We start from the raw sequence: 72089 nt of genomic DNA on the forward strand, positions 1-72089 counted from the left end.
TAAGTAAATAAAAAAATAGAACAAAATAAATTTATAGCTAGATCCAATGAAAAGTTAGCGTTCTTTTATAATCTTTTTATCAATATTTTTTAATTTCTTGAAACATAGTGTTATACATAGACATTTTGGGGCAAAAAGTGTAAAATGAATTTTAAAGTCAAATTTCATACCTACGTACATACATACATACAGTATTATGTATACATTTAGAGAAGTAACAATTTAAAAATTAAAAAATTTATTGACCCCTAATGCAATTGACAAATTTATAAAATAAAAATGACATTTATCCGGATATACTTTTATTAATATTTAGATAGTATAGGCCATATGAAGCTTCTATGAATAAAAAATAAATCGGATTATAATTTTCACATTATTCAAGTTATCAATCAGCTTCGATCTAGGCACATACAGATACACATGTACATATGTGCTCATTTTTTCATTCGGTCATTATACCTACATTCTCAATTTTTCGTTTGACTTTATCAAGTTTCATCATTTGTATGATAATTTAGGTCATTTGGAAGTTCATAATATCGTTATACATGGAATGTAGGTACAATAATATGATAAATTACATTAATTTTTGATGCATTGTAAAACTGCATACAACCTCCACATTAATAAAATTTAGTAAAAAATTTGAACATAACCATAGTAAATGCTACTTTATGATGGAAGTAGTTTTAACATTCACACAAATATGTTAAAATAGAAACGGTAGTTAAATAAATTAAGTAGAGTTTTGTATTTTTTCACTTTTATCATTTCACTATATTTAATATTGATAATCGAATTTTTGGAAGAAAGATTGTTGTTGTTAATGGAATTCGTTACTCAGTTAAGCTAAACAATTCAATTAATAAATTCTAAATATTCAAACTGAAATAAAAATACTTACAAAAAACTTCTACAAATTACTTTGTTTTTACATTATAGTACGTGGCAATTGGCATACATACATTTTGTTAAATTTTCTTTCCTGGAGATTCTTTAAGTTGAAAACAATTTTATAATATAAAAAATCGTTCTGGCATGAACTTAAATCAACACTCATGTTTAGTTTTTACGATTAACTATGTTATATTTCAATAAAAACACTCAACCGAGGCACCGCAGAATTCCTTAAAACGTTTTCCTTTCTTACATTCATTTGAAAAAATAATAGATAAAAAAATTTCTTAATCCTTGCGGTGGGTCATTGAGTTCCGTGACAAGTAAAGGGTAATAAAAAATTGCTAAAATTTAAATCAAGAGTTTTCATAATTTAATTACACCGTGTACTAATCTATATAGTCAAAAGCCATTTTTGGGTTATTTCGTAGTGCATTATCAAAATGTACTTGGATGTATGCATATTTTTTGTGTGCTTGCTAAATGTACTACCTCTCCTGGTTTGGAGAGAATTGATTTATACAAACGTGCATTTTCAAGTTTCTAGCAAGAATTCTGCTATAAAATATTATTTAAACAACAAGTAGATAAGTACTGTACTTCATAATTGTAATTTCATAATATGTATGTACATACTTTATTGCATACACCATATGCGCTATTTTTATAACGCGTGCACTGTTTTTACAAACCCATTATTCAGAAATACATTAAAAATAGCTAGATTGCATTATGTACCTATGTACATAGACATTACAAATGAGCACACATGCTAGTCGGGCCTCGGAATGCATTGGTATACCAATTTGTACTTCAAACAAAGGAATAACATATACGTACATATATATATATGCATGTATACAGGCTATATGTACTGATATATTAATAGATCTAAAAATAAAGGAAAATAATAAGAATTATTCATAAAATAAAATTAAACGCTGACTAAAGTTATACACATTCAATACTAAGTATGAATTTCTTTAAATTATAAATTACTTAGTTAGGTACATACATACATATGTACATACATGTTCACTCAAATTCTGCTAGTCGTATCACTTGAGCTGATGGGATATTATTGAAAAAATTTTGTTTTTTAGTTTAGAATTTCGAATTTTGGAATTGATTTTATTCAAAGATGCGTGAATATGTTATTGGTAGGTAAGTATACCTGTCAGGTTTTGTAATATGAAGAATAAAAATTCGATAATGTGGAGATTAGCTATTTTGGAAAATACAAATTTTAAACGAATTAATAATTATTGTTTGATGCCTAACTTCCAGAAAAAAAGACAAATTAGACATATTTCATTTCAGTTTAATTATCTATCTTGTACCTATAGCACAAGTATTATCATTTCATAGGTAGTTCATTTTTATTAAGACATTTAATCGCTTTTCATTTACAAAACACAGCTTACAAAATGAAGGAAAAAGTTAAAATCAAACAATATTTTATGAGTTACGATAAATCTAATTGAGTGAAATAAAAAAATAAACTAATTTATAATTCTAAAGATGCAGATTTGATAATTCTGTTAAAAGCGAAAACTAAATGCCGCGTTATCTGAAAAATTAAAAGCAATAAATTCCGACGTTTATTTAATATTCTTCAAATACTCCTTATGACGGCGAATAGCTTCCTCATGTTCTCTGATTTGTTGCTCATGGAAGTCTTTTTGGTGAATTTGTTCGCTTTTAAGTTTATTTAATTGTTCTTTTTGCTGGAATAGATAATAGATATATTTTAGGTACAATTTATTTTAAGATTAATCAAAAATTACTTTTTTATAAAAGTACTCTTCTTCTCTGGCAGCTTCCATTCTCCCGAAAGAACCACCAGCTTCGCGAATGCTTCCGCCACCACCACCACCTTTACCAGCACCATCTCCCAAATTTCCAGAGCTCATTCTTGCAAATCTAAAATCAAATAAATATTTTAATAGATTAATTTTTGATGATCGATCATGAACTTGAGAAGTTCTAGAATGAAATTAAATTATTTTCGTCTATCACTTTTTCTTCGTCTTATTACGTAAACGCAATCTTGTCAAGTGAACCGGTACCAAGTACATAGAAAAATTTTTTACCTAATTACAGTTGAACATAAACGGTTAGATCTTTGAACAACAAACATGATTTTTTCGACTTATGTTATTTATTAAATTTTATCTTATAAAACAATGAAAAATATCTATTGATTTAAAAAAATTTTAAGTAACTTTAGTAGAAGAATTATGAAAGGTTTCTCGAATTTAACCAGTTAACAAATGGGCTAGTAACTGCGAACATAATTTTTTGACGTTTATTTTTGTATATTAGCTGTGTTTATGGGGGCGTTTGCATTTTCCTTTACTTCTCATTCAATGCATTTTCAACAACAAATGAATAAAATAAAAAGCAAATTCAATAACTTATAACAACTATAGAAAATAAAATAATCAAATTTAACAACAGCAGTTATATTCTCGATGCATGATGACATATTTTATTAAAGCTCATTTTAAAAAAAAAATGACAAAATTATTCAATTTTGTAATAGAATGACAGAAAATTGATAAGTAACACTTGAACTTATTTTCGAAATCTAAAATTTTTTGATTAGGAGATGTAAATTAAATTTAAAAGCAATTTTTTTTCTGCTTTCTGGTGTTATATGACAATTTAATTGAAGTTTTTAATATTCGGTCAAAATGGTAATGATCCATTTTATCAAATTTCGTTAAAAAAAATTAATTTAAAAACCCAGCAAACCTAACGAATTACCTACACTTTTGACAATGTCAAAATGTAAATTTGACTTTGTAATCAAATTTGGTTTCGACTTTGCAGAAACCTGTAAAAGAAATTTATAAACAATTCAATAATTATGCACATGTTTTTACATATGCATTAAAAAATATTTTGCTCCTAAGATGCAGTAACATGTGATTTTGACAAATGTTAAAACCGGTTGCTATTTTCAGCAATTTTTAGATAAGATTTTATTAGTTAAAAATATTCTAAAATGATGAGATTTTACAAAATATGCCATTTTAATCGCCATTGTTTTCAAAATTCAGTATATTTGCACACAAAATCATGCGAAATTCGTCAAAATTTTTTGGAATATTTTGTTCAACAGGAACATAAAATTGTAAGATCAAGTCCTGTGGTACCATTTTGTGATCCCACGGTAGCTTTTGTAAATGCCGGAATGAATCAAGTAAGTAATTTATAAATAAATTAGGTGTTAAAATTTTTCATTAAAATTTGTGATTATAATTACATAAACTTGTAGTTCAATAGATTTACTTGGTACTAGTATGAAATTGTTTTCAAAGAATGTCTTGCCTACATACTATTTCACTACCAAAGCACTAAAATTTAATTTGCTCTGTTTCTCATTAAAATTTTTATTAGTTTAAGTCAATTTTTTTGGGGAAAAGTACTCCAAGACACGACAAAGTGGTAAACTCTCAAAAATGTATTCGTGTTGGTGGTAAACATAATGACTTGCAGATAGTTGGAACTGATGGATATCATCATACATTTTTCGAAATGCTTGGAAATTGGTCATTTGGGGATTATTTTAAGGTAAGTGGATATATTTTTTTTCAAATATTGTATTCCAAAACTAAAAAAATTAATTTCAGAGAGAAGCACAAACAATGGCTTTAGATCTGTTACGTAACGTATACGGTATAGAAATGTCTCGTTTATATTTTACATATTTTGCTGGAAATGATAAACTTAACATTCCAGCTGATATGGAATGCTATGAAATATGGAGGGATTTGGGGTACAAATACTAAGAAAATCAATATTTTTATGAAAAGCTAACAAAAATTATTTCAGAGTACCGAAAAATCGAGTAATACCATTCGGAATGTCCGAAAATTTTTGGGAAATGGGGGCAACCGGGCCCTGTGGCCCTTGCACTGAAATTCATATTGATCATTTATTAAACGTAGGAAATCGGTCAAATTTGGTAAATGCTGGACAGTCCGATTTGACTGAATTATGGAACATTGTTTTTATACAATACAATAGAGAAGAAGATGGCACAGTAACTAACCTACCAAAAAAACATATTGATACTGGAATGGGACTTGAAAGATTATGTGCGATTTTGCAAAATAAATCTTCTAATTATGATACTGACTTATTTAATCCTATTTTCAATACCATAAACAAGGTAATTTAATAGATTTTACAATCACAAACAAATTTTACAATTAATATTTTTTTCGTTTGAGGAAACGGAAGCTCCTGCTTATACTGGTTCTTTTCAACTTAATACTCAGGAAGCTAATTATGATACAGCTTATAGAATACTAGCAGATCATTCTAGAATGATAACAGCTTGCTTATCTGATGGAATGTTACCCGATCAAAAGTAAAGCTATTTTTTTTTATAATTTATTTACATACTAAATATGTTATTTGTAGCCAAAAACTTCGACGCATAATGCGAACATGCTTTCAAATTTCAGAACAGGTTTTTAAAAATGAAGATTTATTAAACAAAATTGTGCCAACTGTAGTCGACATATTGGGCACAAGTTACCCCGAAATGCATATTAAACTAAATGACACTTTGGAAATAATTTACCATGAACAGGAAGTATTCAAAGCGTTACGTTTGAATTCTATAAGAGAACTGCAAGGAATTTTAAAAGAACAAGATTTAAGGGATTTTGATTTAATTGATAATCCCGGGTTTTTCCAAGCTTATAAGGAATTAAAAAGTTTGAAATCTTCATTTTCGGATAACACTATTCCTGGTTCATTTTTATACAAACTGCATGATACATATGGTTTGAATGAAGAATCAATGCAAAAACTAGCTTTGTTAGAACAGTTAAACACTGATATGACTGATTTCAAGAATGAACTACAAAAAGTTAAACAAAAAACTAAATCTTTGTTATATTCACAAGGAGACGAAATGCATAAAAAATTCGAAGAATCAATGTCCAAACTAAGCCAAACGTGTTCAAATACTGATGATAGTTTTAAGTATAATTATAAATTTAATAGTGTTATTGAAGAATATGAAACTGAACCTATAAAAAGTCAAATTTTGGGCATAATTAAAAATGGAGAAATAATTAAATCAAAGTGTGCTGCACATGATGAAGACGTAATATGTATAATTACGGATAAAAGTAATTTTTATTATGAATCTGGTGGACAAGAAGGGGATAAAGGAGTTCTCAAAATAACGATGAACGGGTCATGTATGAATAATACTCGTGTAGAATTTTTGGTTGATGACGTGAAGTTCATGAATAACAACACCATTCATATTGGAAAATTTCAAAGCCCTAACGTAATTGTTAGTGTGGGGGATGATGTTGAACATTTGGTTGATAGAACTCATAGAACACGAAATATAATGCATCACACATGTAACTATATTACTACGTTTATTAATTTGTTCAGTAAAAAAAAACAATTTAAATTATTTTAGCAACTCATTTGTTGAATGCAGCTGTGCGACACTTATTTAAGAAAGTGACATATCAAGTCTCCAGTACAGTTAATAATCAAAATTTAAAATTAGAGCTGGGCGTAATTGGTAGAAAAATTGACAGAGATGACTTACCACGCATAGAAGAATTGATAAGGTTCTAATATTTTTAAAATTGTTTTCAAAATTAATTATTTTAATTTTTGGCGCTTCAAATTTCTTTTTACGAAACTCTGCAAATAAGCTAATAATAACTTTAAAATTCTAGTTCTAATTTTATTCAGTTTTTAAAAATCTTATTTATGAACACCTTGAAAAACTTTTGAACAGAAATGTAATATCACATGGCGTGGCTGTTACCACAATAAAAACAAAAGCAGAAGATGTTATATATCACTCTGATATTACTTTAGTACCTGGGGAAATATATCCTGAAGATGGTTTACGCTTATTAGAAATTATAGATAATAATTTTGGATTTTCTTCAAAAGAGCTTTGTTGTGGTACTCATATACACAATACGAAGGACTTGAAAAATTTTTGTATCACAAATTTTAAGCAAACAAATCGTGCTAGATATGCCTTTGCAGCTGTTGCTGGAAATTTAGCTGATGAAGTATAAATAGATGATTTTGTTTATATTAGTAAAATTTATACTTTAACATGATCCTTTTTTGATTTTAGATAATAAATTTGTCCAAGATATATGAAAAAAGGGTAAATAAGCTTCAAACAGAATTGGAAGCCGAACAAGACAAACATATTTTGGTAGAATTAGAATTACAGAGACTTAAAAATCAGTTACTCCATTCAAATACAACACTTCCATACTTATTTAAAATAGATTTGTCTGAAAAAATAAATAATATATTAAAGAAAATAAAAGACTCAGCTAGAATAACATTAAAGTAAGTAAAGTAAAACTATTTTTTTAAAAAATATTTTAAAAAAATTAAGTGCTTTTGTTCCTGCAGAGAATTTGTTGATATTGAAATGCAGACCGTATTAAAGCAACAAAGGAATGAACCATTCGTTATACATTTTTTAGATAGTTCAACATTGTTAGAATCAGTTCCTTTGCAAAAAGCAACAAAATTATGTACAGATCGGCCAATTATGGTAATATCATTAAACAATAGTATGGTTCGAGCTAGATGTTGTGTACCTAGGGTATCAATTTAAATATTTATTATGATAAAAAAAAAACATTAATTTTTTTTATTTCAGAATTTAATAAACTCTGAATTTAATGCTAAATTGTGGTTGAATGAATTCGCTTGCATTTTTAATGCTCAAATTGGTCCACCTAAAGGACGAAATTCTAGTGAAGTTTGCAATATGAAAGCTAAACGTGTTATATCACCGATGTTCGAAGATCAATTAGAAATTGCAATAGATAAAGCTAGTAAATACGCTAAAAGTAAAATGTGATGAATTTTTCTATTTAGGCATGTTTTATAAATTATAGATCAATTATTATTGTTAATTTTTTGTATAAAAATCTTTGAAAAACAAATACGTTTTTTAATGTTTATCAATTATGATAATCTCGATAATAGAGCGAAATTTTTATATTCCAAACAGTTTTCATTGTTTAAAATTTTTAAAGAACAGAGAAAAATTAAAAATGAATTTGCTATTTAAAATAATTTCTCAAAAATTATGGGAATTTAAATAATGGAAAAACTGATAAATTTGGATTTTACCTGTTTTAATAAGTTCAGATGGTAAATAAAATGAAAAATTCAATGAAAAAAAAAAACTGACATGCACCCTGGAATGAAATTTTCTTCTGTTTTGTTATGAAAGTCCAAATTAATAAACTTCGAATATGAGATTTAAAGAATTTTTTTTTAAATTTTACAATTTGAAATAGAGAACAATAAGGAAATTTATGTAGGTTGTATAATGTGTAATATAATTTATGCAATAATAAAAATAATTAGTCAAATATACAGACGAAATAAATACTGAGCGGGTATTTATGTTGAAAATTCAATTTTCAAAAATATTTTCCTGTTTAACCTTACTTTGGCTTGATAATATTAAAAGGAAAAACTACTTTTTTATCTAAACTTCTATATATTTTATAATTTATTTTATACATTTATATTCGTATGTTAGTAAATAATTATATACGTAATAGTTAATAGTATTAAATTGTATATGTTTTATTTAATTTTGTTTTTCTTTAATATTTAAAATACTGTCCTACAAAATTAACTATAATATCTTTTAATTTTTGTTTTCTTTTTTTTGTATGTGCAGCCTCACAGTCGGGTGATACATGCGTTCAAAAATATTGTCTATTATTGTGGAAGTTTAGTTCATTTATATCTTTAATTTATTTAAAATTAAATACTTTAGAGTTTTGAAACTCTTCACCAAAATAAGTTTATTTTAAAAACTTAAATCTTTAACTTTTAACTTATATCTTTAATTTATTTAAAATTAAATACTTTAGAGTTTTGAAACTCTTCACCAAAATAAGTTTATTTTAAAAACTTAAATATTAAATATTTTTGCCGATATTTTTGAATGCATATGTATATATATGAATTTTGACTTCAAATTTCAAATTCAAAGTAAAAATTTCGCAAAATACTAACAAAAAACTTTAATATTTGATTAAAATAATAATGAAATAGTAATTAAGATTTGCTTTTCGAAATAACAAATAATTTTAAACTAATTCTGTATTTTTTTATTTCGCCTTTTATTTTACATACATATACATACATGTAATGTATTTAATTTTAAATTTAATATACCTAATTGACTAAAAGAATATAAAACAGAATATAAAATTTCCTAACTTATTTTAACGCTAGCGTCTATTATAAAAAATTTTCCAAATTTTTGTTCTAATAAATCAATTTATGTATAAATTTTTGGAACAGTCTTCTTCTAACTCAAAATATTATTAATAAAAAGTACCACCCACTGAGGATTTTAAAAATTTTAAAATTTACAAATAAAATATACCATATTTATTTTTCGTTTAAAAAATAGAATATTATTAAGTACAAATAAAAAATAAATAAACAAAAATAATAAAATTTTGTTCTTTTTATTAATTATAAATATAGGCACATAAAATCAAATAAAAAAAATACTTGTAAACGAATTCATAAAAAAAAATGTTAATTTCTTCTTCTCTGTTAACTCATTGAATGTTTAATACTTTTTATGAATTGATTGTTTAATACAATTACCAAAACTTTTAAAAACTTCACAAACTTAAATAAAATATGCTACTTAATTTAATAATTTGGCACGTTAATAGGCATATTATGGTTCTATAAAAAACTGAAAGCAAAAACAATTAATTTATGGGTATCTGTTTTTGGTGTTTTTTTGGTGTTTTAAAGAGAACTATTTATTTTTTGCTACGATATTTATTTTACATTTCATGAAGATATACTAAAAAGAATTTCATGAAATCATAGCGTAATTAATTTAATAAAAGAACTAAAGAAAAAAAAAACACATTAATTGGAAATTATTTTCTAAATTGTTTATTTTTTAATTAATAAAACTTCCTATGTATTTGATTATTTTCTTTCATTTATTTTAAATACTTAGTTCTCTTATAACAATCAATGAGCAATAAATTTTTAATCAAATTTATTTAACGAAAATTTAAAAAAAAAAATAAAATAAATTTTTAACTTAACAATTTAAAAATTAAAATTTTTAATTAATTAATTAAAATTATATAATAACATTATTTAAGTATATCAATTGAGATTATTCTGGTTTTCATTTTTAAGGTTATAGTTCCTATTTTGCCTTTTCAATTTTCGTTTTTTTATTATTAATATAATATAGTTTGGATTATTTTATATTTGAGTTACTTTCACTATAATAATATGTACATTTTTATTATTTCATTCATTTTAGAATTTTTTCTTTAATACGTATGTAAAAATAAAAGCTAAGCAAAAAAAAGACAATTTTATTTAAAAATCTTAATTGGAAAATTAAAAGAATTTTCATTATAATATGAATACTGTCTATTATAGGAATGCGTTTCATATATTATTTTTAATTCTCTCTTTTTAAAAATATAATATTTAAATATAAAATCCTAATAGTTAATTGCTTTTATGAATTTTAAATCATAACTTTCAAAGTAATAACAAAAAAAAAACATAGCCAAAAATATCAATGAATACTGAAAAAAGCTGGGTTAGATTTTAATTTGTGGCGGCAGCATATTTTTTCTCAAACACAAAACTATTTTAGGTTGTTATACTTATGAAAATCAATTTAAATATTAAAATTGAAGTATTCAAAATTATATAGAACAATCAAGAAACTACTGAATTATTGTGAAAGGAAATTTTTTATGAAATCAACATTTTCTTATTTGAGAAAATTATATTTTTTTTAAATTATAATGAATATATGTATAACAGACCGACTATAAAATTAGCAATACATTTTCTTTAAATTTTTGTTTTATTTAAACAAATTAAAAGATTGGGTCTTATTACAAAAAAAACGTAACTTCTTTGTATTGAGAAAAAAACAACTCATTTTCAAAAAAACTAAACTATCAAAAATTCCAATTTTAATATTTTTGAATTTTTTATATTATAATTGTATCTTGAGAAAGAAATTTCTATTAATCTGTATTATAAAAAGTGTTTAAGATTAACTTAATCTATTGTTAAGTAATTAAAAATATATTTTTAATATTATGGTAAACTATACTTAAATTTAAAAATTACTGGGCTACCTATTTTAAATACTAGCACTCAAAATCGGTAGGTGTGTAATAACTAACAATTCTATATATGGATATAAAATTAATTTGAAAAAACTCTTAAGTAAAATTCATTTAAATTACTCTTGGTTGAATTATAAATTAAAAAGTAAAAAAAAATTATATTTAAGTATGGATATAAGTAGTATTTTTGTTTTATATAAATTATACATGTAATTAATAATATAGTAAGAAATTCTTATTTTCATTAATTTTAATTTTTTATTTTATTTGAATAATTTGTTCATTATTTATATATTTTTTTTTGTTTTTACTTTTAACTTTTGCATTATTAATTATTTTAACTCTTATTATAAATTTAACTCATGCGCCTATTTGCAATATCATGTAATTTTTGTAATGCTATACTTTTATTAATTTCTACTATATCACGACTGTATTTGGCCGCTTGTAATTGAGTTTCTAATATTTGCATACGTAATAAATGCTCTTTCGCTTGCATTTCCATAAATATTTTCATTTCAGTTGATTGTGTACCAATACTATTATTAATATTTCCATTTGTTATTAATGTCCCATTTTGTGGTGATTCATCAATAAAATTAGATTGCCGACGTTGTCTTTTAGATTGTGGTTGACCATCATGTGAAATTGAACCATTTAAAATACTGTTACCACTATTGTTACCGCCATTACCACCACTGATACTACCACCACCACTGCCATTCGAATGATTTACATTACCATTATTTAATGGATTAATTGATAAATTATTTCGTAATGCATTTAATGCCTCTAACGTTGATGCAATATTGCTTATATTAAATGAATTTGATAAACTATTTTCTTGTTGAAAACTATTCATTGCTTGATTATTCGTTAAATCACCGCTATTAATACCGTTTGTCGATTCATCTAAATTATTTGGTGGGGTGGAAGACATTCTGTCAACAGAACCAGGACGACCGATGCTATGTCGGCTACCTCCGCTACCATCATTTTCACAATCACTATCTTCAGCATCACCATTTTCCTCTTTAATATGTATTTCGTTAATTTTTTGCCTGCAAATGTACGTATATAAATGATTTAGGTATACTAAACAACGTATATTTTTATAACGTATTTTAAGTTATTAATTAATTGAAAAATTAATTGCTAAAATTGTTGAAACACAAAAAGAGCTATTTTCGAACATGTATTAAAAATTAAAAATTAATCTTACTCTTCACTATCATTGTCATCTTTGTCTGCTAAAGCCTCATTAAATTCGAAATCTTCTTCTAATTTCAATGGCATCTTTGAATAATCAACTCCATCTAATGCTTCACTTTTACATTGCCTTTTAGCCTCTTGCATAAATTCCCATATTTCAAAAGTAAATGGAGATGGTTTTTTACGATCAGCAGCTTCTTGGCCATATCTTTGAACGCGATTGTTATAGTCCAATATTTCATTCCTTGTACATGCTGAAAGAATTTTAATAAAATGACAGATTTTCAATAGAATTTTATGTAAAATGACTGATATGTTAATAAAATGTAATGTAAATGGACGAGATTAAATTGAATACCTTTCATCCGTCGCCACTGCTCCTTTAAACGGTTACATGTACGATCTGTACCGAATTCAGCTGAAAATTTTTGGTGTATTATTTTCCAAGCTTTATTTTTAACTGCTGTTAAACCAGCATCCAGTCTCTTATTTTCAATTATTCTCATATCTTTTTTGCACAGTTCCAAAAGAAATTTCTTTTCTTGGTGGTTCCAATTCTGTGTCCGTTCACGTTTTTTGTACATGTTCATGGCAGGGTTCAAATAATTCTGCATATCTGTTAAAATTTGTAGCTCTTTAATGTTTTTTCTTTTTGATGTAATTTTTTAATAAAAATAGTTAGTTGTTTCAAAATGCAGTTGTAGAGGGAGTTACTTAGATTAAAATAGTGTTATTTGCTATAATTTTTTATTTAAAACTTCTGAATTTTTTGGAATTTTCAATTAACGTATATGTATACGTGTAACGTATACACATGTAAATACTTTCAATCTACATAAGTATATCTATCTATATGTATATGTAAATACAGTTTAAAATATTTTTATTGTCAAAGCATGTTGAGTTTATTTAGCTATGTTTTTAAGACAATTAGATATTTCTTAACTAATGATGTTAACTTACCGCCTCCCCCACCCCCTCCACCTCCTCCTCCACTTGAACCAAAATCCTCAGCTAGCGTATTGTTCTGCCAGCTTGCTGCAATTTTCATAAATGCGTCCAGATCGGCAGCATTATATGTTTTGTTTACCTGTAACCAAAATTAATATAAATTGACTAAGTTAGAAATAGTTAAAATATAAATATGAAAGTAGAATAAATTATTTATCAAGGATTAAATATAATGTTTACCACAAAATTTTTTAGAATACTTTTCATTGAAATGAAATGAAAAAGACAACAAATAATGCAAATTATTTAATATCGCTTAAAAACTACTGTTTTGGACCAAAACTTTGAAACTAGTAATTAATTGTTAAACTATTTTTTTTAAAACTTCACGGAAAGTTCTCAGAAGGGTTCTTTTTGTAACTCTGCAACGAATTCCCATTTTCCCAGTTATTGTTTACCGTAGACCTGTGAAACAATGTTCTTTCAAAATATTAGGCACTTTGGTAAGTACCAAATATGATTGCGTTTATTCAATTAAAACAAATTATGATAAATTTTGTTTTTTTCTGCTTATACATATTTTTTACTTTAAAAAAAAATAGCTCTCATAGTACAAAATGAAATAAGTAAATGAATATAACTGCGAAAATTTAAAATAAAATTGGAGATTCTAAGAATGTGTACTTAGCTTTTTTTCAATTTTGGATGGAAAATATTTTTTATATTGTCAATTGCCATATGTCTAATGTATATCAATTTGTTTTGCATAATCGATGTAATAACTCTTTCGGCAACAATTTTTGACATTTCAAAAGTCTTACAATTTCTGACTTATATCGTGAAAAATATAAAATATAAGCCATTACTTCACAAAAACTTCGTATATGACATTCTTCCAAGGATAACTTCATATTCTCTCCGATTCATAAAATTAATAACTTTTTTGTGTTTTCTTCTTATAGAATCTAATGAATAGTGTCTAGTGACTGCCTATTTATGTGTGATGATGGTAATAACTGCGAAAATAGTACACAACAATTCTAACATTAACGGTTAAGACAAGATAATTTTGTGTTTGTTTCTCGAAAGGAAACGTAATTAATAATTTTTTCTTTTTCTTGTACAAAAGCAACCCTTTTTTATATTACCATAGTAGCAATAAAATAATCTACAGGTATCAACCTATCCCTGCATATTATGTCATTTAATCTGGCGCCTATATGGTTGATTTGTGTCAAACTGTCAAGCAACAAATTCAAATAAATTTTAAAAGTGAATTTACCCGAAAAATTTGTTGTAGAATTTTTGCTACAATTATTTATATTGGAAGTTTTTAAAGATTAAAACTATTTCGCACGTATTAAATTGATAAATTTTCAAGTTACATATTTAAAATTTTACAAATTCGAGTCGAAATATACAATTAATGAAGATAATACAACACTTAGTACTTAGATATGCACATAAGTTTGTACATCTGAATGCATGTGCATATAAAATCAAGGTAAGCAAAATTTTTATTCTAATACGCTTTTTTATTTCAAATCACTCAAATCAATTCAATTATCATTTTGTACTTCATAATTTACAAATATTTTGTATTCGATTATATATATGTATGTATGTACTTACATATGTGTGTATGTACATATTTGCATTTCCAAACAAGGGGGCCAATACAAATTTTCAAATGATTTTGTCTTATAAATGTTCATTTGTCTTATAAAATATTAAAAAAGGCTTCGAAATAATTCTAAGAAAATAATTTCTTTTATCTTAATCAGAAATGGCAATAGAGAAAATAATAAACATCCGGCAAAGATTTGAATAACATTTTCAATTCCCTCTCATATTGTGTATACTCTCCATAAAATTGGATTCTTGGTTCTTCAATTTGGTTTTCGGAAAAACTATTCTAATTAATATTACGGATTTCAAGATTAATATAACCTATTTTAGTCCATAGTTTTATTTGAGTAAGTGTTATTAGTTAAATTCCAACAATTGTTCATTTATATTACCAGCCAAACAATGTGTAAATAATCTATGATACACCAGACAAGCACCGTAATAAAATCTTTTGCACGCACGATGTCAATTCATTTATTCATTTATTTATTTGATATTTTTTTTTAGGTTTTAAGACACTTTTAATCCTGCAATGAATACAAAAAAAAAGAATTGGTTTTCCTGTCTTGATTATTCAATTATGAACTTTTAATCCAACTCACATATTTAAGTAGGTACCTACATACTTTCTGCTTTTTCTTTTATTTTATACTTTTAGGAAGATACCTCAAATATATTAATAATAATTCAAGATGAATGCTCTAAATCTTATTACTTACCAAAAAATTAGAATATCATTTTTTATATTTGATGATTTTTGAATTGAGTTCGGTAATAAAATATAATCTGATGGTGATGATGAATTAATTCAGAAAATTTAACAACATAGCAATATTTCTTTAATTCAAATTTTAAAATTAATTTATTTAAAATATTCTTAAAAAAATAAATTCAAAACTTATTATAAATACAGTATAGAATCTATTAAGAATCACATTTTATAAATGGTAAGAAAATCCAAAAAGAATTAAAAAAAAAAATTTAAATAAGAAAAAAAAAGGTGTCTGAACTGAAATTAATTGAACTAAAAAAATAAAAATATAAATTAGAATTATATAAGAATAACAATTGGAAAACAAAAAAAAATTAATTTTTAAAGTACTTTATAGAGCATTCACTTAAATTTAAATTCACAGATATGGTCATAAACAAGGGGGGAATAACTTTACAGGATTATTAGCTTTCTTTATGCTTTTACTCGTATATGTATGTTTAAGGTTTTTTAAAGGTTTGTATTGTTACACCACTGGTATAGCACGATTCAAATGGCTATGAGCAGATTAAAAACTTCATTTTTGCTGCGAAACTCTTGTGAAATAAAAATTTTTGTGTATAATTAGTAAGTTTCTAGTCAGTGCCTTAAAATCGTTTAACTCTTTTGGAAGTACTAACTTTTGAAAATTCGCATACACATTTTGATATTTCTTTTGTTCGATACAGGCCGAAAAATATAACATTTTACGCCATATTATTTCATTATGTATGTATATATTTATTAGCGTACAATTATTTTTGAATATATGTACATATATTTATAGATATTTTTTTAAATATTCGTACAGCGAATTTTTTAATTTTTAATTACTATCCCTTTAATTTTAGGTATGAACAACTATTGCACATAAAATAGAAGTAAACTATGAAATAAGAAATAGTTACATCTAATCTTTATTATCTCAATTTGATTATAAGAAAAAATATACTTTAAAAATGTAGATGTGATCTATGGTGGCGATAACAATTCAATTGGTGCCATATAAGGAACATGATATTTGCTTATGTATACATTCCACTTCTATTAATAAAATTTTATCTATTACTTTAATTTTGATTGTAATAGGAAATTCTTAATAGTTAATCTAATTAATTCATTATCATAATTTCTAAATTATAATTATGATCCTGAATACCAACATCATCATCATCATGTATTATTATTATAATCATCATTATTAAGATTTTAATTTTTGAAAGAATCTTAAGCAAAATTATTAGATACTTGTTAAATTTTTGTTCTTCTCTGTTCGAATATTTAGTGTGGGTGATTTTGTTTAAGCACTATGCGTTAAGTATTTTACATATGTATGTTTTTATGTGTGTATGTTTTTATATATAAACTTAATATGGGCAACAAAACAATTGTATAAGTAATAATAATTTCTTCTTTTTGTTTTTTTGCTTTTAGATTTTCAAAGATCTATGGAGAAGAAAAAGGTGTATTTACCTCTATCTAAAAATTGTACTTAAAATTAGGCGAGGTGGAAAAAAGATGAGGTAAAATCAATGATGAAGGAAAAAAATATACATACATACATATTATATATGAGCAATAATTAAACGTGTACCAAAAATCTTATTATTATTTATTATAGTTTTTTTTTTGATAAATAATGGTCTACCTATCAGCACTATTTATTACGTGGTTGTTAGTTAATGTGTTTCTTTTCCCAAAAAAAAAAAAAAAAAATTTTCAAAGTGAAACGGAGAATTAAAATTATAATTTTTATTCATTTTTTTTTTTTTTGCTATTTTATTGATAAAAAATAAAATTAACATTATAAATTTTTTAATATTTATATGTATTACATACCTATATGTCTGTATTTAAAATTTAATATTGTATGTATGTATGTTTCTCGTTACATTAGATTGTATGTATTAAAAGTACATATTTCTTTTTTTGGATTTGATTTATAAGTAGAGATATTGAAGAATTATTTTATTTGGGAAAGTAATTTTTAATATTATTTTAAAGTCAGAGTACAAAACTACATATATGTATATATATGTATATTCATATATGCACTTATATGTGTATGTATTATATCAGTGGCCTCAAACACAAACCGCCTAACTCGAGTTAAGACAAAAATGAGATATGTTTACCAGCGAATTCTCCGCTTTGAGTTTCATATGCTCACAAAATTTGGTGGTTCTACGACTGTTGTAGCCGGAGTTATTGTCGAATTCACACATGACCTAACTCGAAATGGTAGCTATGTGCACTTGCACTAACCGCCTATTTCGAGTTAGGAGCAGAAAACATCTTTTTTATGTTTTTGACAAACCACTTATTTCGAGATAGGCTATTGTTGCAAATCAATATTGGTGACATTTTTTTTTTCATATATGAATTTTTATAACCGCTTATCTCGAGTTAAGCTTTTGTTGCAAAATTAATTTTGAGTTTTTTTAAATACTAACTCGACATAAGCGATATGTGTAAAATAATAATTGGTGGTTTTTTAAACTCATCTCGAGTTAGGCGATTATTGCAAATACAATTATATTCCAAAAGGCTTCTTATGTTGAGTTAGGTTTTTATAACGCGTGCAAATAAGAACCAAAAATCAAAGTTAAGCGTTTAGTGTTCGAAATAATACATGATCAGTATAGAATATTTTTTAGTTTTTTATAATAAAAAATATTTTATAACGCTTAACATATTATTTTATGTGATATATAGTGTAGGTACTTTATATTCATGATTTACATTCAGCGACAAGTAAAATTGTTGTATTTTTTAACACAAAATATAAAACATCTGCAGAAGTACCTGCATTATTAATGCTCTAGTTACCCAAATATCCCATGTTTAAGATTAGAATGTTTTTATTTAACAAATAATCTTGTAGGTCATTTCGTGATTTACCTGCGACAAATGTTTTTTTCAATTGACGGAGTTCCCATGTTAAAATGACACGTGGCTAGCTACCTGATGGTAGATTGTTTTGCCTTTGTGGTCTAATTGTATTATTAAACAAAGTGTTGTTTTATTACGCCCTTGTAAAACACATGTTATTAGGAAGATAAAATTTTTGTGTTTAACAAGAGTTTTTATTTTAATTATTGTATTACAAAGCAATATTTTTATTATACACTAGTAAAACACATTTTGTTAGGAAATTCAAATTATTATAATATGCAAGGGTTTTCAATAAATAAAATTGGTACATCTGGGAATAACAATATTTTGTTATACTTTTTATTACTCATTTCCGTGAGATAAAATTTCTTCGATTTTCAAATATTTATGATATTTTTGTTATTTCGAAGGAAGTATTTTTTACAAAGACAGTTATTTATTATTGTTTTTAAATGTGCTGATGTTGGAAATTGTTAAATAATGCAAAAATTATCCAATATAAACTTTATTCACGCTTAATAAATGAACGTTAAAAAATTTGGAACTTGCTAGGAGAGCTGAGATGATTGTGGCGGATGTTATAGGTATTGCAATATATTTGAAACTAACATAACGGATTCAAAGTGTTTTAAAGCATAGAAATTAGCGAAACTGGTCCTATAGTAAATACACAGGTATTTACACAACAGATCTTACTTTGAAAACCGAAGTTAATACAGTTTTGAAAACCGCAATTGACTTTGGTCGTGGTGACTGTATTTACGATCCTGATTTTAAAATTGACAACATTCAAAAGCAAGTTTTCGGGTCCTATTGGGCATCTGTAGAGATAAAAAAATATGAAAGGCTTTCTACTTTTATTCTTTTAAGAAAAATCCTTTTACAATTTGCCGAACGATTTACAATTTGTCTCCAAAATTTAATTTTCACAAGTATCGAATTATTATTTTCTATACGAGTTCGAGTTCACTATCAAATTTGACTTTTCATTACAGTAGTTGTAATGACTCACACTCGATTTCATTTTGTTTTCGATTTAAAAATTTTAATTAATTCGCATTTAGTATCATTATGAACAAGTAAGAAAGTCATATGGACTATAGTACATAAATAAAATAACAAACACAAAACTCATAAACTCATTTTAGAGATTACTTTATGTGCTCATTTTTACAATAATGTAACAACTTTGTCAGATCCGTTGCACAATGAAGCCTTTTTGTAATTGAATTACCTTTTGAAATTCTCTTAAGTGGAAAGAGTCGCACCACAGATTTCAAAAAATTGACTTCCAAAAATATTTTACAAGAACAGTTTATACAAAGATTTTTTATATTTTAAGACGAGGTGTTAACTAGTTAGATTTTCAAGACATGCTCCAAATTGAAGAAGAAGAGAAAATTAGTACCAAAAAAGAAAAACTTAGAGTACTTGATGCAATTTTTTTATCTGTTGTTTACAAATTTTACAAAACGATTAAGACTGGAGATTTAGCAGATACTCCTTCATATTTAGTCGGAGAATCCGAGAGAGAATAAAAGATACTGTCACCTTTCTTAAATTTAGTGAAACAATTATTTTTAAGTTTTTAGAAATAATTTTTCCTTGAAGTTTATTCATTTCTTACCTCAATTTATGGTTTTTATGACAATGATTTGAAAAAAGAGTGAAAAATCAAATAACCTAAAAATAATATATATATTTCTTCCCTTTTTAGTATAACTTAAGTCACCTAAAACCATATCTTCAGTTTTGCAACAACAGCTTAAGTCGACTTAAGTTTGACGTAAATACAAAAGTAATTTTTCACAAATCGCCTAAGTCGAGTTATGCTTTGCAAAGTGCTTTTTATAAATTTTGTATAACCGCCTATCTCACTTTTTTCATAATTATGAGAAAACTAGTAGTTGTTTTACTTCAGATTGTGAGTTAATCGCTTCCTTTTTTAATTATCTTTCAATCAAAAAAAAAATTGGTTCAAAAAACTTCACAACTTTTTTCAAAATTTAATTTAAAGTTTAAAATGCATTTATCTCGAAATCACTAAAACAGACTTAAGTCGTTTGTGCTTGAAGCCACTGATATATATAATGTAATATATAGAATTTGAAAGTTAAACATTTAAAAGAAAAGATAAAAAATTTATTTTATGAAATTTTATTATTTCATTACCAATTACAGAAAATTAAGGAGGTAATTGAACTTTAAGTGAAAAAAAAAAATCAACATTTCATTTTTTTTTCTATTTACATCTTTACTTATTATAACATTTGAATATATTTTTAATTATATTTACATATTTTGGGTATTTATATGTTAATCAACATTATAAAGATTCATATATGTACATGTTTGTGCCATTGAATAATTATATACATGATGTAAAGCAATTAATCCCAACCAAATTAATATTAAACATTTATAGTTTTTAAAAATGTGAACATATTTTTTCCCTATATTCATAAAATTATTTTCAATTTTTTCAATCTATTCGAATTATTGTCAAATTTTCAATATGTCAACAGTTGACATTAACAATTTTTCCAGTTAAGTAATTTAAGAATTAAAAATTTTGACTATGAATTTAGATTTGTCATAAATAATAGAAAAATGTAGGATATATTTTGTCAGAAAATTCTGATTTTTTTTAATAAATGATTCAATCATCTATTGAATAAATTCAATTGTTTTTAAAAAGCCACAAGTTAAGAAGAAAGTTAGTTTTTGAAAAAATCAAGTTATTCAAAATTCATTGGGTTTGAAATTTATTGTAAAAGATCATAATATCTAATATATCACATCTAATCTAAACTTCATTTAATTCAATCAATCAAATGTTTTATACATATGTAAAGGGATTTAATATTTAATTCTAGTGCTGTAAAAGCTCATACAAAATGGAATCAAAATTTAAATAGAACTTTAAACGCTAACTCTTACATTATAATTAATTTAATATTTTATAAAGCTTGTATTGAAATTTAAGAAATTTATCAAAAAAAAAATTAGTTATCAAATAAGAAGTTCATTTAAGCATGATTTTAACATAAAAAAAAATTAAATAAAAAATATTAAGTACGAATTACACATAAATATCTTCACATAATAAAAATTTGTTCAAATTTGAAGAAGACTGTCGCTATTATTTTCGAAAAGCATAAAAAAAAAATTATCTTAGTATCAAAATAAAAATTCGTGATTTTAATTAATATATTTTGAAAATATTTTATACAGGACAAATAATTGAATTCGGTGTAATACTAGGTGAATATTACGTACTGCTCAATTTTAATTAATTCTATTTATAATCAGTAAAACTGTAATATTTAATTCACTGTCATACATACATATATAATATATATATGTATAAAGTTTAATTTAGTTCATTTCTGAATGGGCACTTTAATTTTAATTACTGTGATTAGATCTTTTGTATTTTGTATTGCCTGAAGGGTAAATATCTGATTTAAAAATTAAATTTTGAATTTTTTTTTCAGTTTCTTATATATTGATTTCGGAGTTTTTTTTTAGACAGTGGTTCATTTTTTTTACAAATATGTATAAAAAAATTAAAAAAGTTACTTGTCTTCATACAATGAATAATTGTTTATAAGTATATAGATATTACGTTTATAAGTAAAAAACCCTTACTATCTATAGACATTAACAATAATAAGAATAATGAGCATTAGTAAGCGAATATAGGTTTTTATACAATTATTTTACATAAAAGAAAGTTACTTTATGTTGTCGTTTCTTGTTGTTATGTTATCTGGATGATACACCTTAAAAATGATTAGCTTATAAAATGAATGCTATAAGTTACCAATATAAAAATCTATAAGATTATTAAAAGATACCTTTAAAAAAAAAGTTTAACCTGATCATTATTTTTCTTTTGAAATTTCTAATTTTCCAAATCAGTTTCAAATCAACAAAAAAAAAATACGTCCCACAAATAACACAATTTAACTATTATTTTATAACATTTTATTATAAATGAATGTACGAGTATATACATGTACTCATAATTTAAATCAAAAAAACAAAAATTTATCGAACAAAATAACATTGAGGAAAGCAGAAAAGAGAAATAAAATTCCAACATTACCAAAACAATAGGTGCACAATTAACATATGGTTCATGTCATTTGCCTTCAATTTTAAAATGTTAAAATCAAAAAGACAAAAAAAAATTAATGGAGAAAAATAATACTTTTATAAAAAATGTTGAAAATATCTTCAATTTTTTTCTAATAATATTAATATCGAAAATTAACGCATTAAAATAGAGATATGCAAAAAAGAAAAATTTATCAATGTACTTGATTTCATTTATTTTTTTTTCTTTCATAATTGAAAATAATTAAAACGGTATAAATTAAGAAATATTTTGTTTAAAATGTTTAAAACTTATTAACCCTTTGATGGCGGTTGTTAATGTCGACAGATTTACGTTTATGTAAGTCAGTCGCAAATGATAGCAATTATCGTCATTTTATAAAAGTTTTATGCTTTTTTTTCTTAAAATTAAGACTATTAATTTATTTTTTTTTTTACATATTGCCAAAATTACTTTTTAGAAGTAATCAAAAAGCTTGATTAAAATTCAAAAAGAAAAAATTTGTTATAAAATCTATGGTTTTGGGAAATTAAATCAAAATCTTGATATATTTTGAAAGATTGAAATGAAAATTTTCTATATTTTTAGATTTTGATTTCTAATATATGGAATCATGATTTGAGAATTAAGGTATGTCGACTTCAAATAAATTAATTTTTGATTCTTTGAAGATTTAACAGGAAATTTGCAAAGCATTAAATAATGGGAAAAAAATAATTAATCTATTATTTATAATATTATCTATCTTTTACATTTTTAATTTTTAGAAAATGTGTTTCCTTCGGAAACTGGGTTTTGCAACTAGTCATCGAATTTGTATACATGAATTTTTAATAGCATACGCTATAAAATATTACCCTACAGTATACGATAGTGTATAGTGTAAATTTACATACTTTCATATAACTTTACATAAAATATTTTTTTCTAATATTATAGACGAAAGTAACTAATAGTTTAACGCTAAAAAACAGTAGTATGTACATTATTAAACAAATTCTAATATTCTATATTTTTTTGATTTAATTTAAATTAATAAAAAATTTAATTTTAACTTTTCAAATTAATTTATTTCAAAACAATTCATTGATTTATACAACATTTAAAAAAAACATATGTATGTATGTATGTATGTATGTATCGTCATTAAGACAATCTTTCTCATTATGTACTTAAAAATGTTACACACTGCCATATTTTTAGTCACAAAAAAGTTTCGTCTATAACAACGTTCAAAAGTGATTGTGAAATTTTGTACATAACCAGCGCTTTAGATATATGTATATTTTTAGCTAGATTGAACTAATCTAAAGTGAGTGGAACAAAAAGAGAAAGAAAAACAAAAAAATTCATAAAACAGCAACAATTATTGATGATCTTTAATTTTTATTTGTATTTTAATATCGATTTACTTATAAAAAAACAAAATTCAGATTTTTTTAACCCCTTCCGCCTCCACATCTTTTAATTATTCCGAAATTCGCCTATTTTAATTTTTATTTGAATATATTTTTTTGGAAATCTTTTCAATAACTTGAGAGCTGTTATGTTTTTGGTTTCTGCTTTTTTTTCCTTCAAATCTTCTCATCCTCCCTATACCAAATGAGTTATTGTAGAGCTCTTACATACCTTACGTATATATGCATACTCTCCCCCACATATTATTTTAATTAAAGCATGAATGTTTAAAATATTGTAAGTAACTGTAAGTAAGTATGTATGTATGTACACAAACAAATTCGTGTGTACTCTTAATGCAATGTAAGAAAATATTAAAAAAAGATGGCATTAAAATAATTTTAAATTTCAATATTTTAAGCCTGAAGGGCTTTCTTTTTTTAATACATGTATAAGTAGGTACATACATATAATGTATGAGTATAAAGCTGTAAATTATGTATGTATGTAGATAATAAAAGTGTCAGTGAACTATAAAATATTTAAAACTAAAATAAAGAATTAAAAAAGTTCGAATATTCAAAAGAGTCAAATAAAAAAGAAAAAAACAAAAACAAAACAAAAACCAATCTAAAGTAAAGTATTGAATAGACAGAAAAATGGTGCGATTATAAAAGTACTTGACGGATAATTTTTTCTCTTCTTTTTTCTCTTGTTTTTTTTTCTGATATTGTTTTTATTATTATTTTTTATTTTATTTATAGGTTTTTTTTTATTAATTTTCAAAATTCATTATTTATTTGTTCTTATAAATTTTCTTTTAAATATTTTATAGTACGAGGGAACACAAGGAAAAAGAATCTTGAATATAGAAATAAGATGGAAATAGGCAGCTTTCAAGTAAAGCAAAAAAATTTTATGAGAAAATTTTAAAAATTAGCAGTAAATTAAGTTCCAGTTAATATAAACTTGAGTAATAAAGTTAATAGTAAACCAGTAAAAGAGTTCAGTTTCAAGTACGGATACTGGTTATACTCTAAGTCTATTTTAAACAATTTTGCAACATTAATAATATTTTCAACCGCACAAAATCAAGTGGAGAATTTTAAAATCATTTCAACCGAGGGTATCAATGAAACCGACGTTTCTTATATTTATAAAATTAATTAAAATTTTAAATATGACAATTAAATCAATTAAAGGATTTTAATTTAAATATTTTATTTTTTAGATAATTGCTATAGATGATCATGGTTTAATGTAATTTAATACATAATCATAGAAGAAACAATATCAAAACATCTTTTGAAAATAAGCGGCATTATTTTAAAAATCTACTGAAGTTCCTTCTAATAATATACTGAAGTTCCTTCTAATAAACACAAAAAATCTAAAAATCAACGAAGAATACTATAACAGATCAACTAATTTAAAAAAGAACTCATCCTCATCCAAAATCATGGGCAGCGGCTTTCGGATACGGTGAGTTCTTTATAATTAAATTATTTCTACAACATAGATATAATATATTTGAAATCATTGAAGTTCATTAAAGTCTAACAGGTTTTCCCTTGCCAAAAAAACTTAAAAAATATATTTATTAAAAAATTGAAATTGATTAAAAAATATCATTTATTTTTTGGAACCTTCAACGATTACTGCCTTTTCCATCTTTTCAAAAATATCAAATTTCAATAAAATTTTAGGAAATTTATCTAAATACTAAAATAACCTATATTTGAAATCTATTTTATTTAGCAATCTAGAGCGTTTATAAACAAGACCTAACGTCAACTTGATTTTTTAAAAAAGAAAATTCTGAGTGATGAATAAAGTAAATTGCAAACTAGTTTCTATTTAGGTTAATGGTTTAAATACAATTTGAGAGTATTTTTAATTTTAAATATTCTACGTTTTAGTTTTAGGTCCATATTTATGAGGTGAAATTAATTATTTGTTTCTTGGATTATTTTGTACATTCCTTGTACAATTTTATACTGTATATATTTTATATCAATTTCGAAATTTATAAATATTTAACTTAGAATTACTTCTAATTCAAAAAACAACTAAAAAAATAAGAAGAAGCAGAAATAGTAAAAATTAAATCAAATAATATTTGTTGAGGATAAAAAATATACTCATCAACTTTAGTAAAGAGTATCACCAAATCGCGCACCATCAGCAATACACTAAATAATAATTTGAATTCATTTCGAAGATACTTTTTATGAAATAGAATAAAAAAAATAAACAAAAAAAAACATTCGGGTGTTGTTTTTTGTTTTCTCTGTTTTTTTTCTTTAATTTTTTAATTTTCAAGAGGGAAAGCGTTGAGAATAAATTTTTAAGTAGACGTTTAATTTTATTTTTTTTTCTTTTTAAATTTTAATGAATAAGGAAAATAATGTTGAAGAAAAGCAAAAAACAGAAACGAGTAATAAAATAAAAGCAGTTCAATAGTTAATCATATTTATTTTTGAATTCCTCATAAATTGTACCTATCTATGTGCACATAGTTAATTATGCTCATTTTACGGTTGCCAGCTGTTTATGAAAATTTGAAGAGATAAAAAAATTTTGTAATAATTTCACAGTTTTTTTTCGCAATCTTATTGTAAGTTTTTGAAGCTTAATTTTTTTTTACATTATAAATTATTTAAATATTTATGTGCAGGACAACTCCGAAATAAATAGAATTATATGCCATTGTACAAAGTATCATCAATAGTTGAAATTCTATATTTTTTCTAAATTTATGGATATCCTACAAGATTTCGACTTTCGTTATAAGTAAATTAATAAATTTAAGGGTTAGGTTTTTCCAGGAAGTTAATTAATTAGTTTTAGAAGTTTTGGAAACCGTTAAGTTAGAGTTTAAATCGAATATAATTTCAGAAAAGCAAGTTATCAAAATCGATTTTCATATCTTACTTGTTTTTTTGTTGGTTTCATTTCGTCATTATTTTTTCAAATTTTGTGGAAAAAAAATATACTGCAATCTCCCTTATACCTTATCTTTCAAAATTTTCTCTTTTAAGTGCGATTACTTCCTAGGGGAAACGCTATGTATTTGCCACTATTTTCTCTTTTTTTTAACATTTTCGGGCAATAATTATCAGTAATATTACAAACAGTAACAAATAATATATGCTTAGAACTTACATTTATTGAAAGCAAGTGGATAGTTGGTTATCCTAATTTAATATAACAAAATTTGCTCAAAATTTTTATTTCAATAAAAGAATTAGAATTATTATATCCATAGTAAAAAACACATATACGTTATTCATTCATACATACAGGCATACATTAATTAATATTGTAAGTATTTTTATAGTACTTAAATGAAATAAAATTGAATTTTATTTGAGAAGAAAAGAAAATTTTTATACGCGCTGCATAAGTGTTTCATTAAAAATTTTGTTTTATAAACAAAAACAAAAAATACTAAAATAAATTTTCTTTAAGAAAATAACATCTAAACTTAGCACTTTCATAATATATAAATTAATTATTAGATGTATATGTATGTACAATATAATGTATAAGAATATTTATGTATAAGAGTACTTAGTCTTTTTTTTTAGTTATATTGTATAAGAATATTAATTTTGTCAAGTTCGATGACATGCTTGATAAATTTAAGAAAAAAGTTTCTCTTTTACATTCTCTATATAAAATATTTATTAAATTATTTTAAACATCTGTGGATTTAAGTATTTTTCACGTTTTTTAATTAAAACGAACAGAGAAATATAAAATTTTTGTTTAAATTTAAACAAAGTTAAAAACATAAAATGTGTAACTATGAAAATATTCACATACATATATAAAAAATATAATTAATAAGAATGAATGTAGAGAGAATGTCGATATGTTTTGTTTTTATATTATAAAATTAATTTAAATTTGTAATGGAATTCATAAGAGAGAATTTTAAAAATGTATTTTAGTATATGTTTTACGATTTAAGCAAATTGTATGACTAGAATTTAATTAAATTGTTTAAGAGAAACAACAACAAGAATAGTTATAATAACAATAATAATAATTTAAGCGAAAAACGAAAACTGTTAAAATTCTCATTTCTTTCTTTATAAATGTGTCTTATTCTTTTTCTATTTTGTTGTCATTTTTAATGGCTTCTTTTTTAATGCCCACATGCTAAGTATAAGACGTTAGTTAGTTAATTTTTTTTTATTATAGCACGTACCGATTAAATTTTACATACACAACTCTCACTATTGTAACAAGTCAGTTGTATTGTACTATAATATATGGACTTTTTTTTTTATAACAATGATTATGTGGGTGTCAATTTAAAACAGTGGCTCCATTATTAAGTATATTAAAACAAATAAATTTTCCTACTTGTAGTTCTTTATTATTTTAGTAAATTATAAATATACTCAAGAACAACGGTAAATAATCCGTTTTTAAAGACTTCACTGTTAATTTTAGTAGGTCTTATTAAAGGTAATATAAAGCTTCTAGCTAAAGCTTGCTGCTGGAGTGTTTGAATCTATGCAAGAAACATAAGGACTCATTTTAATTAAGAGTGCCAGAAGAGACAATAAAAAAGCTTTTGTTTGACAATTATTTTTGAACTTCTGTTCTTTTATTGTTAATTTGAACAAATTATAAAATTATTCAAACTTTAAATGTGTAGCTATGCTTTAAATGTTCGGTTTCACCAGTAATTTATATTTTCAATATTTTTTAAAAAATTGATTTTACTTAGGTTCCTGTAGGTACTCTTCTTTTGTGGTATATAATAAAACAGTTTGGGAGCTATACTTTATTTATGAATCAAAAACTAGTAAATTAAGAATAAAAGAATTGAATTAAAAAATGCAAAAACGTGAATAATGTTAAGTGTTAATTTATTTTATTTAAATATTTTTTTTTTGTTTTTTCAATTTAGATAGCAATTAAGGTAGACTTAGTTTCATTTTATGACTTTAGTTGGTTAACTTATTGTTATTCCTATACATTCTCAATTACTTCTCATTCTTTGATTATATTTTAGTATTTATTTACTTTTTTCTTGCGTTTTTATTTTTTTTTATTTTTTATTCTTTGTTTTTCTTTCAAGCATAATTTATTAGTTTTATTAAAAAAAATTTCTAATTTATCAATCAGAACACGAACACAAGGTTCTGTACTTTTTATAGTTTTCTAAGAAAATAAAAAAAAATATTAAAAAAACTTTCATATTTGTAAGATAATTAAAATGATTTTTAAAACCACAGTTAAATTTAATATTTATTGAGGTAAGACTTTGAGGGTGTGTGCTAATCAAATTAAAGAAATTAACGTTTAATTCTAAAAGTATTTTCATGCTTTAGTAATAATTTAAATTTTAGTTTTTTACTTTTATTACTTCTTTATAAGCATAAAATATTATTAATAAAAATTTGTTTGTTAAACATTTAGGATTTGAACGATAGATAATCGTATCGGTAAAGGAATGGGAAGGAAATTTTCGAATTTTTTCCGGATTTTTATTAAGTTTTTTAAGTCTTGTTGAAGGTTTGATGTACAATAAAAGATTATATTTGCTATTTATATGTTATTTAAAAAATTAAAGTTCCTTAAGGAAAAATCAGCTTTGGGATATTTTAGAAAATGTAGTCTGGCCATTTCTAATATTTATGATTGACAACTAATAATGAATACGTCCAACTAATTGATTTATATTTTTTTTACATTAATAAATTCATTAAATTTCAATTGTGATTATTTAATATATGTACATGTTTATCGACACATAAGTCATTATATAATTCCATTTCTCAAAAATGATAACGGTTCAGCTTAGTAATTGAGAGTCACTGCTGGTGACTAATTAATAATTTATCTTTGCACTATTGCAGTAAGCTTTTAGTGATTGGCAGAAGCAATCGTCTGATATTTGATTAATAAATTTATGTATATCAAGTTTAAAGCAATAATTTTCTAATTATGTTAGAAAATTTTTTGTTTCTTTGAATAAAATCTTGAGTTGCACCCAATTTTTTTGATTTTCCATTTTAGTAAAAAAATTGTTGTGATATTTTATTTTCAAATCCGAAATATTTCACAAAATAACCAAGATAACACGAATTCAAAGAACAGCAAATTGCTATGTTGATGAATGAAATTTTTCTTTAAGTACAATAAAATTCGTACAAAATCTAAACCATAAGAGAACACAAAGAATAAAATGCATTGGATAAAAGTGAAGAATAAAAAGAAAATGTAAAGTGATGATCTGGTAGCTGATCACAGCTCCCTGCCGATTAATGTGCAATAAAATAAAACACCTGTATATGTTATCTCCCGCAAAGATTTCCGTTTTTTTTTCTACTATTCTTAGTTTTTTTTCTTGTTTTTTAATTTAGAGGTGTAATTTTGATGGAGTTATTTGTAAAAGATGAGGAAAAAAAGAATGAAAAAAGAATATTTTGTTATTGTTTATAATGATCTGATGATGCGTTGAACGCTACCGTTTTTTTTTAGAAAACGCGCTATTTACACAAACATTTATGTACATTTGTATATGCGTTTGTACATAATTATTATATAATTGTATAAATATTTTAAAGAAAACAAAAAAATTAAACAATTATATTGAGAATAGCAAAATTTTGTTTTGCTTATTTTTGATTCTGTTATGTGGATTGGATTTTTAACTTGATGGCAATAGACTTAAGTTCTTAAGTATCGAAATTAATGAATTATTCATTTACAAACGTGGTTATAGAGTTTAATTGTTTTTGTAATTTATTTTTATTTTTGTAAAGTAATTGTTTTATCAGAAAATTATTCTTATAGCTACTATATTTGATTTATTTGTAGTTGTTATAGATTATTTTGCTGGGCAAGGTTTAATGGGAATTCAAATATCAATTATTGTGTTTAATTTATTGCGTCCTTTAGAAATCTGCTATTAATTATCATTATCGTCTAATAGGTTTCCATTTAAAAAGAAACTTTTACGTATATTCAAATACATACAGGTTTATATTACGATTATTCTAAGATTTAAGTGCATTATTATTGTATTAACGTTATTATATGAGTTTCATTTAGTTTGAGAAATTTGAAAGAATTGTCAATTTACAATACAAAAATTTTAAAATTATTAAAATTAAAATCAATCATTGAATTCTTTTTTTAATTTTAAAGAAAAAATTCTTTTGAAAAAATTTCTTTTCCTTTATTATTGAGAATAATTAAAGATTTTTTTCTTTCTCCAAAGTCAATAAACTTTTAGGAAAACTTCTTAAAATAAATAATTCAACTATTCATAAATACTTCTTCATCATTGCCATCATGACGATTATTTATTATAAGTTATTACAAAAAAAAATTATAATTATAATTACTTGTATTATTATTTATGTTTGTTTAAACGCACACAAATTTTTACAGTGAAATCTTTTCTAAATCACATTCCAATATTCATATTGTACGTTATATACTTTTTAATAAACAATTTTTTTATTATATTTTCGAATTGTAATGATCAACCTATATGGATGTAGTATTAAAAAAAAATTATTTTTGTTTATTCACTCCTAGGAGGAGCATATGACTAGTACATAATTGCATGCCCCAGTTTCATTGCGTCATAGAGTTTTAACTAAGTAGGTGACTAGTTTGCCGTATATTTTTCTTTATAAATAATTAAGTTTTAATATCGAATATTATGAATGTATGAAAATTTCTTGTGGAATAACTTTATAAGTATTGTATATTAAGTTAATTGAGTATAATTTTTCTAGTGATCTGACCAGGGTTTAAATCCGAGACCCTTCGGTTAAACCGGTACCATAACCACTGATCCAGTCGTCAGGTATCAAAATTATCGCATTGAAATTCAAGTCTGGGGGTCAATATGGATTTGAATCGTGTGCTCGACAACTTCCGCGATATACATTTAAACACAAGTATCCAAACTCAACCGCATACTGCATATCGCGTCCATCCTAACAACAAAACAAAAAGTGGTTAACCAAATAACTAAAGCAAAAAGTTTTTAACAATAATTGTTAAAATTATTGCTTTGAATGGTCAGACATCAAAAATGAAAATATATATAAAATATTTCATATCCAAGAAAGAGTTTTACTGTAAGATTAAGAAATTCATACGTTTATACCTACATTTGTATATTATATGTTCATGTACATTATTTACACACATAGATATTTTTTTCTCATTTTTCAAACTGAAATTCATAAAATCAAAGAATTTACCTACACATTTGTAGGTACATATACTTGTGTATATTTTAAAAAGAAAAAATTATATTTAATAACCATAACTAACTTAAAACCAAACTTTATTTTAAATATTTTTGAGAAGAGGAATATGATCCGTTCAAGTACAAAAACAAAAAAAAATATCAAATAACAAAAGAAATTTTTCTAGTTCTCTTCATATTTAATTTTTAAGAAGAATTTCTAAGAATTTTTTTTTTTTTGAAGAATGCTTTGTCATTCAACCCAAAAATTTATTCAAACAATCTTCACTTTTTTTTGTTTTTGGGCTGTTTTTTCGTTTTTTTTTTTAATATCTATTATTCAAATTGTAATATTTTTTATTTTATATACCTTTTTATTTTTATTATTTCTTTGATTTTGCCTGTAAAATATTATTTCAATCACGAATCTATAAGTATACAAATACCTTGATTTTTTCTTATCGGTAAAATGTACAAAAAAAAAAAATTTAAATTAAAAAATTTTCAACTATTTTGGTGCCTAAAATGAATTTTTAAAATTGTTGAGTAAAATTGAAAGAAAAAACAAAAATGAGCAAAAGAGAAAAAATATGAGCAATACAATCTCTTAAAAATATTAAAAGTACTTAACCATTAATAATATTTTCTTTTTTTTTTTAAATAGATAATAAGAAGATATAAAATTTGAAATCGGAAAAAAAAAGTAACACCATTTCTAATTTTAATCAAAATAAATTCAAAAAGAGAAGAGAAAAAAATGAAGACTTTCACAAGATTTATAAACTATTTTTGATTTTTTTTTTAATTTCTACAATTTTTTTTGTGATTTTGATCAGAAAATCTCCTTCATTTATTCTTCCACCTTTTAAAATAATAATTTGTTGTTACGTTCCCGAGCTCATATATTTACCAAAGTTTATAATAATCTATAAGTACATTGTGTCTCTCCATTACTTTTAATCTTTAATAAGACGTATTATTACCTTTCTCTCCCGCCCGCCCTTTCTTCCCGTCTTTTCGTACTTCATTTAAATTTATCATGCACACAATTTTTTTTTTAAATAATATTTTTATTATCCATCAAACATATTAGATACAATTTTTATGAAAAATCAAGTATCACAATAATAATAACAATAATAATAATAAGCAAGAACATAGGAATAAAGTAAAAAAAAATTATTTTCTTGCGCCATACCTTTTTTATAAAAAGATACATTCATACATTTTAAATACATAAGTATATAAGTATGTACATTGGTAGACACATTTGATTTTATTAAATGGGTGGTACTTGTTAATCTTTTCAAAATATAAAATAATAAAAAAAATAAAAATAGAAAAAAACATAAAATTAAAAGAAATTATTAAAATAAGAAGAAAAAAATTCATCCCACAACTACACTAGAAAACATATTATAAATTAAGCAAAAAAACACGGAAAAAACACAAAACAAAATAACAAACAGTATTAGAAATTAGAAGTAATTGATCATCAACACAAACATTAATAATAATAATAAAAAAATTTAATCTAAAAGATTTTAATATTCAAAGTAAAATGAAAAAATAAAACATAAGAAAAACCAAAACTAAAAATACGAGTAGTAATAATAATATTGAATTTGTGATAATCAAATAAGAGAGACAAGAAACAAGAGAAAAAAAACAATAACGACAACACTTTTTTTTAATTCTTTTATTTTTTTAATTAAATTTGTTTTTGTTTTCCTAAATAACATTTAAAAAAATTTTTATAATTATTCACAAATATCTATCAAATATCTAAATCTGAACCCTAAAATAACAAGGTTACCGTGTATACTGAATAATGTTACCAAAGGTATTAAAAGTAATGTCATTGGGGGGCTATTTACATATAACACAATGCAGTTTTTGTCTTTTTTTATAACTCTGCATTTCGTAACTCATTTTAATAAAATATAAATTTTTTCATATTCAAAGTTCGAATCGTAAAAAATGTTCCTCTAAATAGAGCGTTAATAAAATATATGACGCAGCAGTCCCTAAATCTAAAATTTTTGTTAATGAAATTTTGAATGCAACTCTTTGCTTTTTGCGTTTTAATAAATATTTATTATAAGTGTATGAAGCTAATTTAAATAAATGGTGTATGATGGTAACCCTGTTTTACAAAATATCTACTCATATACTGTTTTCACATATAAAAATATAAAATTCAAAGTAATTTAAATCTTCAAGTACTACTAGTACTTTTAAAATTAGATATTATCAATATTTTAAAATAAAAAAAAAATTTGTGTAAATTTTTTAATTTTTTTTTCAATAACATATAAAAGAAATTTAATCTGTTGACATTATTCGTCGCGTATGATGTAAGTCAGGGCAATCTTATAAATTGATAATAAGTTTCATAATGTACAAGTTCAATATTAAAAAATTAATTAATTAGAAATATTGGAAAATGCAAAAAATTATTATTGAGCCGACATTATGTTTGTCTTCGTTATGTTTGTCTTCTCCATGCTGATAGCATGTTGAGGAAGCACGCGGGCAGTGCTCTGAACAACGAAGATACGTGCACAGTATTGAGTACATTAAGTATATCGAAAAGATTGTCTAATATAGCTTTGAAGTTTTTCAAGCAAAAATTCTTTCGATACATATAGCGTTAAAAATTGGCTGCAACCAGATTTGTTAATTCTTGTCTTTTTGCAATCTTACATAAACTCTCTATAAGTGCCATTCATTCGGTTTCTTTTTTTTCAATATTTAATTACGAGTTTTTCATATTTGTTTTGTTTAATTGTATTTCAGCTTCATAGATAAAACTTCCAAACTGCTTAGAAAGCACATAAAATCATTACTTCACTAAGACTTCTTTGTTTTTACTCTATGTATGAGATGGATTACCCATAAAAAAAACAATATCGAATGAAATAAAAAAAAAATAAATTTTTGGATTTAATTTTTTTTTGTAAATTTATTAAACAGAGAAATAATGAAATCAAATTAGAAAAAAAGAAAAAAACGAATAAAAAATTTAAAATAAATAAATTCCAGGTCGCTCCCAATCCCAATGACTTTTTATGCTCATTTGTACAATAAAAAAGTTTAAATACCTACAATCTTATACAAGTAAGTGTACGATTGTGTGTATGAATACAATTATAACTACATACCTTAAAATTTATCATATTACATACATAAATATTTTATACACTTATGTATAAAATATGTAAGTATGTATAAAGATTATAAATAATAAATAAATTTGTATAAATCAAATAACGAAAAATTTATAATTTATGCTATAAGCATTTTTTCTTATATAAAATGATAGACACAATTATTTAATATGCAAACATAACTACAAATATAATTACTCACATACTAACATACAAACATATATGTAAGTTGTTAATATAAAATTTTGTGAAAAATTTTTATTTGAAAAAGTAAAAAATTAAAAATAAAATCTTTTTTAATATCTAAAAATTAAATATGGTGCGAAGACAATTGCTCGCATTGAATTTTACTCGATTATTGTGTGTACATTGATTGCAATGATTGAAATGATATAAATTATAATACGAAATTATGTATTATTGTAATAGTTAAGAGGCCAATGATGTTGATGGCAATGTTGACGATATAATGATGATGACGATGATGATGATGACAGTGATTATTTGAAGCAAACTATTTTTCTTATTTTCTTGATTATTATTAAACTAAAACAGTATAAATTATATGAAAGAAACATTTTATTAATAACAGTCTAGTCCCTAATAAATGGATGAGTTGAATGGTTTCTAAATAACATAAAAGAGCCTCAATCTGTATCTCACTTATGTCCCCAGATTTAGATTTTCTCAATTTCTCTCAACAAAAGTTTCTCAATTTAGTTTGACATTTTTCGAGACAAGCCGATCATTGAAACATCGATCGTTGAAATAATTCCCCGGCCTGATTGCTCATTTCATAAAGGTTATATCTTTCTTAAGACCGTAGGGGCGGGAACCGGCCACGTTTGATCATCCAGATTTGATACTATTGGTGGGTGCACTCACTTAACATTGCCTCTTGATGGTCCACCTGAGAAGGATGGGTAGACCACTTATTGGATGAATACCTGGCGGTAGGATAGATAGTTTTTCAAAAAGCTATAATTTTCTAAAATTTTTTAATTTCTATACGAAAAGAAAAATTGCTGAACACTGCATTTTCTTTTATAAAATTGCTGCCAGTTTGTATACTATGTATCTATACTGTATGCAATGTGTATTAGCTAATCATGAAGTTAGTTGTATCTCTTTATATCAGAATATCATATTTCCAATCTATAAATACCTAATTGAGTGACGCATTGTAACATTTATAATAAAAATATTTAGTTTGAATCAATCACTAAAAAAAAAAAAATTAAAAGAAATATTGAATTCACAAACATACGTACACATCAATAAGTTTATGTCTTGTTTACAATACTCTATGATATTACGTGAGTATGTTTGCAAGTAAGTGAGCATTACATACAACTAATATTTTATTAAACAAATATTTTACGGATAAATAGATATTTAAGAGTTCATAAAAGATATCTTACCTTATAAGTACAAAAAACTAAAAAAGGTATTAAATCGTTTGTATCGACTTTTTCGATTATTATTGTATTTATTTGACGGTTATATGTGGGGAAATCAGCATGATGATAAAAAAAAATTAGTTATAAATTTTTCCTTTTTTCATACTTTTTCTTAAGACAAATAGCGTATTTTTTTATCGTATATTTTTATCATTATTATTAAAGGAGAGTACCGAGAAATTAAAAAAATTTAAACAAAAAGCAAAATACAAAAAATATCAGAAATTTCAAAGAGTTTACGCCCAGGTTAAAGAAAAGAAATGTAATAAATCGATATTGTAAATGCGTTTAACAATTGCACGTAATATATTTTTAGTATTTTATATTTTTTAAAAAAGATTAAAAATGAGAAAAATAAAAAATAACCGTGATTAAATCAGAAACTCAACTTTTCGTAAAAGTTGTAAAAGCTCATTATTTCGATATGTAAGTTGTACATTGTACTAATGAAAATCAAATTTCCATATATTATCACTGATAAATGATGAAATTTCAAACAACTTTGCCATATTAAGATTGACATTGTCGTTTCATACGAACTGATCCCTTGAGTTCTGATATTTTAAACACACTCCTTCTGACTACTAGTTATGTTTTATAACTATTAAATTTATCATAATAATCAATATCGTAAAATTTCAATGCTATAGAATTTTAATAGCGTTAATTCAAATTTACAATTTATCGAATAATTGGCAAGTTAGAATAGATGACAGATGAGAAACCTTTTTGTATTACAAGAGTTTTCATGTACATTTAATTTTTTGAATATTTTTTTGTTTTTGTATGATATGGGTATATAAAAGCGAAATATCTGCATTTACATATTTAAATAACATTTATCGTAAATTATGTAAAACTTAATATTCTAGAATTTTTAATAATTCTAAGCTCATTATGATATATACGCATTATAAGATATACAGTCAATATTAATATTAACTTACCTGATCTAGATTCGCAAAAACCTGAAAATATATTAATATGAATAGAATATCGTATTTTTCTTTTTTTTCAAAACTTAAATTCGTAAATTAATCCAATTTTGTTTGTTAGTTTTATTAGTTGTAATAAGCAGAAACCATTCCGTAAATATTAATATGTTATCGTAAATTTAATACTCGTAAAATATAAGTAATGTTTTGGAAAGTTTATAATTGAATTTATATTATATTTTACATGAAATTTATGTAATTTCCACAAATTTTGTTGCAACTATGTGTTTTAACTACAATTAATTAAACGCATTTGATCCCCAAAAACTGATAATCTATTTCTATAACAATTATTTAAATATTTATCTGCCACACTTCAGCGTTCCGATAGATTTCCAATTAGTTATGTATTTTGTTTTCGACGTTATTCACCCTCTTAGTTAATATAGTGTGTATTTAAGGTTAGTTTTAAAATATGTTTAATTTTGTTAAGTTTTTGTCATCAAAATCTAAGTAGTGTATGAATTGACATTGCAATAAATTTTTAATATATTTTTTTACAATTATGTACACAAGTATATACAGCAATACTCATGAAAACTTTTGTCTAAGGAGATTGTCAGATAAATAATTACTTCTTTCCGTTAATATTTTACGGTTTGCATTCAATATTGGCATATAGCACTAAACTCGTAAGACAATCATTGAATATGTTCTAGATAGTTTTTAAAAAACAACTGTATATCTATGTATAACAAATAAAAAATTTAAATTGTAACTCAGGTATTTATATTATGTTCCAATATGCTTTGAAAATATATACACGTATGTACATCAACACTTCTGTTTTTAATTACTAAAATAATGTTAACGGATAGATAAGTAAAAGGTTTTTTCAATGAAATCACGATTAATTATTATTGGAATATATTACGAAACGCAATTTAGTTAAGTATGAATATTACTTTTTAGGAACCACTTACCTCACTAGAATAGAATAAAAAAAAAATAATATTTTTTATTAAAACTGATAAGACTAAAATATTTTCTTAGTAAATTACAATTACTCAATTACGAATCGCATATGCTCATTTTAAAAATTAGAGTTTATTTTTAGTACATACCTAATTTTAATTTAGAAAATTTGCGAAATAAATACTAGATTAAAATTCTAGATATGAATAATTTCTTTTTCGGAATTAGAATTTAATGAATTTTGCGGAAATAGTTCCGCAAAAAAAAAACGAAAAATTAAAAAGACGAAAAATTTACTCTTAAATAAAATTAGTAATAATAAGCGTTTGGGTAAAAGTTGTTGATTCAGTAAAGTTTATGTTTTTTAAAGTACATGTGTACAATACATACTATTACAAAATTATATTGATAAAGTTCTTTTTGCGATAGTAAACTAAATTTATAACTCATTTTTTTAAATTTGTTTTTAATTTCTTTTTTTCAATTTTAACTTATTTTGTAGGTAACTGTACATTTGAAGAAATGGATGGTGGTGAGGAAATAAATTTCCTAGCATAGACAGAGTCCCATTTTTGCGGAATGGCAACAGAGCCTACTTACGGCAAATGTTTTTGTAGAATTAAAAATGATTTAGCAAAACAACACTTATAATAACCAAAATTGTTAAAAACAACCGTAAGATGATGCAAGAACAATTTTAAAATGGTCATAAGCTTTTCGACAGAGCTCAGGAAATAGCTAGACACAAAGATTTATGATCATTTTTGCAAACAGGGAAGTCTTAAAACATCGTCTCATAACATTTCCTAATTTTGGAGTATTGATCTACTGAATGAGAGATTGCAGTGTTGAAAAATTTGTAATCCAGTCAAATTAAAAGTATTTCCCTAGCAACATCATTTATTAAACGTGAGTGAAATTTAAAATACATGTATAACTCCTTTTGAATTTCCGAATTCTAAGTCATTTTCCATTCCATATTTTATTTACAATTCCAGTCTGTATTATAATAATTCCAGCCTGGATTATATTTTAAAACGAATTATTAAAAACGAAAAATTTAATAATTAGAAGGAAGAATTAAAAAAAATCTATAAAAAATCAAAGAAAACTTCAATTTATCTACCTACATACGAATTTATCGTGTCGCATCATATAAGAAAGGGCTGATAATTTCTCACATTACACTTTTTAAATTAATTTTATAGAGCTATGAAGGTTAATACCTTCATTCAATTAAAAATATGCATTGATTATTATTTATGAAAACTGAATTTCAAAAGAAATATGAAATATACGAAATTATTATAAAACATTAGAAGAGAAAAGGGTGATTTTGGCTCACAAAAGATGTGGTATTCTTTCAAATCAACAAAGAAACTTGATTTAAACCTAAGAATTTAATAAAATTAAATACGTAGACTTGCATAATGCGCATGATTTAACACGCATTTAAAATTTTAAAGCTATAAAAAAAATGTAATGTTATTCCCCCTTTTATTCTTTAAAAACGTTAAGTCCCTTTTTTTAAGTTTAAAGGTAAACATTTTAAATTATTATTAATAATAGTTATTATTCCTAATTTTAAATACATATATACGTGCACTATGACAAATTTTTTTTACATTAAATCGTAAGTATTCGCCCTACTTTCAAAATTGAGAATTCGTAATTTATAATATGCAATTTTAAACTATATGCGGCCATTAAAATTGTTTTCAATTTTTTTTTATTTATGTAATAAATTTTTGACTTTTGTCTTCCTTATACTTTATATAAAATATCAAAATTTCAATTTAAATTATACGTACAATGCTGTTACTCATATATTTATATGTATATTTTTTTAGGATATGTGCGTTCATATAGGATCTGGAACTACTGAATTTTGGATTGCTAAATGGTTTGGGCAACTAACGTGTTCGCTAACAATACCATTAAAGTTAAAATGCAATTCTTAGTTATTAATGAATTTATCGGTAGAAGGATTCACAAGGTTCTCTTTTTGGACTATTCTAGGCTAAAGTTTCAAAAATTGAGCCTCAAAAACTTGATGTTGAACCATTAAAGTAGTAAAATATAGAACTGTAAGGAATATAAGAATTTTGTACGGTTTATGCATAGCAAATATTAAATTTTGTTTGAGCCTTATCCCGGGAAGTGAATCACGGTAATATTTCATTGCTGCAAGGAATTAGTAAGTACGTTAATTCTTAAATATATTTATTCTAATTTAATCTAAAAAGTAATATATACAACGAAGTTTGACTACTAAAAATTTGTTTCTAATTTGAAATCACATTCCATTAATACTGATTTTTTCGTACTTAAACAACGGTTTCATATTGAGAAAGGTTCTAACTAAATTTAACGAATTTTTCATTGTATAACAAAGCCAAAGTATTTTCTAAAGCGTTTTTTTTTTGTTATTGTAATAAAAATTAATTACCTGAACTGGATTTTATTCTGTTAACTAAAACCCGACTAAAAATAGTTTTTAATTTAAAGTACTTAAAATATAGATTCAAAAAATGCATTTTAACCTTCATAAATTCAAAACAACATTATACACACACATCGTATTAAATATATTATCAATTGAAAATTAATGAAAAATCCTTATGCTTAAAAATATAAACTTAGCAACTTGGCTACTGCATTCATAAAACAGACACAATAGACACAAAACAAGAAACGGAACAAAAAAATACTTCAAGTTAAACCTACGATGTTATCTTAGTTGCAGCAGTCGGTCGTCGTCGTCATATCATTCGTTTTTACAAATTTCATATATTTTAGTTACTTTTGTTACATACTATTATTTTTATTGTTATTGTGTAGTTACCTTTTCAGGTATACCTTTAGTCATTCATTATCTTACAAAAATTGAAAAAAAAAAAAATTATTTTTTTTTCTTTATTCTTGTCAGTGGGTTATTGTTATACTGCCATATATAAAAATGCTTTTATACTTATAGTTATGCACATTTTAAGTATTTAGTTTATATTGCATTTTTGAGGATTACTCATGGTTAAAAATTTTAGTCTTAATACGTGCATAAATCTTTAATTTGTAACGATACTGTTATTTTAAAGGTTGTCTTTTAATGTCTTGCTGATTGCTTGTTTTTCTCTTTCTCTCTCTGTTTCTGTTTCTTTCTTTTACATTTTTGCGAATTTGTATTTAATTTTTATTGGGTTTCTTGTGAAAACAATTTTTTTTCTAGTTCTTAAAAGATTTTTTAATTTTTAATACATTTTACTTAGATATTAAGCATTTGGGACATTATAAAAAGTTTTAACGTTGAAAAATAACTAATTGACGCAGAAAGGAAAGTATTTTTAGATACTAGAAAATGTGGTCATTTTTTATAAAAGATCTCCATAGGTATTCCAACCTCAAACGTATAACATTTCTAATTAAAGTACGTAGTCTATGTAAGGGAGAAGAAAATAAATTACGTACATTTTTTTACATTCTTATATGAAAATCAAATGTCAAATTCCGATATTAAAGTAGGAAGTATTTGAAAAGTGGATACAAAACAACGTTTTAATTACAAATCAGTAGAGAAAATTTTGACTATAATATTGCGTTAAAAGGATATTTCCAAACTTCTTTAGCACCCAATTATTCAAAATAAACTGATAACTCTTCTATGTAAATTTTTTCATTTCCAAAACTATATTATTACAAAATGTCCTTACAGAAATCAGGAATTAAATTTAATAAATTTTATTAAATTGGAAAAATTAGTAGCAAAAAAAATATGCGCAAAATTATTCAGAATAATATGGTCATGCTAGACTTGAGACATATTTTTTTTTACTTATTTTTTTTTTGTTTTTATTTCGCATATTTTTTTTTCTTTTGATTTAGCATAAGCAACAGCTGTTTAAATGTTAAAAATTTTTTATATAGGCTGGAAACATTTTTTGTTATTTTGCTTATGTTTTAATTTTTTATTTGTTTCATGTATTTAATAATGTTTGAAGTATGCGAGTGTTTTATCGTTTATTTTAAATTTTGCAAATTGTAATGAAATTTTTTATTTTCCGAATGTATCCCGCCGCAGCGCCAATTTTATAGGAATAAAATACATAATTGCGCAAAGTAAAGAAAAGAGGAAAAAAACAGAAGTAGAAAGAGAGGAACAGAACGAGAGAGGAAAAGAGAAAAAGCAAAATAAAAATTTTGTTTACAAGTTTTGGTTTCCTTTTCTTTTTTTTTATGTTTTTACTACCAAGAAGTGCAACAGTGCACTTCTCTTTTTTGTTCTTGCTGATTTTTTCAGCATTATGTTGTTTTTCTTCAGCTCATTCATTCAAATTTCGTTAATATGTAATATGAATGTGGTTTTGTATATATGTTGTGTATGTATGTTATATATTATGTATTTTACGTCCAGGTATTTAATGTTATTTTATTATGTTATGAATGTAAAAAATATTTTTATATTAATGCTGTTATTTACAGAACGAACCGATGCAGTTAGTTTGTTTTATGTCATTATATTTTGTTACAAGTTGCATGTCACCATTTAATAGTCTTTTAAAAATAAGCAAAGTAGAAAACAAAATTATTAACTTTTTTACAAAAAATGTTTTATTTTTCAATATCTCGTCGTTATAATGGGGATATAGAATTAGAGCTCGCTCCTTTTTGAAAAAAAAAAATATAAGTACGAGAGAAGAACTTCGGGAAAATAAAGAAAACGCAGAAATTAATGATAAAAAACTAACAAATTTTTATACCTTTTAAGCGCCCACCTTATTTTTTTTTTGATTTATTAATTTTTTTTATTTCTTTATTTATTATTTATTTATATTTGATATTTTTTTATTTATATCACTTTTATTTAAGCAAAATGCAAATTAATTAAATTCCCACTCAAAACTATTTTTAATATAAATTTATGTTAAATGTTGTTTTAAAAATTGTTTCATTTTTATTTTGCTTTTTTTCTTTAATTTTTTTATAATTTTTATTTTAAACAAACGAGGTGATTCGAATTAAAAGAATTTAGAATAAAATACATATATACATACTGATACATTTTGTCTATACTAATACATTATGTACCTATGTATATAAATTAGATATTGCATATATATGTAGGTATATGCATAGACATTTTTTGTGAAAAATTTGCATGAATATATAACGTATAGTACATACATACAAACATAAATCTAATTAATATACATGAATATTAAATTGTTGCGCATCAATTCAAATTATTAAATACTTGTATTTAATTATTCCATATGTATGTAAATAGCATCATTTTTGTAAATTTTTATTTACATACATAAGTATGTAATATTCTTTTTTGCATTAACATATGTACATATATTTTAATTCTAAAATTTTTAAAGATATTTTAATTAAAAATAATAAGCATATCTACATACCTACATAGATCATATTTAAAACGTTCAAAATTGTATATCTGCCTGAAGAAAATAATAAACTAACGGGTTATTTTTTTTGTTTCCTTTCAGTTTTTTTTTATTTTTAGAAGTCCCAGAGTGATTTGTTACAATTGTCAACAATGCCAAGTCGATTTGGTTTGATTTTTCACATTACGATTAAGAGATTTTTGCCTGAACAACGGTTCCAAAATAATAAAAAGTATTTTGCATATGTTAATTAAGGATGTACTTGGTGAGCAATTAATTTAATAAAATGTCCAAGCATCGATAAGAAATTTTGTAAAACAAAATAGGACGAGAGATATTTTGTCCGATATTTTCGAAAAATTGGCTAAATATTGAACCGATGGAATGGACCACGTTGTATGAAATTAGAAAAAGCGATGGACTGATAAGTGTGTTAAACTTTAGGTGAATAGCTGATTAGTTTTACGCCTTGTAAAACAATTATTTAGAACATTTTTCATTACTTGCAGTTTTTAAATTTCAATTGATTATTATTTAGCAAAAATTATTTTAAAGCATTTATGTATGTACATATGTATGTATGTAATAAAAATTCTATATTCAAGTCTGCTATTAGAAAATGCTACTTACGTATACATATTACTTTTATAAGGTTATATGATGACAAAATACAGGAAAAATAAAATATAGAGTTCTATTTTTAACTAAAATTGTCCAACCAAAAAAAAAATAGTAGGTTTTAAAATTGTTTTAGTAAAATGTGCTAAATTGAATGTTGAATTTTTAATTTGTCGAAAAATAAATTTGCCGAAAAACCCGACATTTATACAACCTTATAATATGAAATTTCCTAGCATAGAACCAACGCATACATATATAAATTTTCAAATATTGAAATTGATTTTATTTTAAATCAAAGTTTAAAGATTTTTTATTTAGATTCAAGTATCTATACATACTTATTTAAATAGGTACACTTTATATATGTACATACTCATATACATGCATATGATTAATAATATAATTAATACAATTGCCCAATATTAACATAAAATACCTAATCAATTTTGACGTAAAATTAAAACAGAAAAAAAATTTTGTTCAATTATTTTAAGTATTTTTGTTGTTGATAATACAATTGAAATTTAATTAAGGTATTATACATGTTCATATGTATGTACGTATATTTGTATATCACTAAAATATTAATTATGGTTAACTAATTAAGAATTAGAATAATTAAAGTCAATTGTTGTAAATTATAAAAATTTAAAATGTTGTCATGGACTAAGATAAGTGTAAAGAAATTACTTGTTTAAAAGCACGTGTAGCTTAAAAAAATTGTGCGATATTGCATAATATCAAAAATAAAACAAATAAAATCGTCTTAAAGGCTCAAAAAAACATAAGCGATATCCAAATTCTTAACACTTTTTTTTGAAGCGTAGGTTTGTTGGAACTACATTTTAAAAATGTAGTTGATATTTTGTAAAGCTTTCCGAGATTTTTAAAAAAAAATTCCATATAACCATTGATTTTTTTTTTTATTAAGGTCCTCACCGAGACGCGTTCGGTAAAGAATTTATGATAAGCAACCTATAGGAATTTCTGTTCTAAGCTTTTTGAATTTCTATTTTAGGTAGAATCAAATATATACATACATACTATTTTCTTTTTGCATATTTGAACTAAAATTTTAATAAGACTTTATAATTTTCCTCTACTACACAAAGTGATTAGAAAATATAAAAATAAAAACTAAAGCATAATAAAAATTGGATTTTAATATTAGAAGATGGAGAGAAAAACAAAGAAAAGAATAAAAACTAAATTATTAAATAAACTTGCCATATTTATTAATTTTTATCTAACTAATTTTAAATATTTGAACGTTCATGCAATTGTGTTAGTTTTATTATTCTAAATTAGCTCTTTTCATATAAATACATAATATGTAAAGCTATGAAGGTTGATGTACAAATAATATTATACAATTTATCATTAATTTGCGAGAACAGCGACGCTATAAGTCGCAAAACGGTATTTTCTGAGCTGATTGAAACAAAGAATCGTATCAAGTCAAAAATTTAAAATTCTAGTTACATGAAAAAAGAGTATTTAAAGTAAAAATATGTACGACTGCACAAAGTGTGTGTGGTACTGCATGATTTCAAATGATTTTTAAGTCGATCTAGAGATGTCCGTTGACCTGTTGTTGAAGTGCTTATTTGAGAACAGAAAGAGCAAGAGAATTTAATAAAAATGTTTATCTTTATTTTTACTGCATAGGCATATTGGTAAAGCAACAATGTAATATTAGTCAACTGAAATAAGTACGTTTTATACAAGTTTACTGCTAGTGGTCATGACATTACGGATGTTGTATAATGGTATATTATTGAAAAGTTCTCGAACAGCCTCGTGACGTGTTTTAAAATAGATCTTTAAATGGCCTCAAATTTAAAAAGAGTCTTATTTCATCCCAATTAGGAAAGTTTACTCATTATTTGTTCACGATAAGGAAGTTTATTTATTATGTCAGATGCCCATTTGTGCTCCAATAACAGTTTAGGGTTCGAATTTCTTATTGCTTGTTGTAAGAAATTAAGTTTTTTTGACTTAGGTTTTCGTTCTTTACAATGTACACGATATTTGTATAGTTCTACCATTAATTTTAAATTCCATCGTATTTTAATCGTTTATTTAATAAATAATTTTTTATTTATTTTTATTTCTATTTCTGTAAATATTTTCTATTGTTTTCCGATAATTTCAATTTCGTTTCCATACTTATATCTAATTGTATCTTATATACAAATTTTATATAGTTAACTATGTTTATAAGTTACTGGTATTATTATTTGTTATTTTATACTTTTTATAGTATTCTTATAATCTTTAAAATTTTTATTTTTTTTATTCTTAATTATAATTAAAAATTCTTTATTAGCTATACTTATTATTTTTTTCTTATTATTATTATTATTATTACTATTATAACTACTTATATCCCAAAAAAAGAGTTTTGGTATAAGGTAGGTCTCCGTTTTATTTTCGATTATATGTGAATTATAATCTCAGTTTTGTGTGTATGTACAGAGCAGATACAGTTGTTTGTTTATAATGTGTTTTTCTTGGTTTTGTTATTGTTTATGTTTCGCAATTTTCTTGTTCTTCTTTTTTTTTTTTGTTTTAATTTTGAAAGCCTACCACCAACCAACTCGATACAAATTATTAGTTAAAATTGAAAAATAAAAAAAATGTTCGTTCATTTTTCTCTCGATATTTTGAACAAAAATATTTTCTTATTTTTTGATATAATAAATAAATTAATTTTTTTGTCTTTTATTTTTTTGGTATAGTGAGTGACTAATAGTTTATTATAAAAAAAGAAAACAATAAAAAATTAAGCATTAAAAAATTATTGTTCAAGAGTTTTTCATGGAATTCTTATGAAAATCTATATAAAACTAATAATGTATAAAGTTTTATCTATGTATATATGATTAATTTTTGTATATAACTAATGTTAATTAATCAGTACCGCACACATTTTTAGCTAAATTTGGTTAAATTGTAATTATTAGAAAAATATAAAATTTATTGTAAGTATAAAAGAATTCTAGGTAGGAAACTTTTTATTTACAATTGTTTTAAACATTTTCGTTTATTTTTTTTTATTGAGAAAAATAAATTATCTAAGTATTATTTTAGTAATTATAAATTAATACTATCAATATAATGGTTGATATCACCACATACGGACAGGTCTATTTAATATTATAATCATTGCATACTCTGCTAGAATCATGAAATGGATGGAACTTTTTTTTAAACCTTGTAAGTTTTTGAGTAATTTTACTCATTTTAACACATTGTTGACCGGGAACGTCATATGACGTCTTTCGATAACGAAGCCTATCATACTCTTAAAAAATATTAAAACATGTAATTTAATACAATGTGTGCAAAGTTCCTTATAAATATATTATGCAATAAAAAAGTTTCTAATAAATATATTATGTAAAAAAAGTGTTGAGAATTTTCAATTTTTCCCAAAAATCGCCGGACACACGCCTTAGTTCTTATAAAAAACACCCGGTCAACAATGTGTTAATATATTAGTTAAAGTGTTGAATATAAATGTTCCACTTTTAAAAAATTTTTGTTTAATTGTGAGGAACAAAGATCGTTTGTTTTTTTTCGGCGTGAAAACATCATTATCCTTTGTGCCACTTTTTAAATGGAAAATTGTTTTATGATTGGTCAAATTTTCTGAATATTTTATAATAAATCACAATTATGATATTTATTTCTTAAAAATGAAATTTAAAATTGCAAAGAAATGTGTTTTAAAATCGTGTGTCATAAAGTCTGTCCTTTGTAGGCCTTTAAGATCAACGTGGGGCTATGATTTAACCCTAACGTGTAGTTTTTTAAAATGTAGCTTAATATTGCTTTGACAGATGCAAAGCCGAAAACTTTAACAGTAATGTTTTGTGGGTGTATATAAATGTTTCCAAAATTTTATTATAGAATTCACTTATTTATTGCTTCCATTAATTTTTCTAACATTGTATGATTCTATTAATAACCAAACTATTTTTGCTTTGATAGTGGAAAAAAAATTTCAATTTAATTAAAATATTAAAAAAGACTTATAAAATTTTGGCACCATATAACAAGTACTTGTTTTACTTTGATAACTTTACACTATAGGATGACAATGAAGAATGAATTATTTAAAAGAAAAATAAACAAAAGAATCGTTAAATGTTTTGTTCCAAACTGATTTTCGTAAATTAAATTTTGATCAATTACTCTAACTTATCATACTAAGTTACTTAGTTTTCGATTCCGAACCTTTTTTTTTAATTTCCCGGGACTATTTGAAATTTTCTTACGTTTTTCATTTCTAATGTTTGTTGTATTATTAATTTTATTTTAATTAATTTGAACTAAAAAGCTGTAACGAGTCTAATGTTTTGAAGTAGAAAATTTTAATTTGAATATTAAATGAGACTATAGGTTCTTTAAATTTAAATTTAATTCTATTTGTTTTAAATTTTAGATTTGAATTTCATACGGACCTACATACAATAATAATAATAAGGATAATGAAAGCAAGATCATTGTGATGCAGATTCATGTTCAAGAGGCCCTTCAGTTCTATTTGAAGTGGGATTAACACAAAAGATTAATTTGAAATTTTTGCGTAATGCTAAAAAATCTATGAAAAAGCCAAATAAGTTATGATTTTGAAATTTAAAAGTTCTTAACAAAAGAATGCAGATTGAAGTTCCATGATCATCTTTTTTACTACAAAATAAATTCTATAATGCGGAAACTATTGCACCCCATCTTTTCTAATTGTCTTAATAAAGAACTTGGCCAATTGCGAAAACATCATGAGATTTAGTGTGATTTTCATCTTTCTTAAAATTGTCCTGATTGGCCTGAGATGAAAACGGGAAAAAGTTAGACAATGAATACTTTAGTAGATTCTGGTAAGATATAACCATATAACTTTTAGTTTTTAATATTAATATATAATTATTTCTTTTTCAATTAATATATTTGAGAAATTTGTAATAATAATGTTCGATTTAAATGATAATTTCGTTCATAAGCCACAGGCTTTATCAATAGGTTAAAAATTTGAGTGGAAAGAAAATGAGTTTGAATTAAAAAACAAACAATAAGCGTAAAATTTTCTAAAACTAATGTTAGGAGGTTAAAATTGAAGGTTGACTTAGCAATTTAGAACTACGATTGTAATGAGATTAAATGTCCTTCATTTTTTTAAGCCAGCCAATGTTTTAGTTAATATTGTAAATTATATGTTTATTTATGACGGCGTATGCTTTAATGTGTAAAACTAAAAATATGTCATGTTGTATTTAAGTACGATTTACTTTTTTTATTTACAAGGACTTTTGTAAATTGGTTCGGGTTATTTCCAAAAAAAAAAACAAACATCCTTTGAGAAATCTGCTTTGTTGCGCATTTCTTTTCGTATTCTATATTTGGATTTTTATGTATGTATGTGCGTACATATTTTTTGTGTTTACATTTTATTAACTCGTTTCAGGTTAAAAAAAGCAAAATATTTAAAAAATGAATATATGTTAACCCGCACTGGTGATCTTATTTTAATTTAGTATTTTGCACCTAATATTGAACACGTACCGTGTGACAACTTCTAATGTCTAAAATTTAGAAGATTTTGAAAAATACTTTCTGTTTAGTATTTTTTAATTTATTAAATAAACAGGAACTTGGCTTTCTTGTCTGCTCTGAATTATCTTGAACCAATTGAGTTTCAAGTTTGTAAAAATTAAGAAATTTTCCATACGAATCTTAATTTTTACCTTAAAATTTATTTATTAAAAAAAATATTTGTTTATAAAAATTGATGATGGATTTTTTGGAAATTTTAATTTACCGACAATTTTTTGGAACATTGGTACTATGCGTAATAGTTAAGGTTTTGCAAGTAAAGGTTCATATAAAATCAAAATTCATGTGAATGTTACGTTAATCTTTTCAAAGCAAATTCGGAAATTAATTTAATAAATGTTATATTTCATTTGTTAGCATTTTAGTACTTAACATTAATTAGTACTTAGCATAAAAATTATAAAAAATTCAATGTTTTTTTTTATAAAATTAATAAAAAATTAACCATATTCCAAAACAAAATTATATTTATAATAAAAATTACTATTTATAATAAAAAAATTTAATTACCTTCGGTAACATTGTCTCCAAATTTTCTTTTACTACTTTATTAAATTATATAAGTTGTATAAATATGAAATGTTCAAAATTACAAACAAAAATTTAAAACTGTATATTAATTTGTTTTTCATATATTTCAGTTTGTATAACAGTTAATTTTAACAATTTTAGTTAATTATAAATTAAGAAGTATGCATATAAATTACAATTTATCATTGATATAATTAACATTAAGAATGTATATTTTGTTTAGAATAACACTGAAATGTGATAATTTAAGTTTAAAAATAATTAATTAATTAAAATATTTCAAATTTTAAGCAAATCGTGGTTTAAAATTATTATACTCATATTACGTTCATGTTTTATTAAATATAAGTTTAAAATCTTCTCCAAATCGTGGATGAAATGACTTTGTTATAAATGATTTTGTAATAATGTAATATAAATTGTAATTATTAAGCAAATTATATAGAGTTTTATATAACAGTTAAATAATTTTAGAAAACATAAAATGAACATAAAAAAAATAAATTCAAATAAAATACTAATATATAAGTTAATATCATTTGTAGGGCATATTAATTTAAAAACAAATATGTAAAAAAATAGATAACAAAATCAAAAAATTAAAAAAAAGAACAATAATAATAGAGAATAGAAATTATTATTGATCTAGATTTAAAAATGAAAATCTCTTTTGTTTCTTCTTTTTATTTTCCTTGCTATTTTCATTAGTTTAAACAAATGTTCTGTTTTATTCTTAATTAAGTATAAACTATTAATACTAAATATGTTGCGGTATATATATTGTGGAAAAGATGCTAATTGAGAAAACAGAAATAAACCATTTAAAGATAAAAGCATAATAAATATTTGGAGTTGGAAATGCATTAAGCATTTTATTTTTTAAGTATCCAAAGCGCTACATAATTTTACAATTTATATGATTGCTTTTAATAAAATTGTTTAAAGAGTTAGCACTTTATTAAAAATATCAGTAGAATCTCCATATAAAGAACATCCATATAAAATGTTAAATGTTATAAAACCAGAATTTTACAATATTTAACAGCCGTAATAAGGTATTAAAGCACAATGTTGTAATTGCTAAATTGTGAAGCAATACAGTATTACTGCAGCTCTAAAGGCATGGATTGTTCGTTGATGCTTTTATAAAGATTCCCCTATGGATATATGAATATGTCAAAGTTTAAAATAAATTTAAAATAGTTCCGATTGAAGATTTTGTTCTTCTTTCTAGTAAACAATAGTGTTTTTTTTGTTGTTAAAATTCTTTTATTAAAAATAATTTAAAAAAAATAACGTATCTGTTTTCCTTCATTAACTCATATTTTTTTCTTACTCTTTATTTATTACTATTAGTAATACAAATATAATTTTTTCATTAAGTATATTTAAATCGACGTTTGCATCTTTAACGTTTATTGTATTTGCGCATGTAACATTAATATATATGAAAAATTATTTAAATTTAATTTTTATACTAATTTTTTTGATCTTAATTTTATAATATTTTGTTTTTACTATTAATTCTTTTGATTTTATTCTGTTTTCTACTAATATTTGTATTTTATATTATACAGATATTATATATATATATATATATATATATATATATATATATAAACATATATATTGTATGTTTACTATTTCAATTCGCACCATATTTTTTTTTTTTTTTTTCAATGTATTCGAAGTCAATCATACATTTAAGCTATCATGTAAGCACAATGTGCAATATATTTTTTTAAAATTTTTAATTTAATTTGTTTATTATTTTTATATAAATGGTTTTTTTTTTTGAAATATTTTTATCAAAGGGAATTAAATGATTTCTTTTTTTTAAATATTTAAAAAAATTAAATTAAAATAAAAAAAAATATTTCTTCGTAAATGCACTAATTTGTTTATGCATATAAAATTAACTGATACCTTAATTTTAAATAGTTATTTGTATTTAAAATTAAAATTTTAATTAATTTGTAATAATATTAAAATAATTATGTTAATAATTAATTTCTTATTCAATTTTAATTGATTTGAATTAATTTTCAATGTCTTATAGTTTTTACTCATTTAATTAAAATTATTTGACAAATATTTAAAACTAATTTTTAATTAAATAATTATTTTATATGGAATTTCAATTTTAATTAAAATTATTGCTTATAACAAAAATTATTATTCATAGTAAATTTTATTTTAATTATTAAAAATTAAAAAAAATTATAATAATTATAATCAATAAGAATTACCATATTATTATAAATATCTTTATTTTATTTTTATTTTAAATCCTTATTATTTATTTGTGTATCCTTTAATTTGTTTACTATTGCATGTGTTATATAGATATACACAATATGCGGTATAGAAACCTCCAACTCTTTTTTTTGTTGTTTGTGTTAAAACTTATTATTTGTATAAATCAAATAAACGTCAATAATTTTATAAATTATTTTTATTTTACTTTCATATTTTCAAAGATATTCCAAACAATTATTTTATTATTGAATAGAAAAACTTTATCAAAATCGAAATCATTTATTATTGTAATAATTGAAAAAAAAAGAACAAAATTAAGAAAAAATTAATATAATTATTAATTCTTTTAATTATATATCTCAAAAAAATTTCAAAATAAATAAAAGGAAAAACACATTTAAAATGCCGAACACGCTGCAGCAGCTGACAGCATTAAACTAAAATATCAAAACAAAAAATTAAAAAATTATTTTTTTTAATTCAGTTCTATTTGTCGAAAAGTAAAAAAAAGAAACAGAAAAACAGAAAAAGAAAAAATAAAATACAAATTTTAAACATAAAATGAATAATTAGATATTTTATATACATATATACACACAAACATACTTTATTTTTTCTCTTATTTCTTCTTATTTTCATTATTATATTTTTGATTTTTAATATAAGTCTTATACATTCATACATACAAACATTTGTACTAAATATATTTTATACATACATACATACAAAAAGTAAGTACCAATATTTTATTATGAATAATATTGGGGTTTATATTGTATATATCTCGCTATACCTTCTGTAAATATTATATTGTAAGTGTATGTATGTATGTAATAATGAATTTTATATGAATAATGATTATTGTAAAGTACACGCTTTTATACTACTATGTATACAAACGAACTAACTAAAAGATACGCCAATATCACATTTTCTCAATTTATTATTATTATTTTTATATTTATTATAATTTTTTTTTTTTGGTTTTTCATTTTTTTTTATTTTTATTTCATTTCTTTTACTTATTTTTATGATTATTATTATTATTGTTATTATTTTTTGTTTTACATTTATATATGTGTGTGTGTATAGATTTTAAATTAAAAAAAAAAAAGTTTGAATGTGTGTACGTTTTATGTGCATATTTTTATTATTTAAAAACATCAATATTACATTCGAACAAACAATAATAAAGCAAAAAAAAGCAAACAGAACTCCTTTTTGACTATTAAAATAAAATATAACAGAATTAATTGTATAGGAAGAGTACTTATTTATACGTTTCTATCGTCATCGATATTAAAATGTTGTCGCTGCTGTTGCCGTAGTCGTCGTCATCGTCATCGTCGTAATGGCTTATGATATTCTAATAATTATTGTTGTTGTCTCCTATTATAATATTATTTATATAGCAATAGTGCTACGCTAGTAGTTAGTATCTTATATTTTCGATTCCTCTTTAAATTTCTTTTTCCTTTTTCTTTTTTCTTGATTCAAAATTTTTTAATTCATTTCTTACACTAATATATACATGCTTTATATTTTTATTCTTAATCTACCTCTTACTCTGAGTATCTACACTTCACTTACTATATTTTCAAATTTTATTATACACACAATTGTAAAACATGGCAAACATAGTATTCAGAATTTTAAAGTAAAGTAAGTAAAATTTAGCCAGGCAGGCAACAAATAATAAAAACAAAAATAAAAATGTTTTTTAAAGAAACGTGGAAAAAAGAAGAGAAGTTTTTAAAACTTCTTATTTTTTTTTACAACTTCAAATTTGATATATACATACATACATACACACAACATTGAAATATACCGCAATTTCTATGTATATTTACTCAATATTCTTATACCTAAAGAATTAAAAGCCACCCGTCTGTTCATTTCTCAATTTATTTATTTTTATATTTTATTGTTATATTATTTTTTTTATATGTATATCAAGAGTCTTCAAAAAAAATTAAAAAAAAAGGTACAATTTGTATTATTCTCACCTATACAAATACAGAATTTTAATGAAAAGATATTATTTTAATATTGTGCTACATAGTATTATAAAATTTGTATTTATATACAGTATATGACTGCAAAAAAATTTTAAAAACTTATAATTTTCCCAGTGAAAAACTGCGTTTTTGAAAATTCAGTTCTAATTTAGTGCCAAGTATGTCCTTTGTTCGACAATAAACAACTGCACGTGCTGTAAAAAAAAAAGTGTTTAAAAATCCGGTACTATTTTTGCAGTTTGTTTTAAAACTACAACTGCATATTCAGATTTTTTAAGATACAAGCGCAACATCTCAATTTTCATTTTACTTCTGCGAAAGCAAACGAATTTGTAATTAAATAAAAGTAACGAAATTCCAAAGATCGCAAGTTTATCAAGGGCAGCAATGAGTGAGGATCTGAAAAGCTTCCTCGAAAAAGAACAAAGAACAAATGTTCTCATAACAGCATCAATCATAGAAATAGTAAGGGGACCTTAAGATGGCCACGGCTGATCAACCTATTCCAGAGAACATACATATAACAAAAAGAATATACAAGTTATACCAAAAACTTTTTATCAACAACCTCAATCTGAAAAAATTCAATAGTATTACTTAAAATTTAGCTCATGTATTCCCAGTTAGGCTTAACACAAATAAAGTATGGGAAATAATTGCATATTTGCAGGAACCTTTAAATAAATTTCGGCTGTCACAATCACTTAATGCTTAAACCGGAGTATCGAGCTTTGGCCAGCATACAATATGATGTATTTTTCAAACTAGGAAAAATACATCACGTTGCGCCTTTTAATAAAATAACACGAATAATTTAAATTCATATTTATGAATTTTTCATATACAGGAAAAAATAAAATTTTTGTCCGATTTTAGTATTCCATCACTGTTTGTAAAGAAATTTCAATTTTAAATAATTGTAAATAAATAATAAAAACACATTTTTAAATATTTTGTTGCTGACTCCTGACTGGCATTAGCATAGCAATTTAATATATTAGTAATGTTCTCTTTGATCATATTGTGACTACATGAAAAATATTTTTTTTATTTAAAATCGTAAATATATGTGTTTGTATCAACAAATGTATGTGGATCTATAAATATATAATAGATATTGCACTTAAATACAAACATGTTCGTAAATAAATATTAATTTTTGAGAAAAAATATTACAATTTTCTCTTGCTTATTAATAATTATATGAATGAAATGTATAAACACCGCTTTTACGTTGTCATATTTTTATTTTCTGTATTGTCTTCTTATATTTCTAATATAAATAAAAGTATTGGTGTGGAGTTGCGTAATAAATGAATTAGATTATAAATAAAAATAACAGCAATCAAAATAAGTATCAAGAATTTTGACTAGTTATATTTCGAAAGCAACCATTCAGTTCACCATTAATGGGATTAATGTTAGTGATCACTAACACTGAATATTCAGTTCAATTTTTATGTTAAAGCTTTTACGCTACAAGATTTAACTGCATTACTAAGATATCAACAGATGCTTAGAATAATGTGTGGAATCCTCTGGCCCAAAACCACTACAAACGAAAAGGAAAGTAGAGGTGGCTGGAACACATGTTACGGAGATCGAATAATATGGTAGGCAGGCAGGTATTATACTTGAAAAAGAAAGGCGGGTGGACGAACCGTACTTAAGGAGGCAGAATCAAATGGAAAATGTTGGCCAGAAATAAAGTGTTCAGTCCAAAACACAGTGCAATTCACATGAGGCGAGTTGTCGACCGTAGGTGAAAATTCCCTTTTGCATGAGGGACGGCAAGAAAAATGTGACCAAAATACGACTTAGGAAATCAGGTTGGCTCCTTGCGATGTCTTGGGAGGACATTGCTTGCCTGACGGCAATCTACCCGGCACACTAGCCGTTTGGACAGCAAGCGGCCACCCTAGAATTGCCCTTCAATACGACGAGTTGCAACAGCCTTGAAATGAAGGAGAAGGAGACTATTTTTTACTATCTCTGCGATTGTTCAACTCTGGACGGGGCCAGAATAACAACTTGGAGTAAAGCAAGTGTGGCAGGGTTGAACGAGATATCGAAGATAAGCATTGGGAATCTAGATAGCTTCCTCAAGAGAAACGGGTGACTTATATGGGCTATGTGTAATTGTACGCTCAATGACAACACCCTGAGAACGAGATATCGAAGATAAGCATTGGGAATTTAGATAGCTTCTTCAAGAGAAGCGGGTGACTTATATAGGCTATGTGTAATTATACGCTCAATGACAACACCCTGAGAGCTGCAACGGCCCCATCAACCAACCTACAAATATATAATTCAGCCGATGAATTTATGAATTGTGTCGTTATAGTGTTATAGATTTTTGAAGATACGGTATTTTATTGTATATTATTTACACATTAAATTCTATACCACAAAAGTTCAGAATGGAACACTCGCCTTCCCTTTCTAAAAAAAGACATAAACGTCAAAACTCTAAGAAAAATGAAAGTGACAACGTGATTGGGCAGGGTACCGTAAATATACCATTAATTTAATTCATTTCCTTTACAAGAGAGAAGAACGAAAAACCAAGAAAGAGAACGAGAACTTTTAGAGAGCGTAGAACAATGTGATTTTTTTTATTATAGCAAATATATTCTATAGATATGTTTATGAAGTTAACATAAAAATAACATTAAGTTTTTATTTAATTGTAGAAAATTGAGTAACAAACAGAGACAGAAAGCAACTACATAAGGGACACAATTTTGAGAGAGGACTTTCAAAGACGAAAATAACAAAATGGAAATGAAACTTTTATAAGGTAATTTCTAGGATATTGTAGAAGTATGAATTGTTTTGCAAAAATTTTGACGGTATCATGTTGCTTAAAAAGTAGAACTTCTTGGGTAGTATTTTAATTCACTTAAAAATTGTTCGCTTTTGGTTCATTCATTATAGATGTTAATGAATAATGAATTTTATGAAATTCATTCAAAAGTCAAAATATATTAAATAATAAATATAACGTTTGCTTGAATTTTCAATATTGGGATCTATTTAAAGTCAAATTTTTAACTTAATTATTAAGGACTAATATTGTCCCGGCTTCCCATTAACAAAATGGTTTCTTATCGAATAAAAATCTCATATTCCAGACCTGAAATGGCTTTGTTTGTGGCGGAACAAGAAGTTGCCGGCTGTTTTTTGTTTTTCAGCAATTGAATAATTATTTGGAAATTAGATTTTACTTGCTAAATTTGTCCAATTGCTAATTAGGTATTGAATTGAAATGTTTCAAATAATTTCAGTGTTATAAATGTAGTAATAAAAATCTTATACTAATCAATAAACTTAAATTGTACATGTGTAAAAAAGGGGGAACCCTTATTAAAAGTTTTATTTTTGATATAATTTCGATGACGTCCTTAAAAGAACAAAAAAAGGAAAAGAAAAAATTCGACTCTCTCAATTTTAAGTTCTCAAATTCTACGCTGATATACACAATGAGTAGTATTAAGATAAACGTCTGGCTGAATTTATATGTATTTTAGGAATTCTGGATAAATAAAATTGGTGGTGGATTTAAAATTCTTAATAATGATTAAAAGAGATTTTATATCTTTTTATGCTACCATTTATAATTATACAGTAATATTAAATACATATACCTAAATAATATAGTTGTTTTCAATTGTATATGTTTATGTTTGTGTGCTGTATATTAAATTAAATACGTTTATACTAAAACGAAATAAATGAGAACGAGAGAGAACTTTAAAGAATAAGAATAAAACCGATAGATGAATGTCGGTCGAAAATATTTTTTAATAAGTTTTAACGTACATACATATACATACGTTATAATATTGTACATACTTATACCTTTGTAATTATTTTTATTATTATTAATATTATTACGTTTGTGAGGCAAAAGGAAAACCGATTAATAATTTGTATTTGCTATTTATGTATGTACTTTTTGTAATTTTTATTTATTATTATTTTATTTTGATTGTGACTAAGTATGTTGTAGTTGTGAATGATGTGTTTTATTATTTGGTAAGCAGAAAATGTTGGTAATGGTATATTTAAAATTAAAAAAAAACAGAATATTAGCAAGAACAGCAGAAATGAAATTATATCTTTGTATTAAATTAAGACGAAAAACCTATAATACAAATGTATTATTTAAAAAAAAAGGGGCTAGGATTATAGAAACGCAAAGAATATATTGAAATAAATGTATGTATGTGTATGTATTTCAAAATTGTAAAATTGTATATACATACAAATATAATTACTGTAATATATTGATTTATCGGTTAATAGTCAAAGAGGAAGGCTGTATACCATACTACAAAGAGGAGCCACAATTAATTGATCATATTATTCTATAAAAATAAGAGATTAATGTTCGGGTAAATATTTCGGGGAAAATTTTGTATAATTTATTAACGTATAAAAAATTAAGAAATATAATTCTGTACTATTGCGATAATATTCTATAATAATTGCACCTTGCTACCAACACATCCCGACAACAAATTTAAGTTTTTGTATATTATATTTTATATATGGTTCTAATCTAATGTATTTCTTAAGTGTAAAATTTTTTAAATGACAAATCCGCGCATCTCAAAATAAAATACGCCTGACATACTTGGAAATGGTATTTCTATTTGTATTGTTAACTAAATGTGATTTGAAAATATAAAACATATACATATGTACATGTATATCTGAGAAGCGTTTAGCTCTGAGACTAATTTTAAAAATCTCAATATCAGTACAATAATAAAAAGGCACTCTTGTATTAAAGAAAAAAAACGTGCCGAACTAGTGGTGCAGCAAAAAAGATAAAACCATATTCTTTCTTTCTGTTTAAATTGAGTAATTTTCTGGTAAACATTCTTACACACACTTGCAATGAATTCAACACACACACACTCAAAAAAATTTTTAATAAAAATTATTTAATATAAAAATTAATAAGAAATTCGGTTCTATGTATAAGTCTATATTTGAATTAATGCATATGCACATTTTCCTACTTATGCATATTATATGCTGGGGGAAAAAGGATGGAAAAAAATCAAAAATAGTAGAAAATAATTAATTTTTTGAATTATTATTTTTATATTTTATTTTGTATGTTTTGTTTTTCGATTTTCAATTTGAATTATTTCAGTCATTTTTATTATTCTTTGAGTTCTCAATAAGAAAAACGACAATTATTTTATTTATCTTTCTCAATATGCTACGGTGAATCCAAATTTAAAGCTTAAATATTGTATATGAGCGTGCACACACTGTAATTTCAAGATAATAAATTTTATATATAGTGGGTACGTAGACGCTCTTCTACAATGTTATACATATTATAATTATTATGCATAAGTAATATACAATTACAAAATTCAATACCTATTCTAACTATAAAAGATCGATGAGATTAAACAGACCTGGGAAACAGACCTATAGATTATTATATAATGAATATGATAACATACGTATAAGATGATGACTAATACAAATACATACACCAGTTAAGAGAATAAAATGTATGAAAAATATTTAATTGAATTGAAATCATAAAAAGTAATAATTTTTTTTAATTTTTATTGATTTGACTTAAAAGAACTTAATTGTAGACACAAAACCAAAGCATGAAACGGCAATGGGTGACGATTTCCTTTGTTAAACAGCGGAACGGCAACACAACTGTTCAGTATTTTTCTTATAATGTCACACACACGTGGAAACAGATAATATAAAAAAAACCGCCAGTGGTAGAGTAGGGTTTTAAGCTATTTTACTGCTATCGATTAAACTCGTGGCGGTAATTTCGCTTCATTCTGGCCAATCCCACTTATCCGCGAAAAATCGTATTTGAAAATCAATTTAAAAAGTATGTAGTTTTCCAAAAATGTTTATTACATTCGAAACATAATATGAAGAAGAATTGAACTGCGTCCTTTTTTTGATTATTTTTAGATACATATGTCAGTGTATGAAATTGAACTCTTTAAGTAGATTATTACAGGGTTTCTTAATATGATTTATCATATTATTGGTGGATATTAAACAAGTAAATTGTGTATAGTGTATGAAATCTCAACTTCAAATCTTCTAAAAATATCTTTAACAAATATGTACATATGTATGTATATTGATATTCGAATAAAATATTCACCTCTTGCATTGTTGCACTTTTGTTCTAATTTGTTTATTTGATGTGTTCCATATACAATGTACCAAGCTACCTATTGTAAATTACAATATCTTTCAAACAATTAAAATTGTAAATCGAACAAATTATTAATATGAAACTCTTGAAGCAGATCAGAGTTTTAAGAATACATATTGTACATCATCGTATTGAATTGGGAGTAAAAGTCAAAATCATTTAGGATATCGTGAAAGTACTCATTATATTATGCTCTCTTAATAGTTCAAATTTCCCATTCCTCACTCCTAATGCTGCATTTTTCCTTACAACTTTTATTTTTTGAATTGCACATCTTATTGAATTATCCTAGAATATAGAGCTCCTATTATCCTTTTATGTACTTGTATATTCATGTACTTCAAAATTACCTTTTCCTTTAAGTATTCTACTTTATTTTACTGCTATGTAAACGATACATTTAACCATTTATACGTGTACAAATGTTCATTTAATATGTTGTTTGTATGTTAATAATACTGTACTCCCCCCTTTTTGTCTTTTACAGCGACAATTAGCACTTTTTCTTTTTTAATAAATTGCACCTTTTTTCTTTCTGTTTCCCTTTTGATATTCTATTTTCATAGTGACAACAGCAGCACTTAATACAAAAAAAACATAAAAGAATAATGAAAACAAAAAACCATCAGGTTTTCTCTTTTTTTCTCTCAAATTTTTAACCACTATATTCGTGTTGTATTCAGTCATGTGCTTATGATGGGCTTTCAGCAAAACATAAAAGACAACATTTCCCAAACCAAAAGAGTTACATCGATTTTAAAAATTGTTTTTCATTTGCATTGTTGAAATGAGGTGAAGGTGTTTGTATATAGTTTTGTGAATAATTTTAACATATCCTTTGATATACATACATATGCATATGCTTATGTGCATGTATTCGCACATATATTGATTGAGTGTTTATATGTATCAGCATTTAGGAGCCATCCGTGAATATATGAGGGAAGAAAATAGTAGAAAAATTTTTTGAAAACAAAAAATAAATGAAAAAAAATAGAATATAGCATGAAAAGAATGTTTTTGTTTGTGCCTTTTTATGTACCTTTTTGGCGCGCTTAACCGAATCATAAGCACTGTGCAATACATATAGTATTTTATCATAACAAAATCACAACAGAAGAATTAACGTGGAAAACAATAAAAAAAAACAAAGGAGAAAAATAGAATGGAAACAGTAAAAAAAATAGTAAAATTCAAATTTGAATGAATCAGATTCCGATAATAAAGCTGACCGGGGGAAATTTAAAAAAAATTAAATTTAATGGGTATTCAATTAAAAAATACAATAACAACTTCTTCAACAGAAATACTAACTGTACATGGGAAAAAATTTATTTGTTAATTAACGTTAGCCAATAAAATTGTGAATACAAAATTAAGCAGAATCGAAATATGCAGAAAACGTCTGCACAGATTAAAAGTATAATTTAAAATAATTTTGAAGGGTTATTAAATTCTGGGCAAATTTTTTTATTCCTCTTTCGAAATTTAGTTACATATATGCTATGTAAGTCACAAATTTGTGATATCATAGGATATCTCCCAATAATGCTGTTTAAATCGAGTAGCGAGACTCCATGTCTCACTTTTTTTGTTATACTAAAACCGGAATTCTTATTTTATAATTAAATATTTAATTTTTCCATTGACCAATATTTATAAAAAAAATCTAAATCATTTGATTTTTATAGTACATATAAATATACCCGCTCGAATTTTTTATTGTATCACCGCAGTTAAGTGACTCAAAATAGTATGTATACTCGTACCACTTTTTAATCTCCAAGTGTTGAAGACTGAGTTGCAAAACACAATTTAAATTTCTACAAAGATATTTGATTTTCAAAAACCCAAAACTAACATTCTAATTAAGTATAAATCGTATTTTTTTCTAGTAAAGGTGAAATTTCATAAAATAAATTTAAAATATTAAAACTAAAATAAGTCATAGTAGCAACTTTTAATCTTTTAAAATTTAGCTCACATTTAAATGCAAAAACAATTTTTTTTAATTCAATTAAAATACAAGTTATTCTGTATGTAATCGCTTCTTATTGAGAATTGCATGGCATACAGACATTGGGAAAAAATAGTACTCGTATTCGGCTTTGGAAAATCATAAATTTTATTCTTATTCATTATTTAAATTTTACCCTTATTATTAAAATTGTATATTGTAGTGCCTCGTATGTAGATAATATACATATTATAAATATAAAAGGTTATTCAAAAGATACAATGTAGTAATAGATACGTAATTGTATTTTAAAACTATAGTGGTGGTGCGTACGACTAAGCGCATAAAAGTTTTAAATCCAGAAAAATTAAGAAATATTAAACATTGAGGTGGTATTGCTTTATTGTGGTCGACAAAAATTATAGCAGTATAAAAAATTGAGCTAATGAAATGTGGTCGATTAATGTGGTTGGCTGCATGATCGGCTTGTATTGCAGACTCCTTTCATTATTACATACATACATATTCTACTGTACTTCTTTACTGAGTTTTCGAAATTTTTTCTAATTCGATTGCAGTTACTCAAAAAGTGAAATATAGATTGAGACTATTTATGTTGAACAATCTTGTCTTTCTATAGCCTTGTGCATATTAATTTTTAATATATAGAAAAAAATCAGTAAGTAATCACTAAGCAATTGCAGCATTTTAATATTTTACAATAACATAAAATCTAGGTTTAGTAGTATAAAACTTTAACCCCTTTTTGATATTAAGCTAAATATGCAGTTTCTATGATTTTGTTTTTATTATTGTTGTAAATTAAAGTATGCATACAAGTATTCAATGTTAGTGTAGAATTTTGTTTCATTCGCTTAACAATTAATTATTTTTTTTCATTATCCTTAAGGCTAGTCAAATTACATTTTATACGAGTACCATCATTTTTATATTTTTAAAATTTTTCAACTCAATTAAAATGAAAAAAAATTCTTTATGTATGAAATTTTTTTGGTTCTTATATTAAAAAAGAAAAAAGGGGTCGTCATTTTAATTTTTACAAAACTGTACCTACAAAAATCTTTTCTTTATTATAAATTATATTTTATGTATATACGTACATATATAAAGATGTAGTAATATTAAAATTTACCATATTTTATATAGGATAAAAAAAAATTTTTTTAAGTCCTTTATTTACATTTTAATAAAAGATAAGATTAAATATTAAATTATTCTGTATGCGTTATGTAGGTATGCACATACATATACACTGTTAGTGTGAATCCTCTTTGAATTCTAACTTTATTTTATTACATTAAACACAATTATTATGTAGTAATATAAGAACATTTTGTTAAAAAACTTCTTGATAACTAAGTTTAAAATGCGTTCATACTTTGTGAATTATGCAAACATTTTATTAAAATTACAAGAGATCGTTATGGGACAGCTGGCGTTGTCATAACGGAAATAAAGAAATTTAACCCAAAAAAAATTCCAAAAAGAAAAAAACAAATATTTCTTTAATTTTAATTTCAACAAATTTCAAAACTATTTTTTTTTGTTACTTTCACACTTAGAGACGCTTTAGTATCACTGATTTATGAAATAATTGGTGTAAGTTGTCTAAAATGTAGCATTTTTATTTGACACAGTGGAAAGATTGGATTAAGTAACACCGCAGTCACAAAAGTGTTTGTTATAAATCGGCGTATAATAAAAACTGCTTTCTTTGTGACATCGACGTCATAATTCTGGAAAATCTGCCTGTCAGCTAATAAACTCTAAGTATTCTTCTCTTTATTTCCTTTTGTACAACACACAAATATCAACTCAATTACCTGTTCGGAAATAATTTAAATCTCGACCTCAACAATGAGATCAATTTCAACTTCATGTCACTCCATTCTTTTCAATTCATAAAATTACAGTCGATTCTTTTTATATACAGCATTTGAAAAGTAAACATTTTTTGCAAAAATTATCTTATGCTGAAAATATTTTATGATATAGGCTTTTAATATTTAATTAATCTGGGAAATGTAAATACTTTTACAACACAACTACGTTTGTACAAAAAAATTCTACATAATTCCATAATTTTATAATTTTAATTTAAAATTTTGACATGCCAATTATTTTTTAAATTTTATAAGGGCAGCAATCGTATAATTTTATCGCATTTTAAAAATAATGGCATCCCTCATATTTGTAACATGATTTTCTATTTTGTGATCTACTGAATTTTAAATAAATTATTTTTTTGTTAATTTATGCATAGAAAAGCATTTATTTTATAACGATATTTTTATTCATTTTACTGCATTCACACTATTCCACATTTATGTTATTGTCCTTAATGACGCTTAAGTTTGAATGTCACTATCAAACTGTGCGCAACAAAAAAATTAATTTACCAACAAAATTAACGATTTTTCTAGTTAAATTTTTTTCATATAGAACTTTTGAATTTTAATTTTTGCTATGTTTTACAATAGTTTGTTTGTTGTTGAGCGAATATTTAATTTCTATAAATAAGATGTGTTAAAATCTATATAGTTCACACTTCATTTCATAGGCTCTTTCTTCCGCAAATTGAGGTTAGGTTAGGTTGACCATCAAATGCAGCAGCCTGTGGGTGCTTAGAGACATGCTAATGTTCTCCTTATCAGTAAGAACAACAAGAGTTGTTCCATGTCTCGTACGCTCATCCGCCTTACTGTTCCCTAGAAGTCCACTGTGTCCGGGGACCTAAACCAAGTTTAACTCGAACTGCCGTCTCATTAAGAGCCATTTGAACCAATCGTGTGGTTGCAACCGCCGACGGAAGGGGAGCTCCACATCTAATTAATCGGAATAAGCTCCCGCACCTGATTTTCCATTAAATTTTTATCCATTCGTGTAAAAGTGGATGGATCAGCCCCCGTTAGATTTGTCCCGGCGAAGAGAGAATAATAAAAGAGAAAGAATTTGTTTGAGGAAGAGTTATTTAAAAAATAAAATGCACAGATTTCAACTGGTAGAACGACCAATTTCAAAAAGGTGTGTTTCAAATAATTTACACTAACACTACTGTGTGCTTAAATTCTTTTCATAAATCATGTACAGTAAACACTGAGACTCATTGCTTGAGACATATGCATTTCGCGTAAAAATTATCTTATAAAATAAATATAAATTTGTAGTTTGTACGTTGAAGAAGACATTGAACTTACAAATTTTATGTAATTTTTTAGGTGCACTATGCATTTCAATATTATTTAAAATCAAACACGAAAAAGAAGAATTATATTTGTACATACATATATGTTATATAACGTCGAAAATATTGTATCTAAAGTTAAATAAGAAAAAATACAACAACTATAAAATAAAAACTGATGTAATACAAAAACTAATAGCGGTTCAATTAGACAAGAAACAAATCTTGGAAGGCAATAACAGACATAGCATTTCATACGTGTACTTGTACGTATTGTTAGATTTCGTTCTCTACCAGAACCATTTTAACTCACCTTAACTTAGCTCTAATTTAATAATGTTATCGTGCATATAAATTGTGATTCATAAGAGGAAGAAATATAAAATTTTTTTTGTTCATGCACACATTTATTTATAAATACTCTAAAAATTAATTTTAAATATTTAATTAGTGATTGCATAAGTGACTAATATTTTTTTTCATATTTCTGCCATTTATTATTTATTTTAACAATTTGTGTAATTATTAATTTATTCTCAAAGTGTTATTGTGAAATTGACGTATAATTTTATTGTAATTTCTTAATACAAGCCAACTTGTAATAATTTAAGAATAAGAATGTTGCATGTGTTATAGATTTTAAACCAACTGCATACGTCAATAAAACTGAAAAGAATAAGATAAAGCCTTGAAATTCTAAAGCACCGCAATTAAATTCTGGTAGCGTGAACAAAAGCATATCATCTATAAAACAACTGCAGCAACAACAACTTTAGTATTTGAGAAAAAACAACAAAAGTACTCAAAAAGATAAAATTTTAAACAAAACTTACATATGTTTAGAGAATTGTATTTGTTCTTGCGCACAGTGAAATGCAATTAAATTTAACAAGTTTTAAAAAGGATATAAGTAAGCTTTAATTTATTAATTTAAATAGACTTAGAAATGATTGTTTTTACGGTATTAAAACAAAATTTAAGTTGGAGAATTAAATAAAATTATTTTAAATCATGACAATTTGTTTGTATTTGACTGTATTTTCCTGACAAACAGGAATTGATCGCTGCTTGTCCCTTTGAAAGAGTTGTAAAGTTTCATTGAAAATCGGCAGAATAAAGGTGTGTCGATGCCGCAGGGGATAGGACAAGATATTGTTTCCTAAGTCTCAAGAAGTTTTGAAAATCACCACCATATTATCACAGTGGAGGAAATCTATTCTGATTGTCTCATTTCCATATACTTATAAGCATGAATGTTATTTAAAAATCATGTTTTATTCTTAAATATCAGTGAGATTTTACTGTGTTTTAATAATAAAACAGAAATAAATAAAAGAAATCTACAAAATATTGCGTAAACAATGAAAATTCTTTTTTTAAATATACTACATATAAAATTTCTTATAATAATTATCCCTTCTACTAAAATGGATTTCAATCCATTTTAAAAGCCAAAAAATATACTAAAGAACTGAAATTTTATTATAAAAATGAGACCAACTATCAAGAACAAAATATAAAAATAAAAAATTTTAAATTCAACATAAAAAAAATAATAAAAGGAAATCATATTTCAAACCATTGAATATAATATTATTTAGACTATCTTTAGAATTTATCATTAATATAAAAAATAATTTATAAAAGATTTTTAAACAATTTATACAGATTTATATTTAAACATTTGTGCGTATGTAAATGTAATACGTGAAATACTAAATATACGGGGTATCCGAAACTCGTCAGTCACAGGGTGACCGAAAGCGACGAGCTCTGAGAAGTGAAACGGGTAGTAGAACAAAAAAGAGTGAATAAAAGTAGATTATTTGCCCTCCTTTCCGTAAATACATATTCCATCATAGTTATTCCTTTATTCCTTCCCTAGTCATTTGTCTTTTTTACCCAGCGAAACTTACATTTTCTTTGTGCGTTGCGACTCCTGAATTTTAAGAATAATGTAAAAAATTGAACGCTTTTCAAAAAAGCAAACTTTAATGCCTGATTTCCAGAGAAGACGAGTGAAAAACACTGTGCAGCGGCATTTCCTTCGTTTTTCCCTTCGTGGTATATGGATTGAATGGATCCGCTTAGATTACCTCCTTATGATAATAATTTATGATAATATTAGATAATTCAGCTATCGGATTTATGGTCGCTTCATCAGTACTTTAGGCGTGTTCTAAGTTTGGAACACCTTGCACATATTTGGAAAATAAGAATGCGCAGCATAAATTCTTAAGTAGGCAAAAAGACAAACTTATGGTAATATAAATAATATAATTGTATAATACATGCATATATGTACGTACGTATGTAAATATAGAGTATGTTTTTAATTATAACACATTGGCATATATGGTATTGATATATGTGTTTCAATACTTTTATATAAATAAAAAATATGAAAATTGTCTTAATATTTCTTAGTTTAAATTTTAAGATAAAATAAGAACCCTACCCTAAAATCCTAAAATGTACACCTATTTATACGAGTTTTAACAAAATATTTATGCAATAACATACTGACGTACTTCAGTTGGATATATGTATGTAGGTAATCATACATAAAATTTTAAAATAAAACTTATAGCAAAAATTATTATTTTTGTCTTTATACAACATACATACATACATAATATTCGGTATTTTATTTAAATTATTAACGTTTAAATAGGCGCATTTATAAATGCCATAATAATGAAAAAAAAACAAGGGAAATAAATTTTTATTTTTCATTCAATTTCGATTCTTCTTGTATTTTATAGAATTTTATGCCATTCGAACAATTTCAAAAAGGATTCCAACAAGATAGACTTATTGAACGCTTCATTACTTAAAACTGCTGAACGTTTTTGAGAAGGAAGAAATGCTTGTCATAGATGTATATATGTACTAATACACTATATTATATGATATATGTATTGATATATACACATATTGCGTTCAAATATGTATATTACATACATACACATATATTATACATCTAAAAGTTAAGTGTTACTTCTGTTTCTAATCACATAATTTTACTAATACATACATATGTACATACGTATGCTTTTAAAACCACAATGAATAAAATACTCTTTACAACCCGAAAATTTTTGATCTAAATTTTTATATGGAAGTTGTTGGCGATCCGCTGTATCGATTCTTGTTGCAACTGGAGGAGGCGAAACTTTCTCACGTAATAGGTTACTGTCCTTAAATAGGTGGCACATGTAAAGGTCCTTTAATAGGTTGTAATGTGCTTTAATAGGTAGCACGATAAAGGCAAGATTCAAATTGCCGTCGCTTCATATTCGAAAACGTGGCTGTATAGATATAGAGTAAGCGGATTGTTGGCCTTCGTTCGGAAGCCTTTCTGTCCTAGCTGACAGACTTTAAAGATAAATAAAATACTTTAAAGGTACTGTCATTTAGACTTTTTTTCTTCTGTCGGCTAGAGAGGAAATTGACAAAATCGACTATAACAAAAAAATTGACCAGACATCATTGCTTGTTATTGAAACAGTTCATAAATCATCTGCCGGACCTGTAATCAAAGTGGAATATAAAATTTTTGTATACATATGTCATGTACTCAAATATCGGAAGTTGCAATTACATGTAAAGGTACTATATGAGGGTAACTTGATTCTAACAAGGATAGTCACAAAAAATGTACTATACCGTTTCTATTTCGTTATGAGCAAAGTTGCACAAGAGGTCATAAGTCAATATAAAACTACACACCTGAAAAAAACGTTGACCGCTGACTTAATCGGATTTCTATAAATATTTATTAACTATAAATTTCATTTAACTAAGTTTAAATATTAATCTGGAAATTGAAAATCTATGAAATCACTTCTATGTGAATTGTATTTCTATTTAAACGCAGAAAAAACACAATGTTTGATTTTCTACGCAAAATTTCGTAAGTTCATTGTAACAACTAAATTAAACAAGCAATATTGTGAATAAAACATTACAACTAAGTTTGCTTTTAAAATAACTCAAAAATAGTATAAATAATTTTTACAGATTTATATAATATGTCTTTATACATGTACAATTACACTCTAAAGAACACCTTTACTAATTTTCAATTTTAATATTTTAGGTCACAAAAACTTATGGAAGGAATGATAAAAGGCAAATATAAAATACCTACACTCAAAAAGGACTTGATAATCGTAGATTTCAAATTGTGTTAGAAAGAGAGTTCCGATTCAATACGAAGAGTGAGGTCTTCCTCATTTATTTGTGTTGAATTTAATAATCTCTAAAAAATAAAAGATATCAATATAATATGTAAGTATATTTGATTTACAGTCACACATATTAAATGACAAAGGAATGAATGTAAGAGTTATATTGAATGATAAAAAGAGATGTTGAAATTTTTAAATTTTGAAAAAAGTAATTAGTTAGAAAGAGATAAGGAATTAAATTAAAGTTATATAATAAATGTTTTATTTATAAACAAAAAAAAGTAAAAATAAGAAAATAAATAAATAAATTTCTTAAATAACGCTAAGATTAACTCAAAACTGGCAATAAATATTCGTCAAAAATTTTTTTAATACATTATTTCTGTTTATATAAATTATATTTGATGAATGTTTTAATTCTTTTACAGCTTGCCATATGTTCACCTTCATATATTGGATGGAAGGCAATATGATAAGTAACATAATATAATAATACAAGAAATCACTAATTTGCTCATGAACTATATTTCGTAAATAACATCCTGATATTCAAAGACATTATTTTTTCAATTTCTAAACAGGTCAATTTTCCGGTTCTTATTGCATATTTTTCTAATAACGCATTTTTGCTATACCAATAAAGGGTTGATTTTATTTTGATAAGCACATCTCCAACAGCATAAGCCAACAACGAACATAAGTTTTCAATGCAGAAGCATGACTTGATCAAGTCAAATTCTTATCAATGACAACACTAAGATACTTAAATTACGTAACGACTTGTATGTGAAAACAAGGTATAGTTCTCACTTAATGCTACGTTGACAGTTTGTTAGAAAAGTATCTAATGACTTTTCAAGCAATCAAAAATTTTTTTTTGAAAAAGCAATTTTGAAAAGTTGTTACGTAACTGAGAACTAACTTGCTGGAGTGTAAAGAAGTCCTGGCTAGCACTGAATTGAATTTATTTGCAGTCTTGGATATTGGTAAGAAACAAATAAAGAGATTGCTTAGACTTATATAAGTGTCTAATGTATTTGAACATTTATATCTTCGAGCCTGCGTATTGAGTGGAAACATGAGTTATAGTAGATTAATTTTAATTGATTTGAATTTATTGCCTTATTAAATTTGATTTTTATTTTAGTGTGTTAACAAAGGGGACGCACGGGCAATGTTAAACGAACATGGTCATTAATAAATAAATAACTTAGAATTTACTCATTTCAC

General features: G+C 24.5%; 3 protein-coding genes across 4 annotated transcripts; 1 reads left to right on the forward strand and 2 right to left on the reverse strand.

The window, feature by feature from the left end:
• Positions 1-2200: 2200 nt before the first annotated feature.
• On the reverse strand, positions 2201-3183 carry LOC129607226 (ATPase inhibitor mai-2, mitochondrial). 2 transcript variants are annotated; one of them, XM_055518051.1, is made up of 4 exons: positions 2994-3183; positions 2688-2823; positions 2524-2627; positions 2201-2470 (listed from the first exon to the last, which is right to left on the reverse strand). In XM_055518051.1, exons 1-4 carry the CDS (start codon positions 3038-3040, stop codon positions 2467-2469), a joined length of 291 nt encoding a protein of 96 aa, XP_055374026.1. In that variant the 5' UTR covers positions 3041-3183; the 3' UTR covers positions 2201-2466. The 2 variants fall into 2 exon arrangements, with proteins under 2 accessions (XP_055374026.1, XP_055374024.1); XM_055518049.1 differs by having other exon boundaries at positions 2201-2627; positions 2994-3181.
• Positions 3184-3827: 644 nt separating this feature from the next.
• Positions 3828-7867, forward strand: LOC129607225 (alanine--tRNA ligase, mitochondrial). Its single transcript, XM_055518048.1, has 11 exons — positions 3828-4108; positions 4306-4479; positions 4539-4684; positions 4741-5080; positions 5142-5281; positions 5335-6296; positions 6359-6515; positions 6689-6974; positions 7043-7266; positions 7333-7528; positions 7586-7867. The coding sequence occupies exons 1-11, from the start codon at positions 3911-3913 to the stop codon at positions 7787-7789; spliced, it is 3027 nt and encodes a 1008-aa protein (XP_055374023.1). The 5' UTR covers positions 3828-3910; the 3' UTR covers positions 7790-7867.
• A 3297-nt stretch (positions 7868-11164) lies between these two features.
• On the reverse strand, positions 11165-14167 carry LOC129607475 (putative mediator of RNA polymerase II transcription subunit 26). The gene is made up of 5 exons (XM_055518502.1): positions 14078-14167; positions 13325-13395; positions 12664-12953; positions 12316-12559; positions 11165-12154 (listed from the first exon to the last, which is right to left on the reverse strand). The coding sequence occupies exons 1-5, from the start codon at positions 14165-14167 to the stop codon at positions 11449-11451; spliced, it is 1401 nt and encodes a 466-aa protein (XP_055374477.1). The 3' UTR covers positions 11165-11448.
• Positions 14168-72089: the final 57922 nt, after the last annotated feature.

The sequence above is a fragment of the Condylostylus longicornis genome, unplaced genomic scaffold (genome assembly GCF_029603195.1).
Source record: "Condylostylus longicornis isolate FDR11 unplaced genomic scaffold, ASM2960319v2 ptg000027l, whole genome shotgun sequence".
Classification (NCBI taxonomy): domain Eukaryota; kingdom Metazoa; phylum Arthropoda; class Insecta; order Diptera; family Dolichopodidae; genus Condylostylus; species Condylostylus longicornis.

Coding starts and splice junctions, on each gene's coding strand:
- LOC129607226 (XM_055518049.1), bottom strand. CDS start 3,040: ATGTTTGTTGTTCAAAGATCTAACCGTTTATGTTCAACTGTAATTAG. Junction 2,824..2,993: donor TTATGTTCAACTGTAATTAG/GTAAAAAATTTT, acceptor ATTTGATTTTAG/ATTTGCAAGAATGAGCTCTG. Junction 2,628..2,687: donor AAGAGTACTTTTATAAAAAA/GTAATTTTTGAT, acceptor TATCTATTCCAG/CAAAAAGAACAATTAAATAA.
- LOC129607225 (XM_055518048.1), top strand. CDS start 3,911: ATGATGAGATTTTACAAAATATGCCATTTTAATCGCCATTGTTTTCAA. Junction 5,282..5,334: donor GGAATGTTACCCGATCAAAA/GTAAAGCTATTT, acceptor TGTTATTTGTAG/CCAAAAACTTCGACGCATAA. Junction 6,516..6,688: donor CGCATAGAAGAATTGATAAG/GTTCTAATATTT, acceptor ACTTTTGAACAG/AAATGTAATATCACATGGCG.
- LOC129607475 (XM_055518502.1), bottom strand. CDS start 14,167: ATGAAGTTATCCTTGGAAGAATGTCATATACGAAGTTTTTGTGAAGTA. Junction 12,954..13,324: donor GCAAGCTGGCAGAACAATAC/GCTAGCTGAGGA, acceptor TACATCAAAAAG/AAAAAACATTAAAGAGCTAC. Junction 12,560..12,663: donor GCAGTGGCGACGGATGAAAG/GTATTCAATTTA, acceptor AAATTCTTTCAG/CATGTACAAGGAATGAAATA.